The sequence below is a fragment of the Dryobates pubescens genome, chromosome 12, assembly GCF_014839835.1.
Source record: "Dryobates pubescens isolate bDryPub1 chromosome 12, bDryPub1.pri, whole genome shotgun sequence".
In the NCBI taxonomy this organism is placed as follows: domain Eukaryota; kingdom Metazoa; phylum Chordata; class Aves; order Piciformes; family Picidae; genus Dryobates; species Dryobates pubescens.
This window is the reverse complement of record NC_071623.1, coordinates 24,548,490-24,620,578: the sequence shown is the minus strand read 5'-3', so window position 1 is coordinate 24,620,578 and position 72,089 is coordinate 24,548,490. Positions and strand designations below refer to the sequence as shown.

The 72,089-nt window shown below is 41.8% G+C and overlaps 1 protein-coding gene across 1 annotated transcript; it reads right to left on the bottom strand.

Moving 5' to 3' along the window:
- Positions 1-18,318: 18,318 nt before the first annotated feature.
- On the bottom strand, positions 18,319-66,735 carry ADAMTS5 (ADAM metallopeptidase with thrombospondin type 1 motif 5). The gene is made up of 8 exons (XM_009905693.2): positions 65,747-66,735; positions 52,127-52,259; positions 36,418-36,585; positions 27,361-27,644; positions 25,956-26,139; positions 24,570-24,745; positions 23,557-23,732; positions 18,319-20,146 (listed from the first exon to the last, which is right to left on the bottom strand). Exons 1-8 carry the CDS (start codon positions 66,701-66,703, stop codon positions 19,573-19,575), a joined length of 2,652 nt encoding a protein of 883 aa, XP_009903995.2. The 5' UTR covers positions 66,704-66,735; the 3' UTR covers positions 18,319-19,572.
- Between the last annotated feature and the right edge of the window lie 5,354 nt (positions 66,736-72,089).

The window sequence follows — 72,089 nt, the reverse complement described above, 5'->3', positions numbered from 1 at the left end:
GGCATTGGAATTGGCTGCCCAGGAAGGTGGTTGAGTCACCAGCCCTGGGTGTGTTTAAAGGTCCTTTGGATGTGGTGCTTGAGGATATGGTATAGGAGTGAATCTTGTAGAGTAGGGTTATTGGTTGGACTTGGTGATCCTGAAAGTCTTTTCCAACCTGAATATTTCTGTGATTCTGTGATTCAGCAGCTCCACGACAGCCTTACACCAAGCAAGAGGCCTAAACATTTATTTTCTCACCTACTTGTTGAGCATCAGTCTGCTTCTATGGTATAATTACACCTGCTGTCACCAGTTGTACCCTCTCACCTTCATTTCATGGATTCTACCAGGTTGGTCCCACAGTTGCTCTTGCTTCTGCACCTCTGACTAGCACAGGCTGAAACCAGCACAGCTTGCTTTGTCTCTGCCCATGTGATCTTTAGAGAGCTCATGCACATTAGAAAGTGAGAGCTGTAATCAAGGGCAAACCCCCCAAGCTCTCTAGACAGAAGTTTAGAGAACTAGTAACATGTGGCTTCCTAGCCATGCATGATGGCAAATATATTATTTATTTGATTAAACTGTTCTGTAGTATTAGGACCACCCAAAAGATGGCACTAAACAACCTTTAGTCACACACACATGAAATTTGCTAGTAATACTCAAAGAAGTAGTTCACTAGCTTAATTCTGTAATTTTTGTGTGCAGAAGTACAAATCATCTTAGTTAAATCTATGTTGGCCCTAAAGGTTTTACATTTTTTTTATTATTCTTTTTTAGCTCAGGAAAGGCATTTGGCACATATTATAATCTGGTTATATTGTTGTTAAATTATAACCATTATTTGTTTATATAGTCAAAAAGAGAATCTTGGGTGTTAGGGTTTGCTTCAGGGAATGAGATGCAGCATATTCAACAGAATTTATTGGTACATGTGGAAAAGTTGTGCACAGACATGGGAGCAGCAGCTGGCTGGATTGCATTTATTCACCATGGGGTAAAGCCAACAGAGAAGATAGTGGAAAGTATACACAGTGAATGGGCAAGGAGCTGGGAGGACACAGTCTCGGGCTGTGCCGGGGGAGGTTTGGGCTTGGGGTAAGGAGAGAGTTCTTCCTGGGGGGAGTTGTTGGCCATTGGAGTGTGCTGCCCGGGGAAGTGGTGGGGTCACCATCCCTGGAGGTGTTCAAGAGGGGATTGGACGTGGCACTTGAGGCCATGGTTTGGTTGGTCATGAGGTGTTGGGTGAGGGGTTGGACTTGATGGTCTCTCAGGTCTTTTCCAACCTTACTGATTCTATGATTCTATGAGTTCTCTTTTGTGCCTGTAGCACAGCAATGAGATCTACTCACTGGGAGATTCTGCACAGCACATAGCATTCAAAACCACCATGTTTTGCACAACTACATTTTGGATTTCATTGTCACTGTGGAAGCTAAAGGCTTACCTATGTTAGATGTGCAATAGAGATACTGAGCTAGAAGGACCAGCACTAAGACATAATTCAGTACCTGACTTTAAAAACTCTGTAGTAACGTACAATTTTAATATTGTATATCAAGACTAAGTGAAAAAATACTTTCACTTCTCTCCAAGGCCTTCCTAATATGATTTTAAAGAGCTTCATATTAGTAAAAAATCTGCAAATTACTCTTGGCATAATATTTTGATCACTCCACGGGAATATGTGTTGGGTAGAGGGAGAGGAACAAAGCGTTTTTCTGACAGTCATTGCAATAGGTATAACTCCCACATTCTGAGAGGTTTTGAATTCACTGCAGGTGTTTTCTATACCAGCAAGGATGTATCATTTCCTACACAAGCTTAAGGAGAACTCTGCAATGAGCTGGAGGATATAAAGGGGAGGGATGATAGGAGGGAGAGAGTCTGAACTGAGCATTACTAATTCTCACAATGGTAGCTCAGTACAAAAAACTAATGCTGCAGAACAAACCTGCCTTCATTCAGTCAATTTTTGGAAAGAATTATAGCCATTTGGAATGGAGTTTTTATTTGAAAACTCTTGGAAACAGGATACTGCTCCCAAGCGCTTTCAGCCCTTTTGAAACCTGGAATGAGATTCATCTCACTCAGCTTCAGACATCTGCACTATAGCTGTCTACATCTGAACCCTATGTCCCTTTGTCACTGGAAAGAAATACACATTTTTAATGTGCTATTCATCTAACCTGTTATGAACATCTACTGGTGGGCAAAATGAATAGCATGTGTGAAGTGCCTGTTTTCTCTCTGTTGAATTTAAAAGGTATCTGTAAAGCCTGTTTTGGATGCAGATCCGACAGTCCATGAGAGGAAACCCCTCCCCGGCATCAAACTATTTTAAGGAAAACTTTTGAAATACTATTGAAAGAGTTGCTGCAGTTTTATGTATTTAGACTTTAAAAAAAAAATAAAAATTAGTAAGAGGAACAGTGTGACATACTCTTGGCAGCCACCATGGCCACTGGAATAATTTATGACAGCACTGTTTCTCTTTGTAGACCAGCTTGCAAAGAAGTCAACCATTGTGCCATAAAGTAGTCTGTAGAGCAATCCGAGGCCAAGGGTGAATTTGTCTGGTCAAAGGTGGAAGTCTTCTCTGCAGCTAATGGCCTAGCCCAGTGAAGAGGAAAAAGAGCCTGTGGGGCATTTTGCCCTGACATCAATAAGCCCAAAGTCTTGCTCCTTTCAAGTGCCTGGTTTTTTTCCGTCTGGAGAACAGAGAACAGTCCTCTGACTGGAGGCTTGCCAATATAATGCACATCCACAAGAAGGGCCGTAAGGGTGATCTGGAGAATTACAGACCTCTCAGCCTGACCTTGGTACCAGGGAAAGTTATGGAATGGTTCATCTTGAGTGCAGTCAGACAGCATATGCAGGACAACCAGGGCGTCATGAAAGTGAGGTCTCGCTTGACCAACTTGATGTCTTTCCATGACCAGGTGACTAACTCAGTGGGTGAAGGGAAGGCTGTGGGTGTTGTCTACCTGGACTTTACTAAAGCCTTTGACACTGTCTCCCACAGCATTCTCTTGGAGAATCTGGCAGCTCATGTCTTAGATGTACTCTTCACTGGGTAAAAAGCTGGCTGAATGGCTGAGCCCAAAGAGTGGTGGTGAACGGAGTTAAACCCAGATGGAGGCTGGTCACAAGTGGAGTTCCCTAGGGCTCCAGTGCTGTGTTCAGTCCTGTTGTATATCTTTCTCAATGGTCTGGATGAGTGGATTGAGTGCACCCTCAGTAATTTTGCAGATGACACCAAATTTGGTGGGATTGTTGATCTGCCTGATGGTAAGAAGGCTCTGCAGAGGGATCTGGACAGGTTGGATTGGTGTGCCATGGTTTGTTGTATGGGGTTTAACAAGGCCAAGTGATAGGATGAGAGGAAATGGCATCAGGTTGAATAATTAAAGATACTTCAAGAATTGCTGTAAGGTGGGACCAGTCCTATCTACAGCAGGAAACTGCTTCTGTAGATGCAGCTGCAAGAGAGGACTTGAACAAAAAAAAAAATACCTGAGAATGTTGATCTGAACCTGAAAGCAGCTGTCAAAAATGCTGGTGAAAGAGGAACAGCTGTTTAATATTGCTAATTTGGAGCCTAGAAATCCACCATGTTTTCCTTGCTGTGCTTCTGCTTTCTTGCATGACTGAAACAGGAATAATTATGACTTTTATGTCTTCCAGTTGCTTTGGCTGAAAAACAGGGCCTAGGATGGCTTCTGGTGCCTCTTTGTTTGTCACCACTTCACTTGACCTGAGCGTGCACAGGCAAACTCTGAAAACTTGCAGCTCAACTTCACTTGGAGATATTTGATTAGGCTTGTGCTTTGAATGGCCACACTGGTTTAGCCATCTTAGCCCTCGTTCAACCCAGCATAACTTGTGTGAGAGAAAAATCCAACCAATCTTCAGCAAATCCTTGGAGATGCAAGCTTCATTTTACTTTGCAGTATCGTATACATTTCTTCTCATTTCTTTTTATTATCCTGTTGCTGCAATGCACGCTGGCTTAAGTTTGGGAACTGGAGTCCAAAGCAGGGAGGAGGCATCCTTGCTGGTGTGCAGCCTTCCTCTCTTTTGAAACTGCTCTGCAGAGAGGGCTGGTGTAATTCCACCATTAGCCACCCAAATCACTTGCATGCTAAGAACATGCACGAAGGGGCCAGCTGATGACTCCTGCTCTTGAGCTAGCCAGTGGGGAGGGATTTTTAAATACTCTAAAGTCCTGTTACCATAGCTCTCTGTGTTTATTGTATTAAGGAAGCTCAACTGCCTAACATAGCTATATAGCACATCACTTGCAGAGAGCCAGTGAAAATCATTGTGAAGGCCATAATCTCGGTAAGGTAGATATTTCATGAGGAGAAAAAGGATTTTTATCAGTGAAAACCAACACTGAATACTAGATGATGTCCCATTGCTGAGTTTGGAAGCTAAACCGTAGTAGGATTTGCCTCACTGTTCTGGGTGGGACCTGTGGCTCTGCGGTTACTTTTCCTTCCTTTCTGTTTTTCCTAATTTCAGGCTTGGGTACTGTCTGTGCTTTTGGGTTCTTACACTGTCTGCACTGTTTCTGCAATGTGTTTGCAAAATATCTCATTGGCTGAAGCTACTGTGGTGGAAATCATTAATGATCACAATGTGTGCAATGCCTAATTAGTCCTGGAATTGAGCCTCATCTTGTCACACGCAGCCAAAAATCTCAAAGCAACTTGTATCATGATGGTTGTGTTGCATTGGAATAAAAATCCCAGATTCAGTCTATAAGAGAATTGATTTATAAGTGACTGTTCATCTCACCATTACCACGATCCTTGATTCATTCATTTTTTTTTAACATTCTTGTACATCTGTATTCATTTGCTATACAGGGGCTTGAAAGAGGAGCACATTAAACTGTTAGCTCAAGTGGTCTGTTACGATGTTTTCTCATAAGAAGAGAGCATGAAATCATCCAACTATCTGCTGGAAAATGTACTAATTATTTTCTGGGTGGGTAAAAGGTCACAGCTAACAAAGCAAGGGAAAGAAGCGAGCTCCACATAACTGTGCATCGGAATTATGCCTAGGGAGGGGAAATAATATTTATAAATATAGTCCATAAAAATAATTATAAAGCTTTTTGAAAAGCTTTACCATGTTCTCAAACAGGAAATTTAAGAATTCTGTTGTGTCCAGACCAGAAAGACCTGCTCAAAGAAGTAGCATTTTGGTACTAGCAAAGAATAGGAACATTTCATATTTTTCCCCCCCTAATTGATAAAGTCATAGTGTAGACTTAAAAAATACTGCCACTGCTCTCTGTGGATAAAAGTAAGAGAAAATTCTGCCACTGCTCTCTAGGATAAAATGAAGAGGAAAAAAGAGTTCTTAATGCCCAATTTTTAAGTTACTATTATGTCAAGAATTTGAAGAGAGTTTGAATCCCAAATCTGCATTCTAAGAAAGGAAAACATTTTCTTTCACTGAACAGCCCTGGGGGTGGCTGGTTTTTCTCTCCCACCCTCAGAGTTCTGTTGTTGGTTGTTTTTCTTTTTTTTTTTCTCCCTTGCATGTACATGTGAAAATACAAAGCAATTTGTAAGAAGTTCACTTAATGCCTCACTCTCAGCTCACATTTGTTGCAGATTTTGTTTGGCTTCCAATTTGCCAGAAGGGAAAGGAAGAGTGTGCTCTAGCCAGGGAAAGCTGCTGTCCACTGAAAAATGTGTTTGGATGGAGGAGCTCTTTTTCATGGATGGATTGTGGCTTTTGGCAGTAAAGGTGGCAGGAAGCAGTTGCCATAACTACTATACCATTAAAAAAACACCAGAAGGCTTTAAGTAAAGAGACATTTTTGGAATCATGCTTTTCTTAATCCTGGTAAAATCAATCAGTTCAATATTATGGGTGACAGGACACCGACTGTGGTCTCTTGGGTGCATGCTGAGGATATGTTTTTAGGGCTGTATTCAGGCATTGGCTGGTGAGGTACATAGGGGAGGAAAATATGTGGACAGCCAGAGAACTGAACATAATCTGCCTTGCGTGGGATTTCAGGGCTTGGCTTGACTCACACTATGGTGTTAAATAGCAGACTGAAAAAATAATAATAGATGTTTTTTGAAAGCTTTAAGGATAGGATTTACAAATTCACTGAAACGACTTAGAAACATGAGTTACACTTTAAGTCAACACTAAAGACTCTGCCTTAAGCATAGACATAATTTCATATTTATCTATATTAAAGTGACAGATATTACTAAGATAAAAAGCCCATATACAGCTGGTTAACATTGAATATTACTGGAGTAGACCAAGGGATGGTTTATACATTGCACCACACATTATTGTCACTGGCAAACTGCTTTGGCACTTTTTTGGTGTGCTGTTAGAATCAGAAAACATTTCACACTGTTAAAATAACCTCCTCTGTTGCCATATGGATGCCAACATAGTTTTTGTGGTTCTCTTAGCTGCTTTCCTGCAGTACTTTGAGTGTATCCCAAATGACCAAGCTATTTATTTACTCACGGGACCTCTGCTGTGCTAGACAGGTGAATTGGACTCATACCCCTTCTCAAACACTCTTTCCTAGGCAGGCTTTATCCCTTAAGTCTTACAAATTTCTGGGGTCAAGCCCAGAAATGAGACTGCCCCTCAACAAGCTTTTGCAACACATTGTCATGCTGCATCTTCAGCTGGATCCTTCCTTTTGTCCCACAGAGAGGAGGTTCCCATGTTCTCACTTTGTTGCACCAGTGGCTTTCTCTTGTGTAATGACACAGAGAAACATGCAGTTGGAAGAGACCTCAAAGATCATCCAGTCCAACCCTTGACCCATCACTGAAAGGTCAACACTAAACCATGTCCCTAAGCACCAGGTCCTCATACTTCTTAAACACCTCCAGGGATGGTGAACCCCACCAGTGCCCTGGGCAGACCAATTCAATGTTTGAGAACCCTTTCAGTGAAGAAATATTTCATAATATCCAACCTGACCCTCCCCTGGTGCAGCTTGAAACCACTTCCTCTAGTCTAGTTGCTTGACACCAAGGAGAAGATGCTGTCCCCCTCCTCACTCCAGCCTCCCTTGAGGCAGTTGTGGAAAGTGATAAGGTCTCCCTTCAGCCTCATCTCCATCCTGAACAACCCCAGCTCCCTCAGATCCTCCTAGCAGGTCATATGCTCCAGTCCCTTCATGAGCCTCATTGCCCTTCCCTGGAGATGCTCCAACACCTAGATGTCCCTCTTGTAGTGAGGTGCCCAGAATGGAACACTGTGCTTGAGACGTGGTCTCACCAGTGCTGAGTAGAGGGGGATGATCAGCTCCCTGTTCCTGCTGGCCTCAGTGTTTCTAATACTAGCCAGGATGCCATTGGCTTTCTTGGCCATCTGAGCACTCTGCTGACTCATATTTAGTCAAAGAATTTTCCCCATTATTAATACTCCATTCTCTTAGCTGGTCTGCTTTGTATTTTAAAGGTTATCCCAATATATGGCTTTCTACAAGATCTATGGTAACTTCTCCAGTTTATTCTAAAGTTTATGGATGCTGCCTGGTTATGGCTTAGGTCCCGATTCAAGACAGAAGACACTGTTCCTTCTTGGAGCTTTTTGCTCTCTTTTTTTTTTCTTTTGTGGTTGTAAATGAGAAGTAACTGCATCTTCTAATTTATTTGTCAATGTCTTTTTTTTTTCTCTTTCCTAATTACTGTGTCTTTAACATTTTCTTTTGCACATTTCTAGAAACGTGGCTAGCTCTGGGAAGACCCCCAAGTGATGGTTACAATGAACATTATAAATGTGGCCAAAGAAATGGCTCCTAGGGTATAAAGGAACAGGTTCTGGGGAGCAGGAGCCTGAGGCTAGAGCCATACTGGAAAGGACTTCAGCAGGCTGAGGCAGGCAGAGACCTTCTGGAGGCAAAGTTGTTCCACAGTAACCTGACAACTTGTCTTAGGTTCTGTCTCCGTCTCTGCCTTGCCTTAAAAAATTATTCTGGGGGAAAAAATAACTGAAAGTACATAATGAACTCATCCAAAATAATAATTATTCTGATGGAGAGGGAAAGCAAACATCCTTTGGTTTTTTTTCCTCCTCTGCTCTGAAGGGCAAGTACTTAATGTATAATACTTCAGTTCACCATTTTGTTTTAACCTGACGCAGGGCTAGCATTTTGATGGTGATTTCCCGCATACACGAGGAGGCTGAGGTTTACACAGAGAAATCCTGCAACTTCCCTTCTGCCTTTGAAGTGAGGCTGAGGAGCATTACAGTGCGCCTGTATGGCCAAGAGCCTGACTGTGTATTTTGGCATTTGAATGCCAGACTGGTTGGTAATTTCCCCTTAAATCCTTTCATAGCTCAAATTCCTGTCGAAAGAAACTGTATCTCCATAGCCGCTGGTTTCCCATATGGAGCCTGTCTGCGCTATTGGCAGCCGCCCTGCCATTGGGTTTACCCCTCAGAAGCAATGCCATTTCACAGGCTTTTATTCGCCTGTGTGCAGCATATATTTAAGATGAAATATTGGCTGAAACCCCCCTGGATGGCTGTCATATCTTAGCATGCCACATAAATAACAGTGTGAAAACATTCCTCCCAGCCCACACAGAATGCATCTAACACTGTTTTTTCTGGACAAAACCAGCCCTGGTACAGCAAGGCCTTCAGGAAAGGACCACTTCCAGTGGGTAGGGCCCTGTCTTAAACTGACCACTTTAAAGAGCTCTGAAAGTTTCCAGTATAATTTTTGTTACCCTTTAGTTACAGACCACCTTTACTAGGTAACTAAGCTTGTTTGCCAACCCATTGGGCAGCTGCCGTGTAAGCAATTGCCTAGGCGGCCTGCTGCCAGCTTTCAACTATTTCAAGATGTGAGTTACCTGATGCTCTCAGGCACTATGGCACCATGGAGATGCCTTCCTGCTTAACAAGCAGATGTTTCCCTGTGGTACCTTCACAGCTTTATGGCTGCAAGGGTTTGGTTTTCAATGGGCCTCTGCTGGATTGCCAGTCGAGGGCAATTTGCACATTTTTTTTGCAAGGATGTGCGCTTTCTGTGTGCTAACACATGTGTACAGCCCTTCTGTGGTTACTGGCATGGCTAGGGCAGAATGTACATCTGCAAACCTCACCAGGACATATGGCCTTTGATCATTACAGCAGATAAGCAAAATTGTCAATGGGCATGAGAACACTCAGCTCCCATCAGCAGCTTAAAGCATAGGAGAGTGCCTCAGTGCCTGCAGAGCAAAACATGTAAAATCTGTTTTAACTGCACTCTCTCAAGATAATGTCACAAATGTGTAAGGGGAAAAAAAGGCAGCTTGTGGAGCTGGCACTTTTGAAAGGACCTTATTTCTGATGCATGCCTGTACAAAGCAGTCAGGTGAGAAAGGCATGTCCTTGTATGGATGCAGGACCTGAAAGTTCAGCTGACTTCACCCCTGGGTACAGTTCAAGAACCGGTTGCCAGCAGGGCTCTTGTGCGGTGCTACTGGGCTCATGCCCCTTCCCTGCTCTTCTCCTGGCAGCTGCAGTGGTGGGAGATGTTGTTCCTTTAGCTGCCTTGAGTCTGGCAGCTGTGCTGACTTACTGGGAAGGGGCTAATGTGAGTCTGTTAGCAGATCTTGGATATATGCAGTCATACCCAGGCAGCCAGTACCAGAACAAGAGGACACATTCTCAGGATGCACCAGGGGAGGTTTAGGTTGGATATTAGGAAGAAGTTCTATACGGAGAGAGTGATTGCCCATTGGAATGGGCTGCCCAGGGAGGTGGTGGAGTCACCACCACTGGAGGTGTTCAGGAGGAGAGTTGCTGGGGTGCTTGGTGCCATGGTTTAGTTGTTTAGGTGGGTTGGATTAGTTGAGGGGTTGGATTAGTTGAGGGGTTGGACGCGATGGTCTTGAAGGTCTCTTCCAAACTGGTGGTTTATTATTATTATTATTATTATTATTATTATTATTATTATTATTATTATTATTATTATTATTATTATTATACACATGTGAGGAAGGTTTGGCTTTGGTTCTACAGATTTGGGCCCTTTAGGTAAAGACTTACTGAGACAGAGGAACAGATGGAAGAAATGAAATAAAGGCACACCGGTGAATCAAGTAGGCAAAAGTACATGCTTATGAACTTCCTGTAGTAAAATGCATTTAAGCTAGTGAAGATTACAACACTTCTTGCCTCTTCTGAGGCACTCTACTCTCTCTCATACTGAAATGCAGAATTTCATCCTTTCTTAGTGTATTTGTTTAGCAATACTTGGAACAGCGAGCCTATGGTGACAGTGGCCAGAGTGCCCATTTTAATAAGCTGATGCTTAGGCTGAAACAATTGCCGCAACAAAGCTTTCTTAAACAGCTGCTTGAGAAAATGTCTCTGCACTTTCACTTGGACATACTTTTCCCAGAATAGTCAAGGGAAAGCAAAAAGATTGGTCCTCCAAGCATGGAAAAGAACAATTTTCCCCTTGGTTTTTCTTAAGCCATTTTCCCACGCATTTGCTCTTCAACCCCATCCTTGGGTCAGCTTAGAATGCCGAGCAGTCTAAGTGAGATGAATGTATTACTTTAAACTTTGCAGTGCACAGCATCAGGAGGATGAGGTGACGGTACAAGCAATGTGGGAAGACCTGAGCATTTTCTAGTTTAATTCTTGGCTATAATTTGAAGTTTCCAAAACTTTCCCCACACCCCCCCAAGGATCAGCTTGTCTGGAAGACTGAAATAGGATCAAGTCCGTCTTGCATCCTCACCTAAAAATGAAATTCGCTTCTACAAGACCAGAGTCTTGGGAATGTAATTAGGTATAGTTTCTGAAGAGGTGAAATGTCGTATTATGAAGAGATGGAAAATATATTAAGAGAGAATGAGCTCATCTTCCTGTTACAGAACAGTCCCTGCACAGTAATGGGATTATGACAGCACTGGACATTTAAGAAAGTCTATAATGCTCTGCTCTGTTTGATTTGTATATGAATGGATTTCCATTCCCAGTAAAGGCTTTCCCTGAGCCATTGCAAACTCTACAATGGGAAAGAAAATTTTAATTTTGGGAAGGTAGGACCTGCCATAATCACTTGGTGACACTGCTGCTTCCTCTGCAGACAGAAATATATAGGAGGTACTGAAGGTATTGTGAAGGTGCTAACACTTGTGGAATTCTCCCAAGGAAAAAAAAAAGTATCTAAAACTAGAGGAGTAAAATTGTGATATAGTTTGTCTGCTATTTCTACCTGCAGGTGGGCAGGAGGAGACAAAGTGGAGGTTTCACTCTGCCCTCACATCATAGCTGAGGAAAGATGCAGAGCAGAGGAACACCTGTTAGTCAGTTTTAACTGAAGAGTGTGGCAGGTGACTCATATCCTTAAAAACTTATAGGCAGGGTAAATAGCAAATCTGCCTTCCAGTACAGACTTTTCACTGCACCCTGCTGTTGCATTCTGATGCGCAGCAACCAGTCCTATAACCACTTAGTGTAAATGTACAAACAAGATTTTCTGAAGCACACATATAGACTATAGAATACTACTAATATTACTATATAATAATGTGTATATGCATATATAGCCATATACTGTACCAAGCACTAGCAGGACAGCTGTTTTTTACTGTGACTCAGCAGATTACTCTGCAGTGTAACAGACTATTACATGAATTTTCCTGAAGACCTGGAATAGAACAGAACAGAATAGAATAGAATAGAATAGAATAGAATAGAATAGAATAGAATAGACCAGGTTGGAAGAGACCTTCAAGATCATCGTGTCCAACCTATCATCCAACACCACCTAATAAACTAAACCGTGCAACCAAGCACCCTACCAAGTCTCCTCCTGAACACCTCCAGTGATGGTGACTCCACCACCTCTTCGGGCAGCCCATTCCAATGGGCAATCACTCTCTCTGTGTAAAACTTCCTCCTAACCTCCAACCTAAACCTCCCCTGGCACAGCCGGAGACTGTGTCCTCTTGTTCTGGTACTGGTTGCCTGGGAGAAGAGACCAACCTCTGTCTGTCTACAGAGGTTAGTTGTAGACAGCAATAAGGTCACCCCTGAGTCTCCTCTTCTCCAGGCTAAGCAACTTCAGCTCCCTCAGCCTCTCCTCATAGGGCTTATGTTCCAAGCCCCTCACCTACTTTGTTGCCCTTCTCTGGACTTGCTCCAGCAAGTCAACATCCTTCCTAAACTGAGGGTAAAGCTTCACTGCTGTTGTTTGAATAACCTTGGAAGAAAAGTTATTCCCAGGCACACATGTATTTTTTTTTCTGTAATTAAGAACAAATTGCAGCTATACCTTGTAAAAAACCAACGGCAACAACAAAAATACCAACCCCAAACTCCACATTAAAAAGAAAAACAAAAAGGTAAAATCCAAAGTTCCTTAGAAATGCCAGCAACTGATTGATTAGGTGTGCACATACGGTAAGATTTGGACAGGACTGGCTTGCTTTCACTTTTGGAAAGCAAGCATCATTTTGGGGAACAAAATCCCTTCCAATTTAGTGTTGTGGAATGAGAAAGGCTAAGCAAGAAATCAGCATGAAATCTGAATTACAATGCATGATAAGATGGTACTATCAGAAAAGTAAATCTTGATAATAACTCATCTTAAGAGCCAGACTGTGACTGGAGCATGTATACAACTCTGTCTCACCAGCCCAATCCTCCAGCTACTGCTTTTGTCTTTCTTTCGACACATATGCTGTGCCACCAGTTCTGCACTTATCCTACACTGCCATTATCCATTCAGGCAGGTTTTTACTACTTTTGGATTGACTTATATGGCTGATTAGGAATCTTATTATGAGTATCTGCCAGTTCTGCAGGGCATTGCATTTGAACAGATGCAACGGATTTCATGGGGGCTTTACTGAGGCTCAGGAGATTACCAGTGTATGTCATATTCCCAAACTGCAGCAAATAGCAACTTTGTCCAAGGCTCTGGAAGGGCACTGAAGGCCACTTTCTGCAGTTTCCTTTTATATATCATGGCTCAAAAGGACACTCTGACAGAACTCCACCCCATTATAATTTCAATTCAGTGTGTACATAGGGAAAGAATATTGATGTAAAGATCAACTCCATCTCTTTCTACTTGTCTGTCTCTAGTAGGGCACGAATGGCAAACAGCAGCCCACAAATATACCATATAGAACAAGTGTTTTGGACCTATGATAGAGTTCATATTTATTACTTTTACTGAAATCACAGAATCAAATGTTTTAAAGATTACAGCTGGTAAATTATACATATGGAATAGTTTACAAAACAAAATATTGGCCTTCAATGTGTCATAATACAGTGTAGACCTTGTACAATTAGTTTCAAATGAATTTATGTTTTGCATAACATATTATTTATGATGTAAACTGACGACATAGCAGTGCTCTAAAAATGTTAACTCTCTTTGATTAGACACATACTGGGTTGATAAGAAGTTTTGTGACAGGTCTTGTATTGTCAGAGGTTACTGGTATTTCAGCTAAGTTATCTGTAATGCACAAAGTGACACTTTCCAGAGTAAGCTGACACTAATATAGTGGATAAAGAGGCACATGAAGAAAACTAAGCAAAACCAGATGTTCTCCTTTCCTGTTAGTCTTCCCTACAATACCTCTCTTGTTTTATCTTATCCGATGTTGGGCAGATGACCTGACAATAGAAATTAAATTGATTTATTGCTATACAGGAGTATTACACTGTCTCCAACTTACTTGAATTCAGTCTATTATTTCCTGTATCTGATGGGAGTTTTAACAATGCCTATATACTTGACTGTCAATGAGTGTGTTCCATATGATCAACTATCTGAAAATTTCACAGTTCATATGATAAATTGTGTAAACCTGTTCCTCTAAATTGAAAGACAAATTAGGCTGCCATTTATAGTGGTAAAAGTCTGAAGCAGCTCCTGCAAAGCCAAATGATGTAATGAAGTTGCTCTGAATTTCCACAGATGTAACTGAAGCTGGTCTAACTATTTCACCCTGTGAGGGGGATTAATGGAGACCCAAATACTCAGTTTGTATATATGTGTAGATGTATGTGTTTAGGTAATACTCAAGTACACACATGCATTTTCCTTTAGCCACAGTTAAGTTCTACTCATGCCCATGTATATGTTGCACCACAGACCATGCAAGGCTGATGCATCATGACCTTAGCATCCCTACAGTGACAATGAGCTTCTACAGAAAGCTTTCAGGACAACATGCTGCATTTTCTTTTTGACCTGCAGAACAGTGGGACAGTAGTAAGGTGTTTGCTATGGTGTGTCAGGAGACAAGTTCTTCAACCACTCACATGGAAGACTAAGAATATGTTTGTAGTTTTTCAATGTTTGTACACTGTCACTGAAGACTTGCACTTTTAATGAAATACTCTAAAATCCCAAAGCTACGTTTTATGGTGCCAGCTGAAGACCTCACAATTTCTCTTACATTAAGAGTCATTACTGGCACATGTGATAAACCCAGCAATATCTGCGTTTTCAATGCTTCTCAAAACCAAAATGTTGAACTAGCTTTACTATACAAGCTGGTATCAGTGTACCCACAGTAAGAAGCCCTCCTGAAAATGTTACCAGTAACAAGTATGAATGCAGTGATGCACTCTGGCAACTCTACTAATCACTTAACTAAAAAAGGTAACAGACCCTTCCAAACAAACATAATTGGTTTTTTTTCTGTGAAAACTGCAGCCATTACTCAGAACATCTAATTTTGGTTCTTGCTGTAGGTTCAATCTTCCTCAGTGGCAAAGAACAGCATGGCATTCATTAGCACGAGGAGAAACACTCACCTGAACATATTGATGAAACTCCACAACTATTAACACCTCATCCTTACAAATAACTTTGAAGACTGCCCTAAAGATCATCAAAGTCCAGGCTTATAGCAATTCCCTGGCAATTTGGGTCTTCAGTAGGGAAGCATCACCCACTGGCCATCACAATTTCATCTAAAGCCTTCTGGCTGGCTTGACAGCAGTAGGCACTGGGCAGAAAAGCTAACCTGGAATCTGGCTTGTGTGAATGTGTGCACCCATGAGCAAGGTAACTACCAACACTTTGAAATAGATTATTTGCAGTCTGTAGCCTCTTCACATACGGTAAAGTGGCTACAGAAGTAATTTCTGTGAAATAAATTGACGATGGAAAAGATGCAGGTTTGTCTATATTGGTTTGTTTCCGCCCCCTCCCCCCCGCCCTTACATTGGGTCCAATACAGGTTCCCCTGAGTTCAGCAGTAGCTGGACCGGATGAAAAGCAGAAGCAAACAGACACTGCTATTTTCAAGGAAACAGTGGAAGTGCAGGCTTTGCTGGCTTTTTTTGTGTGCCTAACTTTGCCTGATGTGGTGCAAAGAGCTAGAATACAAAATGAAACACTGCAAAGGCCTTCCAAATTGGGCTTTGTACTTTGTATAGCCATATATATATATATATAGATGTGTATATCTCTGTATATGTATATAAACACTGGAAAGATTGAAAAAGTAGGTTTTTTAATGGTTCAGACTTCATAAACCAAATCATACATTGTTTCAGCAATATTTGTAAAGAGACACACAAGAGTTTCTCTAGTACTTTCACTTAAACATAAGAAGCTGCATGACAGAAGACCCACTTGCCACCCTGACAACTCAGAGAAACTTCATTTGCATGTAGAAAACTCCCATTTCCTAGAAGCCTGAACTTGCTCCCATTGAAGCAAAGGGTAAGACTCTACCAGCTTTGGTGGTAAATCACCGAGGCATGCGTCATGAACTGCATGAATCTGTGCAAAACTAAGTTTGCTGCCTGACTTCTTTAGAAGCTGGTATAGTGTGGGGTTTTTTTTTGGTCCACAGACCTGTGTGACTTGCTGGTTGAGAGAATTTTCGCAGGGAAGCGTAACCAAGAGCTTTGAGGTGTCACAAAACTAAAAATCCACAACTTCTCCAAGAAGAAGATGGTAGCAGAAAAAGAACAGACATCTATACAGGCAGTGTGCAGGCATGTGTACACAGATACTCCCGTTTTAGGCAGAAAGCTTTCTAAATGCAAACATACACAAAACAACCAGTGCCATACATTATTTGTAAACTCACGAGGCGTACTTCCAACATAATTCTGAAGCATAAATTAAAAGAGAGGAGAAAAGAGACGGACAGGTACGATAGCAAATCATTTTAAATATAGAATTTGCACACTTGGTATTTTAGTTAAATAAGAATAAATAAATTCATTACATCCGTTCACACACCAGTTGTAAAAACAATAAATTATTTTCTTTTTTTCAGTGCTGTGTTGCCATTTTTTTTTCTTTTTTTTTTTTTTCTTTTTCTTTTTCTTTTACAGTTGTGATAAATCCACAAGATTATTCCCTCTTCCCTTGTGATAAAACTGTTTCCACAGGAGGGCAGCTAAATTGAATTGCTTGTATAAGGTAAGCCCAAAGGTGATAGGCTTTTTTTTTTGGTCGACAGTATGTCTCGTCTGAGAAACTGGTACTCTGAAAAGCACTGATGCTTAGATGTCCAGCTTCACCTAAGGGCACTGGAAATGCAGCCCCAAAAAGTCAGCGATGAATTTAACAGTGAGGATGGCTGATTTCTACCCAAAGAGCGATACTCCAGGTTTCTATCCCCTAGATGCACTTTATGAATCCTGTTTGGCAACACTCGGCAGTAATGTAAACAATAACAACAGCGTGAGAGACAAGGAGTGCAGTTGAGAACAGAAACTGAAATGATAGTTACACATCTTGCACCAACTTTTCATTCATCAGCTACATGAAGTATCTGCAACTGACAAAAGTGAGGTTTGGAACTGGAGCCTGATTACAACAAAAGAGCTAAAAGCAAGTGTCGGCTAGAGCAGGCCGACCTAGCGTATCTTACACTTTGAGAGCTACTTTCTTGGTCTTTGCCCTTTCATAATACAATGGCAATTGCATTTTTGCATTTTAATATGCTTCATTACTACACTCATGAGAGGGAAAAATCTCTCCAGTGGTTTGTTGTCCTGCTTATTTATTTTTTTATAAATAAACTCTTTCTATCAAAAGGTTCTCCTGATCCAAGGAAGCTTTACATTTATACCCGTCTATGGTATTACTCTTCTGGAGCCTGAACAGCAACCAAAAGCTTTACTCATCTTGTTGAATATATAATAAATTATTACTATTATGCAAACAAAAGTACTTGCACATTCTGTCTCTGTTTTGATAAACACAGGAAAAAAAATCAAATGCCACTTAACACAGCTGTGTGTCTAGACAAATGTTAAGACTATGCTGAGACACATCAAGTCTCCTTATGTTTTCTCTCATGATGGTTTGTATTTGTAGGAACTACTTTGAGAGGTTCTAGAACATGTGCAATACATACGTAAGTATAAGAATTAGACTACTTGAAAGGAAAAGAAGACATTTCAAAGGGAGCTTATGTTAATGGATAGCAAAGGCATAAACCCTAACTTTCCTGAAATCTGAAAATATTTAGAGCCTTGATCTCAGTTCTTAGACTGGAACCAGAGATTAAGTGGGGAAGTTTCCTCAAGATCCACAGTTTTTCATTGGATTACTCCTAAAAAGGCAGCTGCACTGTTTTCCTACACTGAGATGACTAATAACATTTGCTGGTAATTCATTTTGACAGAGATGACTGTTTATGTGGAACAGGGGTACAAAAACAGATTCTTATCCAGGTTTCACACTTGTAGATGCAGCAATTCTTTGCTGTTTTGAAATCATCACATGCTTTCTAGGAGCTCACACCAACATGCCATAGCTGGATAAACATGTTTGTGTCACCCTGGAGTGAGACCTGCCCATCTCGCTATGCACACCAACAAGCTGCTTCTCCTGATTTAATGACTGGGATTTTCAGAGGAGCCTAGTGTATTTCAGTGCTCAGGTACCACTGACTTACAGTGTGAGGCTTATTTGAAAATCCTCCTGTAGTCTTACACTTTCTTGTGTGGATGAATGGAGGAATAAAACACAGAAGAGATTCTACTTTCTTCAGTATATCATAACCATTTCTTTTGGTACCTTTCATCCTAGGGCTTAATTCAAAGCCTGCTGATAGAAAAGAGGCAGTTTTAACAGGATTGCTATCAAGCCTCCACCTGCTACCTGCTTAAGGTGAAATGCCCATCCTTGGTCACCAGAACTTCTACCAGGATTCCGAAGTTGTTGCCAATGAAAACTATTACCAGCTAGTGCCTGTACCGTGGAAACAGTCTTATTGATATTGGGCAAGTCCCCACATCCTGATGTGGTTTGACTTCCTAGTGACCCCTCTTCCTCCCAAAAGTACAAAATACGAATATAAAGCTATAGAAATAGCTTTAAAAAAAACCCAAACACACAGAAACAATAAAAATAAGACAAATGGTTACAAACTTTTGCTGGTAAGATGAATACCAGAGTTAGACATGATGGACAAAACAGTGATAAAAAATGTTAACTGCTTGCTGTGTTTTTTTGACCTTTATAGCCTCTTCAGAAGATGTAGGTACATTACACATTGTTAAGAGTCAAGGCAGAAGCCATAGAGAAAGTAACAGAGAAAGCAGCTGAATACAGCCTCAGAATATCTGAGTTAGAAGACACTTAATTATCTTACCTGTAATTTTTTTTGGTTCTCTAACTGGTTTCTACAAAATACAGTATGCCTTTGTTTGATGGAAAGAAGCTAGCAGCTATTGTTCATCAACAACAAAGACCCCAAGCTGTGACACAGCTGGAACTAGCAGGTTTATAAGCAAAGTGTACACAAATTTCCTCTAGCAGTCAGCTCCTCCTTCTTTGTCTGTCTGGCACACATACTGAGGAGTCGCTGATGGTGCTGGTATTTGAGCAGTGTACATGCAGGGATCCCTGGTCTGCAAGCTGCTGCAATGCTCCTGAGAATTCACTGGTGGAAAACCACAGTATTTGTCAAAGAATAAAGATCTGCTTCAGGAAATTCCTAGCATAAAAATGATTCCTTTTGTCAAAACCTTAAAACCAGCAGCGAGCTCTTAATTTTCCAGTAAAACATCTGCAGCCCTTTCTGAAGAGTGGAGCAAGCTCAGAAGAGCTGCAGATATACTTTGGTCAATCACTTTGCTTATCTAGTGTCTTTTGATTTTTTTTAATAGAACCAAGTGATATAAAGTGACATACCAAATGAAAGATATTTACAAAACAGCATAAAATAAGCTACTACAGTATCATGGGTACATGTGATGTTTTCTAAGGACATACTGTATTAGAGGTAGGTGAAGAAGGGGAGATGATTCTGTAACCTTCAGATATCCCAGGCTCCTCCATTCACTAGTTTGTCTTCTTTTGCATTATTTTATTTTATATTTTTTGCAGACACAGAGGGCTTATAACAACTTTAATGCTTAGGGTTTTGACATATTAAGATCACCCTACTATTACTGAAAGCAGTGCACATCTTCATTTGGTCCAAATAGGCAGATTCTGCCCATAATTTGAGACTGTAGATAAGTACATTGAAGCCTTTGCTTCTCTCCGACTGGGCAGACCTAATACCAGTATGTCAACAATGGCTTAATAAAACCTCTTTTTAAGAAGAAGATCACAACCACAGGTTAACACTTTTTCAACAAGCACTGTTTAAATGCTGATGGTCTCTGAGAGAGAAGACATCCCTTAGCTAATTTTCCATGCCCATCTTTGCACTGGACAGTCCTGGTGTGCCATCCTGTGTCGCACGTTCGAGAACAAGAAAGCCACGGCCCCGTAACCCAGCGGGGTTGTGTGAGCTCTGGAGTTACTTTGCTGCTGCTGCTGCCACTGCTAGTGACAGAGTTAGTCATTTGCCCTTGCTTCTTTGGCACGAAGAAACTATAGCGGACGTCCACCGGTTGAGTTGGATCCGTCGCAAGTATCTGCACAATAAGAACCTCTCTTGTTGCAGAGTGTCCCATTGCATGCAAGAAATCGTCTTTGTGACTCCAGCCGCTGTAGTTCATGACAGTCCCATTGATGTCAATGATCGTTTCTGAAGTGGAGATCATGTATTTTCCATTGACAAGGTACTCACCGTTTTTCTTTTTCAGGGCCAGGTAGGCAGTGAACCTGCTCTGGTCCTTATTCTTGAACTGCCGAACTTTGATGTGGGTTGCCCCTTCTGGGATCTTCACTACATCTGTGTAGCCCTTGCTGAATGAAGGGGAAAAAACAAGAAAAAAGAAATGAATATTCAGCAGCTAGTGTGAAATGAGCTTCAAGTCTTGCTGCAACACCTACTGCTGGCATGGCACATGTTGCTTCGTTTTAGTTCAGGCTCTGAACGCATCTGGCCTGAAGCTCATCTAAGATTAATTTAACCAGGTTTCACTGTTTGTCTACTGTATTATTCCTCATGTTCTTGAAGAAATTTCTAGTGCACTTATTTCAAATTGCTTAATCTTTACCTTTGGTAATAATTCTATGTGACTCAGATACAAGAGGAATGAAAAATAACAGATCGCTTATATGCCTCAGCAATGGGTGGGAGATATGAAATACAACGCACGTTTTGCCTGCCAAAGAAAAGATAATGAGATATGTATTGGTTACAGCTGTTTCTTGCTGTCTTTGCTATAATGATGATTAAGGAAAGCATGAGCAGAGTAACAGCTGGGTAGAGGTACCTTGGGAACATTCAAAAATAATCTTGATCACTGAGAAAGAATTTGTTTACTTTGAAATTCATAAAGCCAAAGATTAATTGTCAAGTGTCTAACATGAGGTGCACCCAAATGTTTAATTCGTACCATCACAGAGTTTGCTCTGTTGCTACTTATGAAGTATCTTAATTCAAATCTAGGAAAAAGTATTTAGCTCTTCTACCAAAAGTGACAAACATTCCAAACCTGCAGGTGTGTGCTGGAACTTATCGATTTCTCAAGCATGCTATTTATTTTAACTTTACTGATATAGAGAAACACAGTCTAAAGACTATGCACAGCTATGAGCTAGCAGCTGGACTTTGGAGACGTCTTTTCATTTGTAATCTTGTGACAAAACCATTCTGCAAGTATCTCATTTCTGAAAAGCTTACTGTTGAAACTTCTAGAAAAAAACAGAATGAGAAAATATACTGAAAAGTGAAGGGGTCTCCTCCTTTGGGATTGATTAAAGAACAGACTGTTAATTTTGAGACTTTTTGGCTGCACAAGTAGATACTGCACAGACTACAGATTAAATGCTTGCTCTATTCCCCTGCTATTTCCAGCAGTTATGGGACAATGACTAACTACTGATTTAGCACATCCATAAGGCTGATGGAATATGGTGTGAAAAACAGGCTGGGGGGGGGTGGAACTCTGCTCTACAGCATTGCACAAATATTTTTATGTAACAGTTGCCAAAATAACTCTGTTAAAACGTGTTATTGAAGTTACAAAATCATTTGTTAACAAAAATGAAAGCAGCGCTGGAGAATTCAAGCTGTCTGCACAAAGAACTGTGTGCACGCTGCGTGCACAAAGAAGCACATGCAGCCTTAATTCTCCTCTTTCCAACTTCTGACAATGTGGCTTTACAGCCATTTGAAAAAGTTCTTGGGAAGGGAGTTTTCTAGAAGATTTTGCTTTGATGGCTTTAAAAGACAAAAGTACAAACAAATGTTGTTACGGCAATTGTCTGTGCTGGAAATGCTTGTTTCCCCTTGTACGCTGAATAGTTTCCTGTATATTTTTTGTATAGATTGGTTTATAAAGGACATAAATGCAGGGACTGCTTTCTTCCAGCCCTTTCATATGTAGAAACAGTTTAAACACAATTAAGATTTCATGATTTTAATGAGGGGTTTATTTTAAAGTCACATAAGGGAATTGTCTCAAACAATATTTCCAGTAGAAAAAAGAAATCCTCATTGCTCCAAAATTCAATCAAAATCAAGTTAGAATATACTTGTTAGTTACAGGTTGACTATTACTTTCTAATTGGGGCAACTTTTTGAACGCAGTGAGGCTGAATTAATATTTGACTCTTGCATCAGTCTCATTTCAGTTAAGGCATGATTTGTGTTGTGAAAGCATAGAAAAAAACCACAGTAGAATCTTTCCATTTCCAAGGGTATCTGTGATACAAATCTGGTCTTGCTGAAACTCATGGTGCCCCTTTAACATTTTTCCCAGAGCCTAGATTCCAGAACAAGGATCATTACTGAATCACATTAAGTGTATCTCACATTGTCTTCTTCATTTAGACATGCCAGACATTTCACTATTTACAAACTGGAAAATGTTTGGTTTCTGTAATTACTAATTTGTATGGGAAGTAATTCTTTTTGGCAGAGGCCTTTTGGCATCGTTAGGTGAGCAATCATTGCTTTACCAGGAAGAAGATTAGTTATGTTTATTTTTAGAATAAATTCACTCTTAAAGCCATTTTTGGCTGCTATTAATCAGTATGTTGAAATGCACAGAAATAAAAGGTCATTTCAGGAGTCAGATTTCAGTTTCTGGTAGCTTTCAACATGCTATGTAAGAATTTGGAAGATAAAATGAAGTTCATGTACATTTTTAAAAGAGGTGCACTAATGCAGTCACAGATACTGAGCAGAAATTGTCAACTGAAAGTTTCTAAGTAGATCACTACAGCAGTCCTTTGAGACCTTATAATCTATGTAAATGATCATTAAAAAAAGTCTATGAATCTTAAGACTTGAAGAGGAAGAAAAATGAGTTCAGGTAGAAAGCAGATTTACTTGACATTGGTATCTCAGTATGAATCCTATGGCTGCCTTCCATGTGATCAGGGAAAACCATGGGGGTGCTTCCTTTCATTTTGCTGAAAGTTGAACTCTGACAGAAAAATTTCTTGTGGATAATTGATATAAATATTTGATATATAAAAAAAAATCCATCTGGAGATTGATATAATGCCAATGGACATGAAAGGATATAGCAAACGCCGTACTTCAGCCTGTGTTTACTTCTGACATCTCAACTAGCCATCTAAGCGCCACATATATTCAGCAGTGTGAAAAGGCATTTTTAGGGTATAATCTCTTTCAGCTGTTCAGAAGACTTACAGTTGTGCTCTAATGCTATCTGCTTTTCTCCACTATCTACATAAGGACTCCATGTCACTAAATCAGGTGTGATGTCCCTATTATTCAAAGGTAGATGAAACACATTCCTCGTGTAAGTTGCTAGCACAGTATCACCTGGAAAATGCAGAGTTTCAGAGACACCTAGATTATTGACTCCAACAACTTTCTGATTCACTCCTCTCTTCCCTTTGCTCTCTGACACATCGAGATTAGCAAGCAGCACAAGATCCTATGCCTTACTCTAGGCAGACTTCCTATTAATGGAGTCCTCATCTGTATCACTAGTACTTTATACCAGAAAACAATCTGGTACAGTGTTGTGCCAGTTGAATAATTGTCAGCTTTGGGTTAATGTTAAGAAACCAGCTGTAAACATCTGGAAAGTGCTGTAAAGCACAGGCCATGTAGTTTTTTGCTCAATCTTCCTATGACAGTAAATTGCATTTAGAGACAGAAAGAAAGCAACCACATAGCAGAGTTACTATTTGCACATCAAGGTACATTTACTAATACTCAAGATCCATACCTCCTTTTGGTAAAAGTTCCCATGACTTTTGTGCAGCTGGAATTGTCTCCTCCACACACTCCACATTTGTCATACTGGAGCTTTGAACCAATGATGCCATCACAACCAGTTCTTATGCATTTTCCCCGGACGCAGACTGAATTACTGTAGGGTCTACACTCAGTACCATCAGTTACCTAGGCAATCAAATGGCTGTTAGTTAAACTACCATGGAGAAGATTTGCTTTTGTGAATCTGTCTAGCAAAACCCAGTTACTTACTCCTCAGAACAGAGTGCCTACCCTAAAAGATGAGATGGAGTTTCTCTTAACACTCCCAGTGCAAAAGATGATGAGATTTAGCAATGGGCTGAAAGCAATGACAGATAACTCCACTGTAAGACACTAAAATGACCCTGGCTTTAGTGCTAGTTTTGCAGTTTATTAGTAATAACAATAACAGTACTTGTAGATAGCCTTGCATTTGACCTATCTGCATCTAAATGTTACCTTTGTAACATTCAGAAACAGAAAACTGCAAGTATGAGCACAGGAGATGTTTCAGTTCAAACTGCATCTGATATAGGAAACTGACCACAAGTCTCATCTATACTAATTGGTTGATTGTACTCTATTAATTGGGTCTGTAAGAGTTACTCCAGACTACCTTAATATAATTGAGGGGAAAACTTATTCTTTTACTTGTACTTCTCCTCCAAAACCCCCAGAATGACAGATGACTCTCCAGGCAAAAAAAAATCTTTATCCACTACTGAAAACAAATTAGTGCAGAGCACATTAAGAGGCCCATATTTTTCATGAATGCACTTATTGAGATGTGGAAAAACTTACTGCATGTTAGAGGCTAATCCTGGCCCCAATGTATAATCACTGGGTCAAGCTATTAAACCTAAGCACATAGTTAAATCTCTGAATCGTATGATTAAGTTTTTTTCCCTTGTCGTAGGAAAAGTTTTCTAAGATAGAGGACACTTCTCAACTGGAGCATGAAATCATGATTAGAAATGCCATTACCTTCTGAGAAAATACCACATAATAGCCAGTTCCTTTGGCTCGGCAGGTAAGCTTGCAAACGTCTCCGGGAAGTACTCCAGCGTACTTGGGGACCCATTCAACAAATGTCTTGACGCCCTTTGCATCAGACTGATAGCCATTCCTAGCTTCACACTGCTCTTGTCGAAAAGATTTAGCTGTAGAATTATTCACATCATTAGTGACTATTTCAGACCATGCTGCAAATATCATTATGCCCATCTATTATTGCAATTTCTTTTGTACATAATTTTGACGTTACATCACCCAACATCCTTCCTTAGAACTGGCCTTCAAATCGTTCCGACTGTTTTAGCTTGCAAATCTCCCCATGACATAATATGCACTGAAGGATTAAAGTTTGCATTACAGTTTGTGGTAGTTTCAGGCTGTGCCTGGAAAATTTTCCACAGATCTTGAACAGAAAATGGTAGAATGTAAACAAATCACTATTGGATGTGAAAAGGAAAATAATGCTAAGTTCTAAAACACTACTAACAAAGTTGGTCTGTATAGTCTAACTTTGTCTCTTTGCTTCCTCACTCTAGCAAATACTAACTTGTGCTTCTGCTGGCTTTGCTGACCTTGAATGCATTCTTCTTGTGGCTAAGTATAACAAACTCTCTGCTCTTTCTCTTTTACAGGACGGTAGGAAGAGAGAGCAGGGAAAGGGAAGGTATTATTAGCCCCGTGGTTTTGTCCAGGGGGGTTCTTGTGCTGTTTATAAATTGCAAACACCTGTAAATATTGTATATTTTGCACATACTCATTGCATTTAATTTTAGATTGTAGTTTTGCTTGTAAATACAGCTTCATTTGCTTCCAACTGAGCTGGTCTGGCAATTTAATGTTGGGGGGAATTTTCAACCCACCACACAGGTCATTTTCCAAGACTGAAATTTCTTTTCATTCAACTGTCCTTTCTATGTAGCATCAACATGGGGATGGGGGAAGAATTACAGTATTGTATCAATGACTAATGTCTTGCCTTGGTAAACACATTTTGGAGGAACTACCATGGACCTTTGTTGTTCCCTTTCATAGAATCATAGAATCAATAAGGTTGGAAGAGACCTCAAGGATCATCAAGTCCAACCTGTCACCTAAGACCTCATGACAACTAAACCATGGCACCAAGTGCCACATCCAATCCGCTCTTGAACACCTCCAGGGATGGTGACTCCTCCACCTCCCTGGGCAGCACATTCCAACTCTCTCTGTGAAGAACTTTCTCCTCACCTTGAGCCTAAGCTTCCCCTGGTGCAGCTTGAGACTGTGTTGTCTTGTTCTGGTGCTGGTTGCCTTTCCCAGCAGATGTTCAGTATTTGCTAGCTATGAACACAGAGGCTGAAGCCTGAAGGTACTTACCATTGACTGGGCAGGGTGTGACATTGCACGAGCGGTAGATGGCCCTCTTGCCAGTGCAGTACCGGCCATTATTTCTAGGAGCTGGATTATTGCAGTGTCGATAAGCAAACTGAACTCCTCCACCACAGGTACGGGAGCACTGTCCCCAGGGTCCCCAGGACCCCCAGTTACCATGGCTCGAAGCCTGAAATATATGGAAAAGTAAGGAGGTAAGGAAGGTAAGACCATCATCCCAGTGTGACTAAAAGCGCTGTTATCTCAAAGACACTGCCAATGTTTTCCAGGCAATTCCTCTGCCATTTTAATTGGGGAGAACTGATCTTAGGAGACTTCTTCCTCCCAGGAGAGTTAATTTACATCTTTTACCTGCACATCTCATTTGGCACTGTGCATGCAAAGGCAATACTAGGTCTTGCTCTGCACAGCTGCCTTCAGTCTGTTTCATGGAAGACAACCACACACCAGGAAAGAAGCCCCTAGTCTCATGTGCTGCTCTCTCGTTTATTGCTCTTCTGACTAATAGGCTCCCTTAAACTAGCTCCAGGGTATTTGGCTCCCAGAATAGGCTCATAAGGCTAATCTATGATTAATTAAATGCAATTATTGTGATGTGTAAGTATTGCTTTGAATTACTGGCAAGAGATAGAGTTGTCAGAAACAGTTTGCAACTCTGCTAAATTGGCTACCAAGAAGAATATTGTAGTAGTATATAGAAGCATAGAGTTTCTTAAAATAGGGTGTTATAAGGGCTGGAGCATGAGTTGAATGATTCTCACAGTTTGCAATTATCTTCACAAGCTCTAGAATTCCATATATCTTCAGTGGGTACAACAGAAGGGGCACTGCTACTTGTCTACCCAGTAAATTTCGAAGTATTTCAACTGTGGAGTCCACAGTTCTCATGAGCCTGGGGGCTCGTGAGGTGTATAAAATTGACAGAGGGGACTCTGTCACTGGAAGTACAAACTTTTCTGTTCCAGAAATTATATTCTGGATGAACTTCATCCCCATTTCTCTTCACCAGTTAGAGCCCAAAGGCCTTTCATATGAGGGCTGTAAATTAAATTTACAGTCCATTGCCAAGAAGTCAGGAAACTCAGAACGGGTCTTCGACAGTCCTTCCACCTGACCTGAGCCCTGACTTACTGAATGTGCAAATGCTCGATTCTGCAGGGATGCTCCCAGATTTCCAGGAATGAAAGCTTTCATACTTCAAGAAGAAAACATGCTTCATGAAACTAGGTGGCATTTTTCCTGTATCACCAATAACACTTCAATTACATGCCAAAAAAATAAAGCAGCTTTTCAGTCTGACCTCCAAAAAGTCCCTTTCATTTCCACAAAAATCAGCACCTTAGAGGATCATGCCTTCTAAAATTCCCTAAGTTCACAGTTGGTAACTTACTGAGTAGTATTTCTTCTTGGTTTTGTCAACGCATTTTCCCTGGAGGCAGATCCTTCCTTTTCCACATGGTGTTCCCTCCACAGCAGGCAGTTTCTTAGTCAGACAAACCATCTGACCTTGGCGCACAACTGCACACCAGAGGCGAGAGCACACATCCATCCCGGGACACACCGTGTATTCAGGTCCAAACGCCAGTTTGCACTGACGAATGGCATCGTAGGTTTGTCCTGGAAGCTCCTCGGGGCCCAGGATCTGCTTTCTTGGTTGGTCCAGCAAACAGTTACCTGAAAGAGCAAACCGAGCTTTTATTACTCATTTGCTGGTTTTCTCTGCTGTGCTTCACAGTATCATAGAATTGTTCTACAAAACCTTTTCAGTTGGAAAAGACCTTTAAGATCATTGGGTCCAACCATGAATCACAGAATATACTTGGCTGGAAGAGACCTTCAGGATCATCCAGTCCAACCCTTGACCCAGCACTGAAGGGTCAACACTAAACTATGTCCCTAAGCACCAAGCCCACACGCTGCTTAAAGACCTCCATGGATAGGGATTCCACCATTGCCCTGGGCAGACCATTCCAATATTTGATAACCCTCTCTGTGAAGAAATATTTCCTAATATACAGCCTAAACCTCCCCTGGTGCAGTTTGTATCCATTTCCTCTTGTCCTGTAGCTTGCCACCAGGGAGAAGAGGCTGTCCCCCTCTTTGCTCCAACCTCCCTTCAAGTAATTGTAGAGAGCGATAAGGTCTCCTCTCAACCTCCTTTTCTACAGACTGAACAACTCCATATCCCTCAGCTGCTCCTCATTCAAATTAGGCAGACCAATAATAAGCTGGGCAGGCAAGTAATAGCAGAGAACCTCATTCAAAGGATGCTGACATGAACGGAAAGGCTTTCTGAGGTGTCATCAGATTTTGGCCAAGATCTTTCTATTGCAACCGTGTTCTCCCCCAGCAGTGATCTATGTATTGAGCTGCCTATTTCCAGTCTGAGGGTGTAAATGAATTTTACTGAGGCCCCTTTGGCCTTTCATCCTGGTTTCCTTTATTTGAATTGCCTCTGAGCACTTTCTACTCTATCAGTTTGCGATTTAAGGAATGAGAAGACTCAGGGCAAAGTAAGCAAAGTTGTCATTTGAATTTTGAAACAGAATGTTAGAAATGCTAAAGCTTCTAAAGGGATGTCACAAAAATCACAAAAAATAGACTTGTAGCCAATGAGGCACTTAAAAAAAAACCAAGAAAAAGTAAAAAGAATACAAAAGAGGAAAAAAGGAAAGCTATAAGCTGCACATCCAACCTCATGTTGGCAGTAAACCTGAACTGGGCTTTCCTTGTAATGAATGACACTTGGCTGCTTCTGGAATTTGTTTGAAGAAGGCCATCCATTTTACACAGAATTACATAAACAACAGACAGAGAAGAAAAAAAGTAGCATAAACATAAAGAATTGTCTGCAAGACTAAAAATTAGAATTCACATTTAGTTTCTAGAGGACCTACTGATAGATCTATTGATTTGTTACTATTGAAAATTTCATTTGTTGACATGCAGAACTATTTATTCAGTGTAAGCTCTTCTACATTTCATGAAAGGGATATGTGGTCCGGGCAGGCTTCACTTATCCTTGGCCAAAATAACTTACCACAATTAACCTCACTTTGGTACCTACACTGGTATCCTTCAGTTGGATCATGGGTGAAAAAAAGGCTTTCTTAAAACCCTGTCTATTTGCACAAAAAGGAATAGAATTTCAGCTCATGGCACTGAATTTAGACAAAACAAAACCAGCCCATCTCTCATTGGGCTGGGTTTTCACTTCCCTGCAATTTGTCTTTTTTTCCTTCTAAAGACTAAGGCCAGTTAGGCAAAGCACCCAAAAATTCTTTTTGCATCATCACTTAGTACCAAAATCCTCTCTGTCTAGTTAAACCTGTTTCATTTGCCTTTGCTGACCCTGATTTACTTCAGTCTTATGCTTAATCTGGATTACAATGACTTTTCAATGCAGAGGTGTGCCTATGCCAGCCGATGAGCTAAGTGCCATAAGTTTAAAGCACCCTACTGCTCACCCCTCCTTGTAGTAGAAAATATTAGAGACGTGGTATGGAGCGAGGAACACAGATCTTTTTCCTGGAGTTTCTGAAAATGACTTAATTGGCACAACTGCTATTAAAAATACTTTGTAAAAGTAAATAATAGCATAAATCCTACTTCATGTACCTGTTGATGAGGGAGGAAGCTAGTACAGTGTTAGGACGATGGGAAGGCACTGGCACATCAGCATTCAGTGATATACACATGGTAGCTTTAGGCTATGCCTTTAAAATTTTTCACAGATCTTGAACAGAAAGGTAGTAAAATGTAAATAAATCACTACTGGGTGTAAAAAGGAAAATAAAGATCATTGTAAACGCTCCTATTGGAAGAGATAAGGGACTAAAACTAGTTGTCCCAAAACAATCTCTCTTCTCTTGCTTCTTTGCTCTGGGACAGATACTAACTCGCTTCTGCTTGAGCTTGGCTGCATTGTTTTGGCTAAGTCTAACATCCCTCTGCTCCTTTCTCTTCTCCCTTTTGTACAGGGGGGTCAGGGGGAGGTAAGGAGGGAGAAGCTACTAGCTTCCCCTGGTCTTTGACCAGGGAGGTCCTTGTGCTGCTTATTAATTGTTAATATCTGTAAATATTGTATATTTGTACATATTCATTGCATTCCATAGTAGATTGTAGTTTTGCTTGTAGATACAGCTTTCATTTGCTTCCAACTGAGCTATCTGGCAAATTTAATGGGGGGGAAATTACAACCCACCACAATACACTACTGTTGCTTATATACTGCAGTTTATCAAATTCCCAGGCAGAACCATTATTCAGTATTTTAATGCACCATAATAGCACTTAATTTCATATGACAGAACTGCTGCACATCACTGATGTGTACCATGACTGAAAATAAAAATTCTGAGAAAAGAGAACATAACACTCTCATCTTTGCATATAATTGTCTGCCAATCATTTTAGTTAACACTCATTTGAAACCCTTTCAAATGTGAACAACAGGTTTCACAAGCTTACACAGCAAATAGAGAATTTTTCCCCCTCCAGACCACAGGGGAATGAGATCCAAACTTCTTAACTGATACTGCTCTGAGGAAATGTATGATTTCTGTAAAGTCAGGAGTTCCAGCTGACCTCACATGGTAAAACTCAAAATTGAAGAGAGTAAAAGCCCCTAAAGACTCACACACAGACAAAAAAATAAAAGTTTTTACATTTATAGCAGCAGTGTCTACCTTTAGGTAAGCTGAAATGAAGTGCAAGTGTTTTTACCACCAGCTTGTCCAACCTCATTCTTGTAAGAGTCAGAAAAGAGAGTTAAGAAGTGGAGTTAAGAACAGTTTGCCCTGGGCCTCCTTGGTATAGAAAGCAGAGAAGGCTTCAGTTCACTACATTACATTGCAACATGCAGAGCATGTATATTCTGCTATTCCCATTTTGTGTCCCAAGTACCAAAGAACATTTGTGTGCCCTGGAATAGAGCAGCATTGTTGGCTGATGACTCTGCTAATGAAGCCATCTCATTATCTCTCCTCAATGTTACGTGTAATATATCTTGGAAAAAATAAGGCAGAACAAGATATGTGCAGGAAGCAGATAACTAGGATATAAATTAATTAAAATAGAAGTAGTCTTTGTTTCAAATTGCACAGAGCACCAAGCACTCTGAATAAACACAATAAATTGCAAGCAATCATACCACAGTCTAGTGGTTGGCATGACAATAAAGGCAATTAGTACCTTAGGAGGAACGTTGGCTAAAAGCAGATGGAAATAAATGTCACTGTCTTCTGGACACTAATTGAGCCTTTTCTTTCTAAATGTCACACTGCTGTCTGGGGTCATCTCCTGAGTGTAAAACAAATGGTTGTATCATGCCAACGATGTTTATAGTTCTCAGAGTGGGCCTCAGGAGACAGGGAATCAGCACCTTGATCCTGCCCAGATCTCCTGGTTGACCTTGGACAAGACATTTATATTGGGATTTATTTAGCTGACTTCAGCTGTACGTAATGCTCGTGTCTGCAGTTCAGTCAGCTGTCAGATGTTTCACTACTCAGGCAAACATGCTTATGGTGTAATTCAGCACCACTAATGTAACTGATGAGATCAGCCCAGCCACTGATGTTATTGATCAGACCCCCTCTGCACTATGATGGGCACTTAAATACAGAGTTTAGGAGCATCTACCTACATCATAAATACCCACAGTTCACATTTTGTAAGATGAATTGGCTCCCCAACATCACTTCCCAAACTTGGAAAATAGGAACATCAATACTTGATGAAGTGGTGTTAAGGAACTAAGAGAGTTACAACTGTGATGTTTTCTGTTACAGCAGTATGGGGTGAACATCTAAATCTATGTAACAAACATAAAGCTTTGATAAGACATTGAGTCTTCTTTTTTTAACAGAACACTGCTCACAGATCTGGTTTTCCAGACTTCATTTACATTTTATTATGCTTACCTGGAAGGAGTACCAAACTAAGTACTTCATTTATTTCCTTACACCAATGCTGCCACACTCTGTTGCAAAGCTTATGCCTATTCAGACCAAAAGCCCACTGCAAACTGCTTGCACTGCCTATCAGGGAATGGAAAAGTCTCCTTAAGCTGGTCACAAACATTCTAAAAGAAAGCTTGGTATGCACACATCTGTGCTCCTTCCCCACAGCTGCAATTTTTTGCCTGCCTTATCTACATTATGTCTGCAGCACTGCTCAAATTTGCACCTGAATGGTTAAAGTTGTTTCCTCTGCCTAGCCTCACTTCAGAGAGTTCTGTCTATAGGAAGATTGCAAGCAAGCTCCTTCCTGGGAAAAATAAAAAGGGGACAAACCCACTGCAACTATTCAAAAGCACACCTGCCCCAGGTAAGGAAGAAAATGAGCAACTGAAAAAGCAAGCACATGCTTATTCTGAAGGAGCCATGGAAATATGGCCTGTTTGCACTGTTTTATTATCAAGCCCAAAGCAGTCTGAAAGGCAGCGTCATGCTCTACTAGGATCCTGTTGTTTCTGATACACTCTGCATATAGCACAAATGGCAATTAGGGACCAATGGATTCATTCACTGGCTAGAAGAAGAAAATAAACCCAGAAGTTCCCTTTCTAAAACAGCACATTTTCCTTCTCAGCACAACAATCTGAAGAAACTGCAACTTGGATAACTGACTTCCATTTTTATTTCATAGAGTTTGTCTTAAGAGAAATCTTTGATTTAAAATAAATAACTGCAAATTAGAAACTTCAACAGAAAAAGTCTCTGAAGGGCTGATCTATCAAGAAAAGAGATTCCCTAAACATTGTGTATTTGAAATCACACCAAAAGCATCACTAACACAGTTAGTGTGATGAGAGGTTCAAATTTTCTATGAATTATTTCATCACATCAGTTACTCTTTGAGACTACATGCTTGAGTGATAACTGCTCAGGACTATTAGAAAGAACAATGACAGAGCCTAAGCCCTTTACATGCAGCAAATTATCAGTTGAGGACTGTCAAATTTCTTGCAGAGGAAGTCAGCATTCATAATGAACAACACAATCATAAACCATCTCTGAAGGATGTGAAGCTCCTAACTACTTCTACAGAATAAAAAAAAAAGGCAGTGATATTCTTAGATCTGTAGGACTGATAGTTACAACCTGCCTTAACTTCTACATTAAGACTGGGCCCAGCTTATGGAGAAGGGTCCAGTTTTCAAGTGTCACTCCAGGTAGAAAGAAACTAAAGGAAAAATGCATGGGAGAAATGTTTTCCTAGCTTTTTTTACTGTTGAAGAGAGTAGCTACCTGAATGTGGAGTAGAGAAGAAGTCAGTTCATGAGAATCAGAACCACCTTTCCACTTGCTTGCAGCAGGAGAGGAACAGTAATGTAGTTCAGAGTTCCTTGCGCTAAGAGATCATTCACGGATGGCAAGGAAGGTCCTTTTCTTTTATCTCAGTGAACTGTACTGTACCTCAGTAACTAAACTCAAAAAAGGAAAGTTCTCTTTGTACATGGGAACTAACTTGGTAATATTGAGTCAATGTCAGAGCAATATGGACCATAGAGCAGGACAGTACAGATTAACTGCACTACCAAAATAATTAAGAGGAAAAAAAGAAGTAATTTTCCAATAAAGGAAAATAGGAGAAAAAAAATTCAGAGCACACTGAAATTAGCCAATAGAATATTTAAAAGTGAAAAGAGCTTTACATTCAGCAGACATACCATACTTTTTTATCCATAAGCATTTTGGTTACCATAACAACTTGATCCATTCACTCAATTATGTAATTTTTATCTCAGCATTTTGGAATTTGAATGGTTTGTTTAAGAACTGCAGTTGCTTTAGGAGCACAATGAAGACTTTAACATTAATTGAAGAGTGAAGACTATGCTAGTCTTTCATTAATGCTTTTGGCAAATAAAATTTTGCACTTATTCTCCAAAGGGTAAATGACATATTTAACAAGTATTAGTTACATGACTTGGAAGGCAGAAGTAATCTTTTATCATATACAGCATAGAGGAGTCTTAATTCTTGGTTACAGCCCCTCTGCATGAATGTAAGAAGTACAATGGCATTATAAATGTCCTCACAGGAGAGGTGTGCCATCCCCCTGATCATTTTTGTGGCCCTCCTCTGGACTAGCTCCATCAGGTCTATGTCCTTGTCTTGAGGGTGCCAGTGCTGGACACAATACTGCAGGTAGATCTGCTGGCAACGCATCTTTTGATGTAGCCTTCTGGGCTGCAAGTACGCATTGTTGGCATATGTCCAGCATCTCCTCCACCAGAACTCCCACGTCCTTTTCCACAGGGCTGTTTATTATCACCTCATCCCCTAGCCTGTACTGATAATGAGGATTGTTTTGGCCCAGGTGCAGGACTCGACCTTGTTGAAGCTCATGAGGTTCACCTGGGTCCACCTCTCCAGCTTGTCCAGGTCCTTCTGGACAATATCCTGTCCCTCTGGCATACTGACAACACCACTCAGCTTGGTGACATCTGCAAGCTTGCTGATGGTGCACTTGATCCCACTGTCTGTATCACTGATAAAAATATTAAACAGTACAGGTCCCAGTACAAATGCCTGAGGGATACCACTTGTCACTGACCTCCCTCTAGACTTCATGCCATTGACCACTACCCTCTGCGTGTGACCATCCAGCCAATTCCTTATCCACCGAACAGTCCACTCTCCAACTTGATATGTAGGATGTTGTGGGGAATGTGTCAAAGGCCCCCAATATCTGGGTGACTGAAGTCACCCATAAGCACCAGGGCAAATGTGAAATTCAGGCTATCTCCAGTTGTTTGTAGAAGGCTTTGTCTACTTCCTCCTGGTCTGGCAGTCTGTAGTAAATACCCATGACAATGTCTCCCATTTTGGCTGCCTCTTTATTCTTACCCATAAACTTTCAACAGGTACTTCACCCCCCACTAGGCAAAGCTCAATACATTCTATTTGCTCCCACACATAAAGAGCAACACCACTGCCTCACCTGCCCGGTCTGTCTTTCCTAAACAGTACACATCAATCCATGACAATATTCCAGTCATGTGAGCTACACCACCATGTCTCAGTAACTGCAATGAGATGATGACCCTGTGACCAAAAATGGATCTTCCTCCTGTTTGTTGCCCATGCTGTGTGCACTAGTACAGATGCACTTCAGCTGGGCCAATGATCCTGCCTCTGTTTTGGGGAGGAGAAGACCCAATTCCTATCTGACCATTCTCAGCTGCCTCCATCGGTCCCTCATCTCAACTGAGATGTCAGACTGAAAGAACAAGCCAATACACCAACCCACAAGCACTGGTATGCCATGTCCAGGCTCTCTCTGGCAAGCCTAGTTTCATCTCATCTCCTTTCAAATCTAGTTTAAAGCTATTCCTATAAGCCCTGCTAATTCTTGTCCCAGGATCCTTTTTCCCCTTTGAGACAAATTAACCCCATCTGTTGCTAGCAGGCCTGGTGTCTTACAGAGCAACCCATGGTTAGAGAACCCAAAATTATCCTGGTGACACCAGGCTCAAAGCCAAGAATTCATCTGATGGCTCTTCTTGTCAAAGCCCTCATCACTCCCTGCAGTTGATGGAATAGAGGAGACCGCTACTTGCACTCCCAATCCCTTACCCAGTTGTCCCAGGGCTCTGAAGTCTCTCTTCATTGCCCAGGGATTTCTTGATTTAAGTTCATTGCTGCCTACTTGAAAAAATTAGTAATAGGTAGTAATCTGAGGGCTGAACCAGAGTGGGAAGTTTTCTTTTTATGTCCTTGACCCTTGCTCCAGAGAGACAGCAGACTTTCCTAAGAAGTGGGTCCAGTCTGCAAAAAAGGACCATCCATTCCCTTCAAAAGTGAGTCCCCTATGACAAGGACATGTCTTCTTTTCCTTACTGAGGCAGTGTCTATACAAGGCTTAGTCCGACTTATTATTGGTGACTCCACTAAGTCAGCTGAAATCTTCGTTTGTATTTGATTCTCCCAGCAGAGAGTGGACCAATATGCAAGGGCACCTGCGGAGGTGCTATAGGTACTCCGGAGACACACGTACTGCACTTGGCAGGAACTTGTCACTACTGTTCCCAATTCTCTAAGTCAGCCTGTGCAGCAAGCTAGAGAGAGAATGGGGAGCCCTCTGCATCCTTAGCTCCCTGCACTGTTTGGGACTGTTTCAAGGAAGGTGGAGTCTGGCTCCACCAGGCTATCTCACTCTCACACTCACTTATGGTCCTTAGCCTTGTGACCTCCTCTTTCAGCTCAGCCACCAGCCTAAGCAGATCTTTTTTCTTTTCTCTTGCATTTGAACCTTGTAAACAGAGGGTGAGAATCTTGACAGCCTTTTAGACCCTTTGGTTATTTTGCAAGCACTTCCAATACAGTTGTGAAGATGAGCAAGGAATGTACAAGCTGGTATAAAAAGTTCTTATTAAAAACAAAAAAATCAGAGTAAAAACTAACATGTAGCTGGCACAAGGTGTGATAATACCTACCATGACCATCATCAAAGAATTCTGTTATAGTTGCTGAAGTGCATTTGGACCAGGGTTTTGAAGCATCAATGCTAGTCAGAATGGAGGACATCAGGCGCTTATCTTCCATGGAACCAAAGTTCTCCTCACAAAATTTGGAGTCATCATGAGAAAGCCCAAGCAAATGCCCTACAGAAATGAAGCAAATAAATAAAATTATATGAGTATCCTTAACAGAATTTTCCTTGTGGAGCTCACAGTCAAGGTAAAATTCTCAAACTCTGAACAGCAGCCCATTTGAAACGTGGTATCTGCTTGAAGACAAAAAAGCTGTCACAGTTCATAGCATTACATATAGCAAGGAAGCAATGCCATCAGCCGACATGTCATTAACTTGCACTAGCTGAAACCTGATGAAGACTGAAGTCAACTGTACTTATTTATATTAGTCAGCAACTTGGTTTTTACTGGTTTTCTGAACTGTCTTCAGCAAAAGAAGGCTCTGCAGAGGGACCTCGACCGACTGGACAGATGGGCGGAGTCTAATGGCATGGCATTTAACAAGTCCAAGTGTCAGGGGCTGCACTTTGGCCACGGCAACCCCATGCAGAGCTACAGGCTGGGGTCAGAGTGGCTGGAGAGCTCCCAAACAGAGAGGGACCTGGGGGTGCTGACTGACAGCTGCCTAAACATGAGCCAGCAGTGTGCCCAGGTGGCCAAGAAGGCCAATGGCATCCTGGCCTGCATTAGGAATAGTGTGGCCAGCAGGAGCAGGGAAGTCATTGTGCCCCTGTACTCTGCATTGGTTAGGCCACACCTTGAGTACTGTGTCCAGTTCTGGGCCCCTCAGTTTAGGATGGACATTGAGACACTTGAACGTGTCCAGAGAAGGGCAACAAGGCTGGTGAGAGGCATAAAAAAGAAAGCCAAACCCAGCAGCTCCCCAACTCCAACTCTTCTGGCTGCTGTGCCTGCAGGAAAAGAGACCACCCCCCAGAAGCAGCAACTGGAACAGGAATCCTCCGATGTTACAATACGAACTTCAAGCCCCATCATACTTTTTTCCACTTAGCCCTTTCCTTTTCTGATGCTGGCATTATTGCAGCATGGTATGAATAGCAGGTTCAATTCAATCCATGACAGCATAGCAATAGGCATGACAATAGTAACAACAATTGTAATTCCTACGATACAGGCTGGAGAAGAACAAAAACCCGAGTTTTACTATTTGTCTTAAATACACTTGCTGTTAGGTTGTTTTCATCTGCTCTGGGGGGCAGAGAAGCCAAGAGGAAAGAGATGAAGGCGGCACTCACTGCCAAACTGTATCAAAGACTGTGAAAGTAGCTATCTGAAGACTGTAGGACATGAGAAATCAGTTTCGGTCCTGTGAGAGAAGTCAAGGTATCATCTGTCAGCCTTACTCACATGCTAGGTTCCTGACCTAAGGATGGAGCTACAGGAAAAGTGACAAGAGGACATTGATCTATTGCTTCTAATTTTATTAGTGATGACTGAGAAAAGTGTCTGCCTTCTGCAGCAATTGAATCTTCACTGGAGGGAAGGTGGGAAGGAGAATGAAGAGGACATCTCTCTTTTTCAGTCTCTTTGCCTGATGTACACACATTTACCAGTATCATGTAAGTACAGCCAGTATTTGAATGAAAGGACCTCTAGTATTATAAATGCTGGTACAAATTTATTCAAGGAACCTGGGTTAACACTGATGAGAATGAATACTCCTTTCCCAGTTAATGTTGTTAATTGCTAGTGCAATGCTACATGACAAGTTCATTGCTGCAAAAACCTAACAACCCAAAATTTCATACAGAAGGCATGTCTAATTACCAGTGTGTTTTATATGTAAGATTAGGGCTTATTTTTTTTTTCTGATAGGCAAACCCTTGGGCCAGATAATGATGTTTTCATTTTGCACTGAGACATGACTGAATTATCAGTAGGTCCATGGCAAGTTTCAAGCTGCTGTAACACTATATAAATACTTACCCTGAAGAGATGACATCTTTGTTTTATTTAAGCCAAATGCTGGTGTTGAGCAAAATAATTCACTAGTAAGATTATTATTTCAAACAGACACATCTCTCTGACAGAGTAACTAAATAATCAGGGCATCACTTCTAACCTATAGAGCAGATTCTGTGAAGTATCACAGAGTAAGCGATTAATAATGAATCAGCAGCTACTGTGCAGTGAAGACTACCTCTGACGTTGCCAAAGTCCTAGACACTAACAATGAATGTCTTCAGTAAATGCATTGGCTGCCATTCCATAGAGTGTTATCACTAAGCTTGTATTCATGCTTATGCAGTGAACGGCACCAAGTCACTCCCCATGGGTGAGAAGTATGAGCAGAGCTGACAGGTTAATGAACCTCAACACATGCCTAGAAGTAATATAACTAGAACCATTTTGTGCTGACTTTAACTCCTTGTAGTATGTTTCACCAGTGTTCCGGTAACTTGAGCACACATTTCCTAGAGAGGGCTTTAGGCCTATCCACTAGCTTTTGCTGACAGACCCCTCAATATATGGCACAGCTCCCCATTTAAACCAGGACCACACACACTCTGCTTTGCAGAGCTGTTCAGGAATTTGAGTCAGTTTCTTGTTTATTACTCCAATCCATGCACTTCAACATGCATACACTACCAATCAGTTAAACTAGTATTTCCAAATATTAGTCCAGTAAGCAAGGAAACAGCATGCTGGTTAGACCTAAGCCTCACTACAGCAATCTTTTACTGAGATGATTTGTATGCTTAAAGGTTGCAGGAAGAGTTTGTATGTAATGTCTCAAGACTGTTCAAAGTTGTAACACTGCAAGAAATTATTTCACTGCAGCATACTTTAGAAGTAAGGTAATGAGGTACTGTCAGTGGAAAAGGAGTTTAATTTCTGAGTCATTTGACTTGGTACTAAGTAGCTCTGAGTGAATAGCAAAAGCTAGAGAATTGTTCTAAAAAGTTCAGCTGAATAACATCACATGCTACACAATCCACAGTCACTGCAATTTAAGATCTTCCTTTTTCAGAGCACTCAACATTTTGCAGCACCATTCAGAACTACCAAAAACTGTGATATGAAGGATTTGGTCTTGTAGGACAGAATTCAAGTTTCTTTACCTTCACACACCCTTTAATAATGCTCTGCAATACTCCACTCATTGACAATACAACTTTGCTCTTTATATCCCTTGCATAACCATGCTTCACCTTTTGTAACTGCTTGTCTTGGGTGACAGACATCTCACATGAGCACATAATAAAACACTTACTATGGTTCAAATATGCTCAGGCCTTGTTAATGCTCATGCTTCTGAATGAGCAACTTGGACAACTCTGAGTTTCTCTGCTACCTACGGCATTCTGCTGACAGAGTTTTTGTGTATTTAAGTTCCTCCTTGCAAAAGTTTCATCAGCCCTGGCCTTGGGAAGGCTTCTTTGTCTTTCCTAGGTGCATTTTTTGGCTCCAGCTCTTCCTGTAGAGCAATTTGTATAGAACCTCAGCTTAGATTACCTACTGCCGGAGCAATGCAGTTATGCCACATCAAACTACAGAAATCCTACAGCCAGGCAATGGCTCCTGGAGTATGCCCTAGCTCAGTCCTGCTCTAGTTCACTCCTGGCTTCCCTGCCTGAAGATGGTATAGTTTTCTTCCCTCTCAGACACAAACTGCAGAAAATGCTGAACTGTGGACTGAAGTTGTTCTTACTTTCTTTTTCCTTCAGGTAGACAAAAAATGTTTTTCAGATAGAATAAAGCTTGCAGCCAGATTTTAAGCTCTTCATTTTGAGTAGAGACTGAAAATTCTTCCATCAAAAGATTGCAAGTCAGTGTCCTTCTCAGAAATGACTGGACAGTCTCTGAGGAGAATTTCAGAGTAAATAAAATGAAGTGCTTTTCAGGCAACTATTCAGCTGAGAACATTTCATCCCAAATGCTTTGGCAAAAACACAGGAAACTGAAACAGGGTCATCTTCTGGAAAGTGTCAAGCTACTGCCTTCACCTTTAATTAGAGTGCAGTGTAGCTTCTATACAGTGATAAAGAGGGTGAATTGAGGACATACCTCATTAACAGTGTGTACTCTGCCATAGTAAATCAGACCATTGTTCTAATGCACAGTGAGAACTAAGTCACTTACTTGGCAGACCTCAGCTTTTTGAGCAGAACCTTCCCAAATTATTGGTGAATCTCATTCTTTTAAAATTTTTCCAAAATTATTTTCCATACTCCTGACAAGGAAAGAAGTACTGAGTTGGGAAAAATGTGCAAAATACATCATTTGGATTGTCAGTATCTGAGCTTCTAAATTAGCTACCAGTGATGTCTGTGAGAACGACGTGCTGCTATTACCACACATTGCTCCGGTGATTTCTGGCACTTATAGGTGGGGTGCTTCCTTTCGTGAGAACAAAAGTGAATAGAATAGAATAGAATAGAATAGAATAGAATAGAATAGAATAGAATAGAATAGACCAGGTTGGAAGAGACCTTCACGATCATCGTGTCCAACCTATCATCCAACACCACCCAACCAACTAAACCATGCAACCAAGCACCCTATCAAGTCTCCTCCTGAACACCTCCAGTGATGGTGACTCCACCACCTCCTCAGGCAGCCCATTCCAATGGGCAATCATTCTGTGTAAAAATTCCTCCTAAACTCCAGCTTAAACCCTCCCTGGCGCAGCCTGAGACTGTGTCCTCTTGTCCTAGTGCTGGTTGCCTGGGAGAAGAGACCATCCCCCACCTGGCTACAACCTCCCTTAAGGTAGTTGTAGAGAGCAATAAGGTCACCCCTGAGTCTCCTCTTCTCCAGGCTAAGCAACCCCAGCTCTCTCAGTCTCTCCTCATAGGGCTTGTGTTCCAAACCCCTCACCAACTTTGTTGCCCTTCTCTGGACATGCTCCAGCAAGTCAACATCCTTCCTAAACTGAGGAGCCCAGAACTGGACACAGGTGTGGCCTAACCAGTGCAGTGTACAGGGGCAGAATGACCTCCCTGCTCCTGCTGGCCACACTGTTCCTGATGCAGGCCAGGATGCCATTGGCCCTCCTGGCTGCCTGGGCACACTGCAGGCTCATGTTCAGCCTACCATCAACCAGCACCCCCAGGTCCCTCTCTGCCTGGCCGTTCTCCAGCCACTCTGACCCCAGCCTGTAGCTCTGCATGGGGTTGTTGTGGCCAATGTGCAGAACCCGGCACTTGGATGTGTTAAATCTCATGCCGTTGGACTCTGCCCATCTGCCCAGCCTGTCGAGGTCCCTCTGCAGAGCCTCTCTACCCTCCAGCAGATCAACTCCTGCCCCCAGCTTGGTGTCGTCAGCAAATTTACTGATGATGGACTCGATGCCCTCATCCAGATCATCAATAAAGTTGTTAAAGAGCATGGGGCCCAGCACTGATCCCTGGGGCACACCACTAGTGACTGGCTGCCAGCTGGATGTGGCACCATTCACCACCACTCTGTGGGCTCGGCCCTCCAGCCAGTTCCTAACCCATCACAGTGTACAGTTGATTCTTCAAGTGAATTTGTATGTAAGCATAATCCCAGGGAAAGCTTTGGGCAAAAGTGAAGATTTAGGGAACAAGAATCTTAAAAAGAAGGCTTTTAGAAACAATGCCAATTTTACCACCACACCGTTTATCACTATTGCAAACTTCAAACAGGCAACTGAAAAAGGAAAAACAAAGGTTCCCAGCAGCTCTGTAGAATGATGACTGATTGAGAATGAGTTAGTAGATCATCTGATGTTTTCTACTTAATGAAGCATCTTACTGGTGTTGACAGTTTCCACCGAGTGAAAATGACATAATATAATTCTACCAGCAGGATGGTGTTTAGTTATACTGTAGGAATGAACAAAATGGTAAGAGGAACAGATGGTGAGGAGGCAGTGTTTACTCTCATGCAAGTGAAGAGGAGCTAGCTTTGTAAACTGGTTCCTTCCCAAACAGCAAAATGACCAACCAACTAAATGGACTGACAGCCTTTCCTCACAGCCTTCCTTCTCCCCTTGAACTGTTGAAAGCAGTACGAAAAAAACCTGCAAGACTTTGGAACTTCATCTGAAACAGGCACTTGGCACAACTCAGTCTGTTTAGATTCTGAAGCAAGAAATGAGAGACTCCATAGCAGTTCATCAGCCCCTGGATCCCAGTTCATTTGCACTGTCTGTTCCTGATAGCTGACCTCGCACTGCACGTTTCCCTACCCCAACAACTACTGAAGGCCAACACCTGTTACAGCCCAACAGGAAATAATACCCCCTAGTGGGTTAAAAAATAATTCCTACTCCACGTAGGAATGGTATGTGTGTTCCTGATCTGAAGAGGGAATGCTCCTAGGTGAAGAGAAGAGAAGAGAAGAGAAGAGAAGAGAAGAGAAGAGAAGAGAAGAGAAGAGAAGAGAAGAGAAGAGAAGAGAAGAGAAGAGAAGAGAAGAGAAGAGAAGAGAAGAGAAGAGAAGAGAAGAGAAGAGAAGAGAAGAGAAGAGAAGAGAAGAGAAGAGAAGAGAAGAGAAGAGAAGAGAAGAGAAGAGAAGAGAAGAGAAGAGGATAAACCAGGTTGGAAGAGGCCTTCAAGATCATCATGTCCAACCTATCATCCGGCACCACCTAATCAACTAAACCATGCAACCAAGCACCCTATCAAGTCTCCTCCTGAACACCTCCAGCGATGGTGACTCCACCACCACCTCAGGCAGCCCATTCCAATGGGCAATCACTCTCTCTGTGTAGAACTTCCTCCTCACCTCCAGCCTAAACCTCCCCTGGCACAGCTTGAGACTGTGTCCTCTTGTTCTGGTGCTGGTTGCCTGGGAGAAGAGACCAACCTCTGCCATATGACAAGTCAGCTAAAACTTGCCATCCAGTCTAAATGTTAGGACACAATGAGCTTTTCAGGTAAATCTGGAGCTCATCAGAGCTATGTTGGATGTGTGGTGAAGCACACTGCACTGCAGCTATTTTCTTCCCTGAAATTTTCTTAAAATATGTTGCCACACTAATCTGCAGAGGTTCTCTGAGTGAACAGCATGCAAAAATTACTCGACTCTCATTTATTTTCTACTGGTATCTCAAGGATAGGGATAAAGAAAACAAAAGGTGTCTCCCGTGTGCAGCAAGTAGAACTTGGCGTTTGCTAAAACACAGATTGTAGTGGCTCTGTGTAAAAAAACTTCAACCACCTTGTTTATGGACATATGCAGATCTATAGTCAAACTGAACAGCACGTCAAAGTACAGCTCTTGCACTGAATCTGACCGCAGGGCACATGAAAAGTGACACAGCATGCTAAAAAATGCTGCAGGCATTGTAATGTGTTTTAGAAAAGCTCAGCTCCAGTGAAGCATGTGCTCTTCATGCTTTTCACCAAATTTTCAGTGGGGATGACTAGGGTACAAAAGAAGTGATTCACCCAAGGTTACCCAGTGAGTGACTGGCTCTCACGGGATCAGGATTCAGGAAGCTCTTGGCTCAACATTTCTTGTTCTAATCACCAGCCTGTACCTTCTGCATGAGCCTCTCTTGCTCCCTTCTTTGCTAAACAAAGATTGCATGAAGTAGCTTTTATGCAACTACCTTGTGCAAGTACATGACTCCTTGTTAAGACATCCATACTGGTATCACTCAGAAATCCTCTGGTAGAATAGAATAGAATAGAATAGAATAGAATAGAATAGAATAGAATAGAATAGAATAGAATAGAATAGAGTAGAGTAGAGTAGAGTAGAATAGAATAGAGTAGAATAGAATAGAATAGAATAGACTAGACTAGACTAGACTAGAATAGAATAGAATAGAATAGAATTAACCAGGTTGGAAAAGACCTTGGAGATCATCGAGTCCAAACTATCATCCAACACTATCTAATCAACTAATCCATGGCACCAAGCACCCCATCCAGTCTCTTCCTAAACATCTTCAGTGATGGTGACTCCACCACCTCCCTGGGCAGCCCATTCCAATGGCCAATCACTCTTTCTGTGAAGAACTTCTTCCTAACATCCAGCCTAAACCTTCCCTGGTGCTGCTTGAGAAGATAACCTGTTCCATAATCTAAGCAACAAAGATTAATGAAGCTGTGTTTTATATAAAACAGAAGTGTTTTGAATTACACAAGCTTACAAAAACCATGCATTGAACACATAACTAGCCATTTTGTCTTTCTTCATACTTGAACTTCGTTTTTTTTTTCCTTTCACTACTATCATTTATTAAAGAAAGAAAAAAAAAATCACTCTAACATGTTCAGGCCAGAGGCAGTTTTTAGTATTTCTAGTTTAAAAAGAGTTCTTCAGACTGAATGAGACAATAGTCTGAAGTGCAGCTCCTTTTCAGGAGCCGACATAACAAAAAAAAGCACTCCACTCAGACATTCATACACCAGTCCTGCAGACTTTACACAAAACAAACTTCTGCTGAAATGGCTTGTTATAACAGATTTCCATGGGAGATCACAGATACATCACCCCCATCAGACAGACAATTTACAGGCAAGATTCTGTCCGGGCAATGCGAACTAAGCAACTGGAAACCACTATGAGCACCCAGACTCAAACAATCATTAAAAAGATGTGGTCTTGGAGGTCCGTGCTACATTTGCTATGCTAATCAGAAGGGCATGTAGAAGACAAACATTAATTTGAATGAAAAAGTAGAAGATGGTGACAGCCATTTTACATCTGTCCAATTCAAAGTAACTTGCAAAGAATAGAATTGATGGCCACTCACGGGAAGTACTTGACGCACAAGAATTACATGACCATAACATTAGTACTTAACTGCCAAAGAGGAAAGTAATCCCTACTTTCTCCTGCAGTCTGGAAGACTAGGGTTTCAGGCACACAAAGCTGAAGTGGACTTGTTTTAGAATCATAGAATCATTCTGGCTGAAAAAAGACCCTTAGAATAGAATAGAATTAACCAGGTTGGAAGAGACCTTTGAGATCATCAAGTCTAACCTATCACCCAACACCATCTAATCAACTAAACCATGGCACCAAGTACCCCATCCAGTCTCCTCCTAAACACCTCCAAGTGATAGTGACTCCACCACCTCCCTGGGCAGCACATTCCAATGGCCAATCACTCCTTCTATGACAAACTTCTTCCTCACCTCCAGCCTAAACCTCCCCTGGCACAGCTTGAGACTGTGTCCTCTTGTTCTGGTGCTGGTTGCCTGGGAGAAGAGACCATCCCCCACCTGGCTACAACCTCCCTTCAGGTAGTCAGAGACAGCAATAAGGTCTGCCCTGAGCCTCCTCTTCTCCAGGCTAAGCAACCCCAGCTCCCTCAGCCTCTCCTCATAGGGCTTGTGCTCCAAACCCCTCACCAACTTTGTTGCCCTTCTCTTGACATGTTCCAGCAAGTCAACATCTTTCCTAAACTGAGGGGCCCAGAATTGGACACAGAACTCAAGGTGTGGCCTAACCAGTGCTGAGTACAGGGGCAGAATGACCTCCCTGCTCCTGCTGGCCACACTGTTCCTGATACAGGCCAGGATGCCATTGGCCTTCTTGGCCACCTAGGCACACTGCTGGCTCATATTCAGCCTACTATCAATGAGTACCCCTAGGTTTCTTTCTGCCTGGCCACTCTCCAGCCACTCTGGCCCCAGCCTGTAGCACCCTTACAATCACTAAATCCAACTATAAACCTCAGACTGCCAAGTTCACCACTAAACCATGTCCTTTAAGTATTTGTTTTTTGATAATAATTGTTCTGATACATTAGGCAAAACATAGTTTTATTCTCAATTCCCTTAGAGTAACAGAGATACTGATATCTCACTCTACATATTTGGCTTTCAGATACGATGTTGCAGGATCTGCAGTAGCTTTTCAGTGCATAGTGCTTGTTTAACCTAATCATTCATGAGTTTAAATGTGCACAAAGATCAGCACAGCTCCTAAAACCCTCTGAAAACTCAGGCAACGTTAGTACTGTGTCTGAGTAATTTCCTGAAGTTTCCTGTTGAGAACCTCCACCTCCTCACTGCTCCCTAAGAATCACTTTGCAGACATTAAGAAGGCAAAGATCCCCCATCTACTCAGCATATTCAGAACCTAGGGACTCCATTATCAGTTTCCCCCATCCATCTCTCCCCTTTTCCATGCAAACTCTCTCAGCTTCACTGAAAAAAAGGCTTGCTTTAAGCACCATGTGTGCTGCAGGTGGAACAATTAAGTATTACATGCAACATTATAAGTTAATCAAAATATTGTTGGGCAAAGAATTTTTAACTAGCAACACTTTGTCTTCATTTTTTGAAGCATCAGTTCAATTTTCTGTCCCACTTTTTACCTCTTGTGAAGGCTTAGCTTTGACTGCCCATCTTTTCTCTTAACCAAAGGGGATACATTCACAAGAGCTTTTGCAAGCCTAAGTTTAAAGAGAACTTTGAAAAAGGTTCAAAGAGAAGGAATCAAGCAATTTTCCTGATGCATGTCATCAGAGAAGACTTGGATGAGTGTACTTGCTCTCTTTTTGTTAAGAAAGCAAATCTGCCTAATTATGATTACCTGGCTATTTGCCTAAACTTTGTACACTGTGAAGGAAACATAATATGAAACTCAGGCAACCACCTTTTTTCATGTGCCTCTGAGCTTCTGTGCCCTTGGCAATGTATCCCCCTTAAAAGGAAAGGCTACAAAAGATTTGTACCTGTCAGGTCTGAAGCTCGTCTTTATCTGCTTTATCTCAACAGCCTTGAGATCAAAGGGCTACATGTTCAGCAGTGGAAAAGAAAAGATGACTGTGTTTAGTTACTTTTGAGTGTATGCAAAATGAGAACATGCAAAATATGGAATAAGAGTATTTCTGACTCCTTTATGGACATTGGTGGGAAGACTATTATTTAAATACCATGCACATTGTTAGTTTCTAGCTTTAGTTTCTGTACAGTTCCTTGGGTTTAGGTGTGATGCAGTATAGTTGTGGATGAAGTTGTGATAACTACACATAACCATAGAAAATGAGGCTGAGAGGAGACCTCAAAAAGCCATCTTGTGCACTTCTCTGTGTCCTGGGGTAGGATCTGCATACCCAAACTTACTGCTGCGTTAGCCAGCCAGCTCCTGTGAACCTCCAGTAATGGAGATCTCAGAGCCTTCCCAAGCGATTTATTTCTGCCCTGAACTGTCCTTCTGGTTAGATCTTTTTGGCTAATGCTTAAAGTAAACCTCCCTTGCTGCAATGTAAGGCCATTACTGCTGTCCCAGGTGGACATGAGAATGATTTATTACACAGATCATTGCAACCATTTTTTTATATATTTGAAGACTGCTCTTATGCTGCCCTTTTGCCTCCCCTTTTCTAAAATCACATGTAAAGGATAAAATAAAATTAATGAACAGAAGTTTAATTAGTTCCATGCAGCAATTTTAAAGTTATATCCTAAAAATAAAATACTTGAAAAGACCATCAGTAAACCATATTACTCAGGAGGATAGAAGGAGTAATAACATGCCAGTGTGGTTGCATAACAGAGAAAGGAACTTTGTAAAAGGTCAAATGAACATTACCACTGAGCACAAAATCCCACTACATTCTCTTTATCCACTCTTAAAAAGGGAAAAAAAAAGAGAACAAAGAAAAGTTCTTCAAGATTGGTGGAAAGAATAAAGATACATGTAATTTAAGTTGTTAGACCCATAGAACTCTCACAGAACTAAACTACAGCTTTAATTGCTTAAAGATGGAAGGATGCTTTTGTATTTAAGGATTAGATCAAAACTCAAGAAACAAGTTTAATATTTGGCTCTCCCTGAGATTTCCTTTGTGATTTTTGGAAATTACCTATTGATAAAAGCAGTAGCTCCACTGATTTTCTCTTGAAGTCTTCTCATTGTTTTGTAAATGAGAAACCCTTCAGGATGGTGGGCTGTCTGTACTGAAGCATATGGGACTCTGGAGGGGCCAAAGTCAGCATGAACTCTGGACTGTGACTGCATCACCAAATGCAACACCAGACTACTGAACAATGCATTGGATATATCCTATCATAAGAGTTGCTAAACAAATTGAAGGACTGTATCTGTTTGAAATGTTGGATCATCCTTATCTTCCTGGGATGTACAGCTGTCTTACAATTCAACATTGTTAAAGCAACAAGTCTCAACCCAAGATACCAGAGTATCAGAATGAGAATCTAGTTATTTTTGTTCCCTGATGGCTATTTTAATAAGGGATACATGGAGAAGCAATACACTAGTGCTGATCTATGGAAAACACTAACCAAATGCTGAGATTATTGACCAATCATAGGTTCTATAATACTTTTCTCCAGATGCCTCTCTGAAGCATGGAACTGCATGAAAAATAAGGAGACGTAATTTTATTTTACACCAAATAGGTTGATGATAACAAAGGACTGGAGAATGTCTACATACTGTGCCTAAGCAAGTTCAGATAGGTCAACAAAGCTATGAAGACATAGCTGAAGGAGTTGCTTTAAATTAAAGAAGACATCCCTATGACACAACATGGAGCTCAACTGATGATTTCAGGCAAGATCTGTAAGACTTTCTGTTTCAGCAAAGCTACTGCTGTCCGAACTGATAGCACCATGTCCCCTGCTAGAAAACAACCTTATATGGTTTACAGTTAATGGCTGGATGTCTTGACAGGTTATGATTAAAAAAACACACATTCATGCTATTAGCATTGCTTCTCTTTATTCTGGAGAGAAACTGGATTATCACATTCAAAACAAGGTTCCTTCTGTTTTGTTTTTTGTTTGCTTGGTTATTTTTTCCATTATCTTCCTTTTCTGCATTTGACAACGGAAACAAATTATTCCTGATTTTCCTACATACAAGGAAGACAAGATTCACATTCTACCTTGTCAATCTTTATATATGGATCTCCACCTCTCATTGTCAGCTAATAAGCTGTACTAAGAATTTGGATGCTTTCTGTGCTCTCATTTACAGCTCTTGGGAGGTTTTTGCCTGCTTTGCTCCTCATTCATACTCTCTCCCTCAAAACCCACTGGTCAAAATTCATCTATGTTATCTGAAAGAAATAAACTAAACATCTAACATAACATAGTAGAAACCCTGACAAGAGAAGTGACAGGGTTATTCTCAAGCAGGCTGCTTTTTGGCTTCCCATGCATGTATCCAACCTGAGACCATGGTCTGTCCACTGTCCTCCTTAGCTGAGCTACAGTTCCGTTTACTTTGGATGCCTTCCAGAGAAAGAATCTGATCCTTAGAAGTGCTCTTGGATCTTTCAGAGAGGAAACAAGAGCATTCAGATCCCCTTGGAAGTCAAAGTGAGGACACACAGCCATTCTCTGGATCAAGTCCATGTTAATGATGCTGCATCTGCTACCGGTGCACATGCAGCAGGGTTCTTTGAAAAACTGCAGGTGGTGACTGATTCACTTAGCAGCTCACCTTGCTCTTCCTGCTGACAGAACGGAGTATCTTAGGCTCAGAGCCCTTAGCATCCCCTGTGCCTTGCAAGGGATGTTGCCCCTTTCCTATGTTGCCAGGTAAATTCCACCAACTAAGTAAGCCACTGTAAAATTAAAGCTGCACCCTGCCCACAGGACAGGGGGAACTTCAAGTCTTCTGAACTGTAGGAAGAAACCTGGTCTCCAAATAAAATAAAGCAAGGTTTTCCCCAAAGTGCTTAACTAAATGGTATCCATCCCACACTTTTATTTTTCATCTTTTTTTGACCTCTAATTTAATGTAAGTACTCGAGCAATTTTAGCTGTGTTTTCTTCTCAACTTCTCCCACTTCAGGCCACACACACAAAGATCATTCTGTGACTTGACACCCCTTCCTTTCTTAATATCTTATGGTGAGAAGGAAAAAAAAAAAAGGATGTTATTTTAAACAACCTCAAACTAGAGGGTTTTCATCCATTAGGGTACTTATTTGTTCGTTTCAATTCATGCCTTTTTTACATTGAAAATTACAGCTTTTATGGATTCCTGTAAATGTCTAGGCATGAAAATGGTTCTCTTCCAAAAACATGCTCCTAGAGCTCTGAAAACAATTCACTACACTTTACATTTTGTGTGGAATTCAAAGTAATAATATGGATATTTAATGCTCATTGTTATCTTTATTCATCTATGTTCTTCCATTTTTCATCTACCTAAACATGTATTCACTGCTGATAAAATGGTAGCCCAGGCACATTAATCACTTCTTCGTGCTCTCATCATAAGAATGTTCCTCATCCAAATTGACTAGTGCTCACTTTCATCGGTAAGCATCCTTTCTGGATGCAAGAAGATACAAGCATCACTTCTAGTAGACTGCCCTTTGAGTGATGGGGTAACTTCACCAAGCTCTCTATTTGTCCCTTTTCTAGACTGGTTTGTGATGGGTTATTAGCTTCACAGCACTCAAGTTTGATGCCACTAAACTCATCTGATATGAAGTTGCATTTGATGTTTTGCTGTACTTATCTCCAAATGCTCTGAATTAGTGCTTTCTTGGAGGTTTTTCCTTTCTAATTACATTCTTGTTTATTACAATAAAATCTATGCTTTAGGGACTCATACTGCCACAATGTTTTATGTTTTCATGCAACGCATGATCCCTCTCCAGCCACTATTGATTTCATTTCTTTGTAGCACCATATGAGCAGTAGGATTGAGTTTACTAATCATTGAAGGGTCAGGTTGCTGACATGCCAGCTGCTTTTTCATACTTGGTGACCCCGGGTTGCTGAGCCATATATATATAAGGCACACAAGTCTTGGGCTCTACCTGCTAGCTACTTGAAAATTGAACTACTGCAATGATACTCCCAAAGCAAACTTTACTTTGGTTTGGCATGAGGTACAAGGCAATTCAGCAATTGGCTCCCTCTGAAAGTTCTCCTTTCCTTGTCATTTCCTTCCAAGAATGTTTAAAAAAAAAAAAAAGAAAAAGTTATAGTTCTCCACTTTCAAATTGCTGTTCACTCACCAAAGTGAATAGCCCTCATACCAAAAGTATTTCCAGTGAATACAGCTCACAAAACATTAGTAAACTGAAAATAATCAAGATGACAGCAGTCTCTCTGAAGGAATGTATCATGAAAGATGTAATATTTCAGAATATGAACTTTCTTCTGTTACTAATTCTTTCACAAATCCTTAGGAAGGGTACACATAAGGCTCCCACATGAAATTGTTACCTACTGAGGTGGAAACTGAAACAGTCACACAGTTTTCTCAGCCAGACCTTTATCATCTAAAAACTATTTCATTTATTTCAGGATTTCTATTAGTACTGTATTTTGGAAGGAAGGTGGAAAAGATTAGAATTCTGGTTTTACCCACAAAAGCTTTTCTCTGCAGGCAATACTTTGTCCCAAGAAAAAGTTTTGCAAGAGTAGAGCCATATAAGGTGAGTTATTTTCCACTGTGTGTACATTGAATGAATGCAAATTACAAAAGACTTTCTCAGGAGGGACAAGTATTGACATCCTTGGACAGCAGCAGCAGCCTTTGAATTTTCACTTCAACTACTGCTTAGAAACTACACTGTCAGAAAGGAAACACCTACTGTACGCCTTCACTTGCCTTCTGATCCCTTATTAGTTAACTCTGAAGTGCATATGTATACAGCCTTAATCCCCAAGTGAGTATCTGGACCAGGGGAAATCTGGAATTAATTGCTAAGTATTTTGGTTACTAATGCAGCTGTTACAAGTGTTTGATTTGGCAAGTGAACAGAAAAGGCACTGCATACCAATTTCGTGAGCCACTGTAAAAGCTGCATGGAGGCCGTCATCTTCAATCACTGCACAGCTGCGCTCAGGAGAGCATATGGTCCCAACGTCTGCCATTCCCAGAGTATCACATGAATGATGCCCACATAAATCCTGCCCAGGAAGGGAAAAAAAAATAAAAAAAATCATTAAAATAAATTTTTACACCCTCAGGCAACAACAGGGTAAAGTCACCAGACCTTTGCAAACAGTAGAACTTGGATAAAAACATCAATATAAGCTTCCAGCTAAAGATGGCAATGCAATTGAAAAGCACAGTGACCCAATTCTATCCCTGGTACATCAGTGGGAGTATTGTTATTGACTTCACAGAACTTGACTAGGTTCTGTAATTAATTGTTCTCAGTTCATTTTTTATTTCTGCAATGCATCCACAGGCTCAAACCTCCTGCACTGAGTTAGATACTCAAAACACATGCTGTAGAAGCATTTCTTCCTTGACAATAAAAATAGTATATTCTCTTTATTTACAGAAGCAGAGAGAATGCTTCAGACTCTTGATCAGTCCTTGAACCAGAAATCACCTTTCTTTCCCAAAGTCTTATACCTGCATGTAATTAGATTACTAAATATTGAAATTAGATTACTATCTATTGAACTTGATATCATGCATCTGTCAAGTATTACAATGATTACTAATGTATTACCAAACATACCCAATATTTAACCAATACTCAGAGGCTGCTTAAAGAGCCAGTGATATGACAGTGGCCTACTAGTGCAACAACTTGGTCATGTTTCCTACTTGTAGTTACTGGGTGCCTCCAAATCCATGCAGGTTGCCTGGTATTTATTCTTTCTGTTCAGAATGATAATGGTTAACTATAATGATAATGGAAGCTTCAGTCAGACATAGTGTTTTAATTATCAACATAAATGTTTTAGTGCTTCTGCTGAAACAGAGGGAAGAATACTAGTCTGAATGTACATATATATATACTTCTTTAGTTGTGTAGGAAAAGTAGGTCCTATGCTATTTGGAACACTTTAGCATTTCACTGTGGTTGAATGAAATAGTCATTTTCAAGGCATGGGAGTATTACCAAATGTTATTATCAAAATGATCAAAGAGTACCTTTTCCCCTTAATTTTTAAGACTTCACATCTCCTTTTATAAAGATTTTCTTTTATGAAGCCTTTCATAATAAACCTATCTGAGTAACAGACGTCCTTGTATGAGGCTTCAGGTCAGAGGACAGTTTCAAATGTAGGCAAACTTGAAAAGGCCCAGGATTCAAATCCCACTGAAGTCAAAGAAAACCACCTTGACTTCACAGATATGGTAACAGAGGATCTGTTTAAAAGATAATTTTTTTTTTCTACTTAGTTCTGTTTTGTTGGTTGGTTTTTTGTGTTGTTTTTTTTTCCCCAAGAGGAAGTAGACATTTTCAAGCTAGAATTATATGGTGATATTACATATACGTAACATGAATTTCAGGATCAGTTCTGGCTTCCAGGTGTCAGGATTTAAATATCACAGTACTACTGAACATAGCAGCTTCGCAAGATGAGAAGGAATAAAGTTCAAAAGTATTTCAGTTCTCAGATCTTCACAGGTATAATCCATGGTTTAAGAAAAACTTCCATTCTGTAGCAATGCAGATAATATACAGACAATTTTCTTTCTAACACCACTGGCTCCCACCTCTGACATCCAGTTAACTCCCCAGACATTGCTTCTGGCTCTGCATGGGTTATGGGAAGATACTGAATAAGGATGCTGATTTTCAAGTAAAAGAAGTGCAGGCTTTTTTCCAGTTTTATTTAGGCAAATAAACTTCACATAATTTTCAGCATGTCTGGATCAATGCTGGAAGAAGGCCTAAGTGAGATCATGTTATAGCATCAAACATCTGGGACATATTCAACAAGGAAAATACAATTATTTTTGCTCAAGCTCATATCCACTCAGCCTTTTAAAAGTTACTTCTTAATCTGTCCCATTCAGTCTAAGCGTACAGTTTATACAGTGTAAACTCCACATAAATGTAACTGTAAGTGGTTTACCTACAGCAGCACAAGTAACAAAAGTCAGGAAAAATGCATGTGCATAGTGCCAATAAAAATACCTTTTTCTGATGACTTGATTGATTTAAGTGAGTCTAAATTGTATAGGAAGTAAGGTACCTTTATTCTAATGGAATTTGTACTGAATTCACACAAGCAGATGCACTGAAATCCTTACAGGAGTATCAAAAAGCACATAAACCAGACAGAAATCAGCTTACTGGACGAGGTCTACATTACTCTCAGGTTGACAGCACCAAAAATAGTATAAAATGAATTAACTGAGGCCTCATCTCTGCATGCAGATTCCATGCCATTTGGTCTTTTCTTGTATTTGGGAGTCATTGTTGCCAAGATACATCAGCACTGCTGTCAGTGTGGACAAAATTATACCAGTATACAGGTGTCTTATGTGAGTGCATCATTTATTTTCATTTTCCTACAAGAAACAGCAATGCCAGTGATATGGCCATGAAGATTTATCAGCAAACACAACTGGACCTCACAACGATTCTCCAGATTTTATAACACACATATAATTAAAAGAACACAGTCTTTCTAAGAAGACATCTCATAGACTTTGTTAGTTACTTCCTTTGAGGGAAGTGTGGAGTATGGCAAACTACTACAGGAATGTTAATGGTAAGCAGCCCTTCCAGCTCATGGCTGGTAAGCAGTATCACCCTCAAAATTTTGAAAGCTATAGACAAGCTTGTGAAATCAGGCAAGGAAGGAAAGAGACCAGCATGGCTGAGTTGAGACTTGCTGACCAAACTAAAAGGCAAGAAGGAACTGCACAGGCAGTTCAAACAGGGACAGGTATCTTGGGAAGAGTATAGGGATGCTTCTCAGTTGTGTAAGGAGGAAGTCAGGAAGGCCAGGGTGTGGCTGGCACTGAACTTGGCAAGGCATGTGAAGAATAACAAGAAGGTCTTCTACAGGAATGTCAACCAGAAAAGGAAAGTTAAAGAAAACATAACCCCTCCCAGATGGGCAAGAATGGTGAGCTACTAGCAACAGATGATGAAAAGGTTGAGTCTCTCAACAACTTTTTTGCCTTCATCTTCATTGGCAACCTCTCTCCTCAGACCTCCGAAGCTGAAGGGCTGTGGTTGAGGGGACCAGGGGGACATAGTCCTCCCAACTGTAAGTGAAGGCAAAGTTTTGGACCACCTGAGGAACCTGAACACACACAAGTCTACGGGACCTGTTGAGATGCATCCCAGAGTCCTGAAGGAATTGGCTGATGTAGCTGCCAAGCCACTCTCCATGATACTTGAAAAGTCCTGGCAGTCGGGTGAAGTCCCTAGTGACTGGAAGAAGGGTAATATTACACCTGGTTTTGAAAAGGGTAGAAAGGAAGACACTGAGAACTACTGACCTGTCAGCCTCACCTCTGTAACTGGGAAGATCATGGAACAAATCCTCCTATATGATCTGCTAAGGTACATGGAGGACAAGGAGATGATCTGAGATAGTCAGCATGGCTTTACTAAGGGCAAATCCTGCCTGACCAATCTAGTGGCTTTCTACAATGGAGTGACTACATTGGTGGACTTCTTCAAGGCCTCTGACATGGTCCCCCAAAGCATCCTTCTCTCTAAATTGGAGAGATATGGATTTGATAAGTGGATAAGGAACTTGCTGGATGGTCACATTCAGAGGGTAGTGGTCAACAGCTCAATGTTCAGATGGAGACAAGTGGTGTCCCTCAGGGATCTATGTTGGGACCAGTGTTGTTTACTATCTTTAATGATATAGACAGTGAGATTGAGTGCACCCTCAGCAAGTTTGAAGATGACAGCAAACTAAATGGTGCATTCAATATGCTAGAGGAACAGGATGTATCATCCAGAGGGACCTGGAAAAACTGGACAAGTGGCTCCAGGTGAACCTCAACATAGCCAAGTGCAAGGTCCTGCACCTGGGTTGGCACAATCCTCATTATCAATACAGGCTAGGGGATGATATGATAGAAAACAGCCCTGAGGAGCAGGGGTACCAGTGGACAAAAAGCTGGACACAAGCCAGCCATGCACACTTGCAGCCCAGAAGGCAAATTGCATTCTGGGCTGCATCAAAAAAAGTGTGGTCAGCAGATTGAGAGGAGTGATTCTTCCATTCTTCTCTGCTCTGGTAAGATGGCTTCTGGAGTACTGTGTCCAGCAGAAGAATGACATGGACCTAACCTGTTGGAGAAGGTCCAGAGCAGGGACACAAAAATGATCAGCAGGCTGGAGCGCCTCTCCTGGGGTAGTTCAGTCCAGAGAAAATAAGGCTTTGCCAAGACCTTATAATGGCCTTTCAGGACATGAAGAGGGCCTACAAGAAAGCTGGGTGAGGTTTGATGGGGCTCTGAGCAACATGATCTAGTTGGGGATGTCCCTGCTTACTGCAGAGGGGTTGGACTAGATGAACTCTGAAGGTTCTTTCCAGCCCACTGCATTCTGTGATTCTATATGCAAGCACTAGCAGAGCAATGTTTGGTTAACTTTTCCTATGTTGTATGTTACATGTTACTGACACTGTACCATATTGCACACTTGGGCTTCCTCAGAAACCCACTTCTTCAAACTGCTGTTCTTCCATGTCCATCATTTCCCAGACTATGACACATAGCCACACATCTCAGCATCCCACCCACTTTCAATGCATAACTGTTCATCTGCATAACAGTTGCCTAGACAAAACAAAGCAGGCTTCACAATTTCTTTATGAAATACCCTAAGACTAGGCCGGATAAAAGGACTTTCTTTACGAGCTTGTATTATATAAGGGTTTCTTCTAGGAAATCCCACAGCAGAAAATAAATTCTTCTGAAAATTGCTGATCTGTAAAATTACCTAGCTCCTCCAACACTCCAGGAACAGCTGGAAAACAGCTGGCCCCAGATGGTGTGGGACCAGCAGTCTGATCAAGGTGGTATGGGGAGCCCTGCAGCCACCTACTGAATCCCAGCTGGGCAGTGATGGAGGAGGCTTGTAAAAGATCTTGGAAACAAGGACAGGAAATATTTTCTCGCATTAGCTTCTTTTTATGAAGTTGTTACTGGGGAGACGTCTACAGGTCGCCCATCTGCTGTTAGGGAAGGGCACGTGTTGCCTGTGCGTTGAACAGACAGCATATGCTGAGTTTTTTGTTGTAGGCTTCAGTCCTCCATGACTTCATGAGGATGTCTTTTTTAACCTAATGTTGACATTTTCCATAATCATTTACTGAGATGACTGAAGACTCAGCTCCAGTATGTTCTCAACTTACAGTCTCATTTATCCTTTATTTCTCTTGCTTCTGAATGGTTTGAACTTTCATATCTGTCCATTCATAGCACCAAACAGAATACATTATCACAGTATCACAGTATAACTAAGGTTGGAAGAGACCCCAAGGATCATCAAGTCCAACCTGTCTCCACAGACCTCATGACTAGACCATGGCACCAACTGCCACGTCCAATCTCCTCTTGAACACCTCCAGGGATGCTGACTCCACCACCTTCCTGGGCAGCACATTCCAATGACGAACGACTCGCTCAGTGAAGAACTTTCTCCTCACTTCGAGTCTAAACCTCCCCTGGCGCAGCTTGAGACTGTGTCCCCTTGTTCTGGTGCTGGTTGCCTGGGCGAATCGAAGCCTATCAAGCAGCAACTCTGAGACACATATTCTGAAAAGTTTGCTATCAGTTCAACTCATCATTCCATATCTACATGGTCCTTTCCAACAGCACAATTTCAAGTGGCATTTGTGAAAGTCACGTCTGTTTACATTTCCACTGATTTAAACCCTCAGGGCAAAATTTGTTTTGATATAAACCATGGATTATATGTTACCAGCACCAACAGCCACATTTTTAGAATACATAGAATACATAGAATAAACCAGGTTGGAAGAGACCTTCAAGATCATCGCGTCCAACCCATCAACCAATCCAACATCACCTAAACAACTAACCCATGGCACCAAGCAGCCCATCAAGTCTTCTCCTTAGTTTTCCTTTAGTTTTCCTGGGCAGCCTTGGAAAGCAGCCTTAGACTTCTTTGAAGCAAAGTTTCTGAGAAGACCATAAAAGTTTTTATTTCCCTTCAAAAATAATTATTTTTTAGCTAAAAAAAAAAATATAATAAAATATGTAATGATACTATCTAAAAATATCTGTGTTACTCTCCTCAGGTATTCATACTCCAGGATAAAGCACTAAGAAAATGAGGACTCACATGATAGCTAAAATCAGTTTCCAATTATTACTTTGCTCCAGTGTGTGGCTTCTATTTAAAAAGTTAATCACTTACTCAGATCTGTATATTCACATAACTGCATCCCAATAACAAAAGAAGCTTTGAAGAATAAGTGTTTCTCAATGTTTCTAAAGCAGGAATGTAGAGTTTGGCATTTGCTGTGCATTACAGTAGTTTCAAAATAGAATAAATAGGGAATGCATTGGCTACACAGGGGACAATAGATGTTAAGACTTAACTTTTGGCAGAGGAATGTCTCAGGAAAGCTGAGCTGTACATTGGAAGATGAGTAGTTAATTGGAGAGCTTATTAAAGGCCAGATTTTCTTGGAATTTTTAAAGCACATCTAGAGCAGCTGATGTTTGCCATCTATACATGGCATTGTTGTGAATGAAGATAACTCCTGTGGCACCCACTGGAGCAGTTAATTTATTTTACCTGAAATTCTCAGATTTCTGCAGCAGGCTTAAAAACAAGAAACCTGGTATTAAGCCAGAGCTCGTGGACCTGATGCAAAGCACCACTTGGACAGTTTGGTGGAATGTAAGGGTAGAAGAATAAAACTGGCTCACATGTCCTCTGGTCTCTGAGTTATCTTCCCTTCATACGGCTTGCAGTTTGTGACCTTATGGGACCCAGAGTGCCACAGTTTTACAGTTCTGAGCATCTAAGTATTTATACTAAAATTGGACTGGGGTTGAGAAGCCTAATGTTTCTCTATTTTCCCCATGAAGGAAGCTAAGTCTACAGATATTCTCTGATCATATGTACAAGAAACCAACAGGATTAGACTTGGCAAGCACAGCTGCACATCACCTTCTTTTAAAGCTCAGCTAACAGCTTTTACATCTCTGTGTGTTTTTTCACTTGCTTTTCTGGTTACTTCATAACGGATCACCAGTTAAAACCTTTGCCCAGTAAGACTGTCATCCAACTTTAAATTCCTTTCAGGGATGAAGTTCCTTTGAAGTACATTTCATAGGAGTGTGCCCACAGTTTACACCAAACTATGGTTGAGAATGAAAGTCTGCACATCTGTGTGTGCAGGGAGTTGTGGCTCCTCCTATGCCAAAGGTTTCCCTAGCCCCAGCCTGCAGTTAGTGTTTATAGTGCTTGGTGGAGTGACCTACCTTTTGGTCCCTATTCCTCAGTCTGCTTCTGTATTTAACACTGAACAGTCCTTTGGTAAATTACAGAAAGAATCTTCTCTCCCAGTGCTTTGGAAACCCAGCCCACCTTGCTCTGAGCAGTGTGCTCCAGTCAGTGGCTTCAGGTCACGATTTCTCTCCTTCTCACCATATGAATCTTAAATTACTTTCTAAACAGTGATGTAATTTTGGTTAGAGGAATGGAAAGTTTCCTTAACACCTGAAACAGTTCACAACCAACTGGTTAAGGATCTCCCCTGGGAGGCAGGCGATACTGACCTAAAATCCTTCAAGCAGAGGAAGGAATTAAACATGAGTTTCCAACTTCCTGCAGCAGTGTTCCCACCACAGCCATGTGAAGGGAAAGTGGGGTCAGGAGGTATTTGAGGCCTCTGCATCCACCCTCTCATACCCCACTCTGCAAAGTGGGAAAAAATTTATCAATGTCACAATAAAGCAGAACAGCTCATGACAGGGAAAGTAAGGTTCACACAAACAGAGAGCATTATTGGTATCACCCAAGGAGTGCATGATATCTTGACATCAAAAGAAACACAAAACCTAAGACAAAACAAAACCCCAGATAAGGGCTAACTGGTGAACAAAGTAACTAGAGAATCATCTGTTTTCCCCTTCAACCAATACTACTATACTTAAAAAGAGAGACTTTACAAGCCAAAATGGTGGAAAGATGCCCTGGAGGAAGTCTACCATGTAAAGTCCTCTTTCCAAAACACTGGTGAGCTTCACTCTTGGGGGCTGTCCATATTAGGGCACCACAGAGAGGGCCTAAAGCAAGGAAGGACTGCCATCAGACTCATAAAATTACTCCGTTGCTCTCCTATGGCCATACTTTGAAAGAAAAGTTCTAAGTCTGGTCACCTTTCTGGGAAAACAGCAGTGGTGATACCTGCCATACAGACCAAAACAGAAGCTACGTATTTTCCTCCAGTAGCTTAACTTGAGATCATCTTTTCAGGTCAACATCCTTCATTCAGGACTGAGTTTTGGGCATTTGAATCTCACTTGTGATGCTGAACTTTGGTACCATTGTTCTGCCCGGTTACACCATATGTACAAAACTCTCGGAGGCTTTGTTTAAATGTTTTGTAGCTGGTTTTGCCAAGCATAATCCAGAGAATTTTAATGTCCTACAAAATCACAGTGTGCCCCAAGGAGGAATATTTCCAGGAGGTGGGCAGGGGGATGGTGATCCCCCATCCACTACCACCTGACTGAAGGTGCTCCAGGTTCCTGCACAAGGAGCTCAGGGCACTTCACTTTGGTTGCCATCTACGACATGACACTGGAACAGGTTGCCCATTGAGGCTGTGGCTGCCCGCTCCCTGGAGGTGTTCAAGGCCAGGCTGGACGGGGCCTTGAGCAACCTGGTCTAGTGAGAGGTGTCCCTGCCCAAGGCAGGGGGCTTGGAACTAGATGACCTTGAAGGTCCCTTCCAACCCAAGCCATTCTATGAATTCTATGAATCTATGAATTCTACGTAAGGTGAAATTCAAGAAAACCCAATGTATAGGTGATGCCCCATTGACCTAACTTCAGGGCTACATTTGCTGGCTTCACAAATTCCCTCCTCACCAGACTGGATGTTCTTACTCTCCCCTTATATATGAGACATGAGGACCCTAGGCACTCATGATTTCAGGACACTCTACAATAAACTGTTGGAAATAGAGCCTAAACGAGATTAAACTCTTATGCTTTGAATATCCAAATTAACAAAACCTTTTTTCCCAAAGCAGATAAAGAAAACATAGCATTATGCAAACCACAGATTATTTAAAATATTGGGAAAATGCAGATAAAGCTTTTTGTACTCTGCCTGAGGAGGGGAAAGGAAAAAAAAAGTTTCAGTCATGAAACATGATGAATGATCAAGGAAAAAGATGTGATTTAACTTGCCTAACCCACAGTTCCTCTGAGGGGAAACTCCACACCATCTCTATAGATGAGCATGAATCACATTACTTCTGCACAAATTATGTGCCACTTTATTTTCCCCAGGGACATTACCTAAACGTATTAGATTTGTAACAAAATTGGTGAAAACACTACAAAAGTGATATAGACATATCACATTATGATTTCTTTAAAGTAATGATAATAAACATTAGTGAAATATATTCTACTGACCATTGGTACAGTGAACTTGTTTAACTTGTTTTACTAATATGAGACAATAATTGTGTGAAAATGACAATATAGAGAAGTAAAAAATGAAGGAAGGAAGGAACTAGAGCCAAAGAAAGCATGTGCCCCACACAATGAAATTATAACCCACAGAGCTGCAATAATCACGGAATGATAGGGGTTGGATATGACCTCTGGAGATCATTTAGTCCAATGCCCCTGCTGAAGTAGTTTCGCCTAAAGCAGGCTGTACAGACACATGCTCAGCTGTGTTTTGAAAGTCTCCAGAGAAGACTGTACAATCTCTATAGGCAGCTTGTTCCAGTACCTCATCATCCTGGCAAGAAAGAAGTTTTTCTTAATGTTTAGGTGGAACTTTATGTGTTCTAGTTTGTGGCTATTGCCCCTTGTTCTATCACTAGGCACCACTGAAGGGAGTTTGGCCCATCCTCTTGACACTCACCTATATATATTTATAAATGTTGACATAATCCCTCTTAATATTCTCTTCTCCATGCTAAACAGACTCAGGCCTCAGCCCTTCCTTGTAAGAGAGATGCTCCACTCCCCTATCAATCTTTGTAGCCCTCCACTGTACTCTCTCCAGTAACTATCCATCTCTCTTGAACTGGTGAGCCCAGAAGTGGACACAGCAGGGCAGAGTTGCGGCGGTGGAGAACCTCCCTCAACCTGCTGGTCATACTCTTCTTAATGCACCCTAGTATACCACCACTGGCCTTCTCAGCCACAAGAGCACACTGCTAGCTCAAATCCAAAGCTTCCTTTTAAATTTCAACAGCACCATCAGACTGACAAACTAAATCACAGCAAGACCCATACTGGGTGGAGAAAGGCAGGATAGTAGCCTTTGGCTCTAAAATGAACTTTCTGCTGGAGCCAAGCATGATGGTACTATCACAGATGACACTAACAAGCACTTAGGAAAGCCGTTTTTCTTTCTCTTCTTGCCTGTATCTACTGTGAGAAATACCTATTTTAATTTTCACATGATTCAGAACTGGGGGGGAAATAAAGGCAGAGAACTGGATTTTGTCCAAATGTATTCAATAGTTCACTTGAAATGTAGCTAAGGGTCACTAATTGCAAAGTAGGCTGGCTCTCAAAAAGAACAGCCTAAGCTCAAGTGTAGAGTGCAAGTCATGAATGTTTTCCTACTGTGGCAAATCTGGCAAATTGCACCCACAAAAACCTGAAGACAGAAGATAACCTGTTTCCAGCTTCTGAAAACTGTTCACAATAAAAATGTCTGAAATGGACTAAATTCTAAATTTGCTGTTGACTTCACTGCCATTGAGAACAAAGTAAGCTAATCTCCAGAGGAAGGAGGCTTTACAAGCTCTTCCTCCATTTCACTACACACCTTAACACCGACTTGGTTGCTATAGCCCAGTCACTTTAATAAGAGCTCTCACAGGATTTATTAGGAAATGATCACCTTTTTTGTACTGGCAAGTCAGACCTCTGACAGGATTCTTTCTCTATAAGAAATTCAAGCAAAATCTTTGCAAAGAGCCTCTTTTAGTGACAAAAATAACATCCAAGTAAATGTCACTCTAGAATGAAGATAATAATTATATTAGAGACTTGTATGGCAACAGGCATGCAAAAGTTAGATTCTAACTACACATAAATGGCTACACAGAACAGAGGACATGCGTTTAGATGACAAATGATTTGCAAATATTATTCTGTCAACACAGACACACAAAGTTCAAGGTGGCCTCAGTTAGTAAACAAAGATGGAAAATGTACCTCACACATTTACCCCATGCCTACAAAACAAGCCATTTAGAACAAGACATCTGGATGTTAAAAAATTAGCATGATGGAATTCAGAGCCCATCAAAACATGCAGCCATGGCTTAGCGTCTAGTAGCTAAGCAACGTACTTCATACATTCAAAACACAGTTGTAAAAGTTGGATCCTCCTGCCAAATGCTGCCACTCTCCTTGAAAAGCTAAACTGGAAAAAAATCTCTCTTTAGTTCAAAACGGGACTGCTTTCTCTGGGAAACATCTCTACTGCTTTTTAATCCTTTAACCCTTTTTGTGTTTACATTCCAAGAAGAGCAAATAGATTCGTGTTGACATTTCAAGCGTAAGCATATAAAACCCTGTGGACATGCACATACCCCTTGCAAAGAACATCATGAGCACATGTAGTAAGAAACTATAGTCTTGTTCTTATTGAGTCAAACAAGGTAATGCCAAACAACGTGCATGTGCACACAACAAATCATCAGACTAAGTAATACTGAATTGCACTGAGGAACTGATCCCATAGTTAAATGTGTTAAAATGTAAACCAAGAAAACAGAAGCCTGTGTTTTTTTCTTGCAAAGCATTTGCATCCCTAAATAACAGGGCAAGCAATATTTGCATCTTAAGAGTGGAAGTAGACCACAGGAACTGTGACATTTTGTTTAATTTAGGTACTACTTACATCCAAAAGAAGTAACTCTACGCATGGAAGATGCATTGCTCAGGACTCTTTGAAAGTGGATTACTGATTAGCAGCACACTCTTATTCCGGCAGGAGGGCACCCATGCAAAGGAATTACAGATAAGCATCTGGAAAGCAAGTGCACTTTAAATTCACATCCTGTCTCAATACAAATTAACTTAATAGCTGATGCTACGATTCACAGTCCGACAGTTTTTGAATTGTCATAAATAACAGAGAAATAAATGGGAAAAGTGATGGATTCTGGCCCAGGCTTAATTAATAAGCCATTAAAAAGGATGTTTACAGGAAAAAGCAAGAGCTTTCTGACCCAGCATAGGTAGCCTGCTTTCATTCAGATTATAACAATAAAAAATTGAAAGCTTGCAAATTGGACCGATGGGCTTTACGCTGCTAAAAAAGTCTCCTGCTGCACAAGTTATCCCTGACTGACACAGAACCTAATGTTTCAACTATTTACAGCTATAAAAGCAAGTCAGGCACTTTCCTCCCCCCCTTCTGGAGTAACTCCTTCCACAAACCATCCAAAGCATCCTTTTTGGCAGGCTCCTACGATGTAGAAAAGCAGGAGAACTCAAATGAACGGAAAGTCATGCAGTTATTTTTTTCATTCTTGGGGAAGGGAAAAAAAGAACACACCAAACCCAAACCACTGAAGGGATACTCTTACAGAAGAACTTCATTGCATAAACTCAACCACATGTCTACTAAAGCAATGTCCCTTAACGACCTCGGTAATGCAATCAATTAACAACCAGGCAGGGAGCTAGGCACAGCTCTGCATGGGTACCACTGGCCAGATCTGACCCAGAGTTGATCAGAACACCCATTTTTCAGTTGGGAAACAATCGGTCAGCCCAATCCACTCAAATTCTGCAGCTCTGTTTACCTGCGGTTTGCATTTACGTCCTACCCTTGAACCACAAGTGCTGCTGGCTTCCAGTGCAGCAGAGCTACTCTTGATGGAAATAGCATCTCAATGCACTCAACAAGAAAGTCACGTGTACTTTTAAAGTGTTTACCACTTTCGCTAGCAGGTTTGTTTTGGGGGCTAATTTAGACTAGGGAGCACTATCAACAGTTTTTGTTTGGACCACCTTCCCAGAGAGAGGCGAAGTACGTGAACCATCTCATGGGAAAGACGGAACAATGTCATCTCTCAAGCAGAGATAAATTAAGGCAGTTTCAGCCAAGTCCCATGATCAGGCAAATCACCTCTCCATGCTGGCAGGAGTCCCAGCACCGCTCTGGCACAAACCACAGTGGGGGGTAATTGCACCCACAGTGGGGATGACCTCACAGTGAATGATGCATACACAAATGCATACACAATTTGTTGAGTTTTCAACCCCTTCTCCTTCCCCAGTGGCTGTGACCATGGATGTCTGTCCCTGAGATGCAGTACAACCCAATGGAAAGGCCAAAGTTGTGAGCAGGGAGGTAATCACTGGGCAAGGCAGGGCAACGTGGCTGAAGAGCCACCAAGCAGACTTCATTGCAGCCCAACCAGCCCATGATACTATTCGAGGGCACCAAATTGCCGTTTGAGATGATGCCTACCTCGCGGGTGAAGAGAATGGCGGCATCATAGTGCTCGTCGTGGTCATCATCAAGGCGGTTGTGCTGGTGCTGCCACTTGCAAAAGTTCTTGAGGGTGGTGGCGGCGTTCCTGTTGACCTCCAGCCCTTTCTCTTTCTCTCCCAGGGCCACCACCTTCACCACGGCCAGACGGACGTGGTTCTCAAGGCTGGCGTGGGCATACAGCCTGGAGGCGATGGAGGCCAAGGTGAGAAGGTAGTGCTGCAGCCCCTTCCCGTACTTGCGGACCATGGAGGCGTCAGCTACCAGCAGCAGCTCCACCTGCCGGGCCCGGGAGACGGAGCGACGTCTACGCCGCCGGCTGGCCCCGGCCGCGACCTCCGCCGCTCCGGCCAAGTCGCGAGTCTCGCAGCTGGTACGGGCCGGCACCGTCTCAAAGCTGAATCGGTCTCGACGAAAGAAGTGCGGGGCGCGGGCCGGGCCCTCCCCGTAGATCCGTGGGCTGTCCGTCTCCCCGCCGCGCCGCGCCGGTCTGACGGTGTAGCGGGAGCGGCCCACGGCGAAGAAGCCGTCGAGGCCGCCACAGAGGTTGAAGACAGCCAGGGAGCGCGGGCTGCCGTCCACTGTGCCGCGGTAGTAGCAGCGCGCGGGTCCGCCGGCCCGCGGCGCCCGCGCCCCCACTGCCTCGTCGCGCTCCAGGTCGAGGAGGAAGCGCTGGCCCCCAGCGTAGAGGACGTATCCCGCCCTGCCGCCCCCCGCGTACGTCGGGTCGAGGCGCCTCACGACGCCGCTGGCCCAGCGAGGCGGCGACGGGCGGCGAGGCGGCCCGGGGGGAGGGCCTGGCCAGGGTCGGGGCGGTGGCGGGGCGGCAGCGGCGACGGGGGGTGGCGGCGCTCCGTCGTCGGCAGGTGCCGGCGGCTGGGACAGAGCGAGGTGCAGCTCGGCAGCCAGCAGCAGGGTGACCAGCTTCAGCAACATGCTTGCCTCGCCGTCGGAGCGGCCACAGTGGGGGTGATAATTAATAGTAGTAATAATAATAACAACAGAAGTTGGGGATGGAGGTGGAAAGAGCCGGTCGGACGAGTGCCGCTATGTAGTTAAGGGAAGGAGAGAAAGAGGAAGGAAAGGAGGAGGGAAAAAAAAAAAAAAAAAAGAAAAAGAAAAAGAAAAACAAACAGAAAAGTTGTCCCTCCCAAACTCGAGTCAAGTGTGAGTGGGAGAGAAAAAAATGTCAACAAAAGCCGCTCGCGTGTGAACTTTGTGTTTCTCTGCAGGGAAGAGCTGGGAGCACATGGAAGGAGAGAGAGAGGCAAAAAATCTCAAATCACTTCTGCTAGGGAGGGAAAGAGGGGAGCGAGAAAAGGGAGGAGAGGAGGCTCGGACCCGGCAAGTAGAGAAGTCTGAGCACTTCCCACTCCTGTTCCACTTCTCTGATGTAGTCACCGGATCATCACCAGCAGCAGCAAGGGCAGGGGGCAGGTCTGCTGCGACTCGGCACTTTCTCGGGCTCCGGTGGGCTCCCTTTCCTTCTTTTGCCCCCTTGTGTTTTGAAGAGAAGGAGGAGAAGGGGAGAGAAGAAATTCAGGCACCGAAAGTCCCCTCGATCGTCTCCGGTGAGATGGTTAAAAAGAAAAAAAAAAAAAAAAAAGAAAAAAGAAAAGGAAAAAAACACAGCAACAAGAAAAACCACCCCAAAACACCACCACACCAAGAAGCGAAAAACGTCCCGGATTTTTGTAAAAGCCCTCTCCCTGTATCTTTGTTGTTGTTGTTGTTATCCCCAGTCTGTCGATGTGAACAAGAGGAGAAGGGAGAGAAATGTGAAGATGAGAGGAGGTGGAACAATGAATTTATAGCGGAATGCCATCCTGCAATGGCAATTTCAACAATTCGTCACTGCAGGCTGCCTCTTAAAGGGAGAGCTTCAAAACCACCACTCCCACACTTCCTTCTCATTTAATCAGACAGAGGGAGAAACTTGAGGGGAGGGGGGAAGGGGGGGGACTGCGGGGGGAGGAGAAGAGGAGAGAGACGGAGGCAGGAGAGAGGGAAGTAAGAGACGGGAAGAGCGGGAGGAAGCCGGGGGAGAGAGGTACCGAGAGAAAAAATGTTTGTGTGTGAAAACCGCAAGATTTGCCTCGAATCGCTTAAAGCGACAGTCACCCGGGGTTTGACATGTCACCGCTGGCCGGGGACGGTGGGACTGCGCTTACCTCACGTCCTGCCTGCTTCCCCCTCTCTCCTGCCTGACGCGGCCATTCATTTTGCAGTGTTCAGCGAAAGAGGCACGTTTACGCCTGGCTCGGAGGGGAGGGAAGTGGCCGGGGCTTTTCGAAGAGCGCCGGTGAAGCGGCGGCTGGGGGAGCGGCTGCGCCGGAGTATGGAGGGCGCTCTCCCGCCGCTGCCCCACATGTCCTGGCTCGTCCCCGGTCCCGGCACCTTTTCTCGGGTCAGTGGCGGCACCAAACTTCCTCCCTTTGTCTGAAAGGCCGCGGCTCTTCTGTACGCAGCCTGTCATTAAGGCCCGGCAAGCTGTCATCTAGTTTGGGCGGACTGTGATTTCCCCAGAGCCCCCGAGGAGGAGAGAGGGCGGGGATGACTTACTGCTCGCTTTGACCTTTTGAATGACTTCAGATACTTAGATCATCCTCCTGCTGACTGACACACACGTACACTCACCCAATCCCCTCGTCTTTCTTCCCTCGCTTCGTGCTCCACCAGGGACACCACAAAGGGCGAATGCCTGCATTTACTTTTTCATCTGCCCTTTCCACATTAACACTGTCCAGAGAATGAGTGGAGACTGACAAACAGCGCACTCCCTAATGAGCAAGGGCTGGAAAGCAGCCTGAATTCTGGGAGGGCGACAGGAGCAGGACCCGAGTGGTGTCCGACTGCCCTGGCTTTCCTCCTACCGAGGTGCCAGCATTACCGGGCGCCTTGCCGTGCACCAGTCAGACACGGATGTATGGAAAACAAATTGCTTATTATCTCTTGTTTCCTTCCCACGTCCCGAGACGGGTGTCAGGAACAGGTGCTCCCTAGTGCAGGACTCCAAAGGAGATGCAGCTTCCTGTAGCTTGCAAATAGCATCTCAGCTCAACCGCTCTCACTGCAAGGAATTGACGTGCGCATCTGCAACACTTCCCAGAATCAGGACCATGGTGATGGGATGCTCAGACCAGCACCTGCCTATCTGGTTAACAGAGGCTGCTTTGGGAATCTAGCACTTCTGTTAAGAGCAGGTTAACTAATGCAACACACATTTCAAAAATTAGTGTTCCCAAGTAAATGATTACATTAAAATAACGCTGAGGTTATGCTTATTAAATATCTAAGGCACTAATGATTTGCAGGTCATCTTTGTCCATTTTTCCTGAAATGGTGATAACTATGAACAAAAGTTCACTCTTCAATCTCCTGATAGTTCTTTTTCTACATTACAGTATTTTGTCATCACCAAAACTTCTTGACTGGAGTCAGTAAATTTACAAATGAAGAGTTATATATCAGGAAGGTCACACAACTTTCTTGGGGCATTGGTCCAGGACTATTCAACTGTTTAAAATTTAAACATTTTCTCAGTTACTTGAGTTATAAAGTTAAGACAGTAAAAAAAATAAAAAAAAATAAAGGAAGGTATTGAGAAGAACAAGGGATATTTTGATTATAAAAAGAACCAGTAGTTTGTGTCCCACTTTTTCTTGGATAGCTTTTACCTTTCATTTGAGCCTAGTAGGTACCTGGTCAACGCAAGAAATACTTTTATTGACTTCACTGGGATTTGATCAAGCCCTGCATTCATATATGTGTCTGGGTCCAAACTCCAGATACCTCTGGGAGAGGTGCTAAAGATGAGATCTAGGATAAGGAATGTAGTTTGGATAAAAGCCTCAGAAACTCTCATTAAAAGAGTGTTAGCTTGTTAATGAAAAGGCATATGGTGCACAGGAGGCCAATGTAATATTATCTCATGCTACAGCATAATTCCAACTGTCCAGTCATATAGTCTAGGAAAACCAGGAATGCTCAGAAGGGTTAATGGTAGTTAAATGGTGTGTCTCACTAGTCATCTCTTGTGTTGTCTTTGATTTCCCAAATGACAGGAAAAGTTTGCTAAGCTTCCACAATGTCCTGTTTCACTGAGCAAAGATCTAGGCTTTCCAGGAAGGTACAAATTAGTCTGTGCAGATTACCCCACAGATTGTGAAATCTTTCCTATTTACATTTCAAAGCCATAACAACTCAGGAGTGCAATAATGGGAAGATAGGTCAGTCATGCCTCATGCAACAAGAGAAACCCTTTTCTAGTCAGAGAGTCTTGAAGTGTAAGGATAAATTGCTTACATTGTCTTCCTTTTCCTTGTTGTTTTGCCTTCTTAGCCTCTTTTTACAGTTAGAGCATTGCCTTTAAACAAGAAAGCTTGTTAGCATGTCTCAAGCTGTGGATGACACTAGATACTTGTCAAACAGTTCTGACCTGGAAATCTCAAAGCTGACCTTTCCCAGCTCAGGAACTGAGAACCACAAATCTTCAATTAGCTTTAAGACACAACACAAGTTTTGTGCACTTTGGATCAAATTCAATCCTGATGTAAAATAAGTGCAGTCCTCTTGAGTTTCTGGGAGCTGCAAGCTGCATTCATTAAGACTGTGTTTTACCCTCTGGGTTTGCCCATAAAACCCTTTTGGATCCTTCAAGCAACAGACTCAGTAGCTGGGGATTCAGAGCATATAGTATTTTAGCTCTGTAAGAAATATAGCTCTAAGCACTGTAAACACTCATATGAAGGAATAGCTTGAGAGACATGGAGATACTGAAAAAATTGCTAATCATTTTATTCACGTGTCCTTCAAACTGCCTTATAGAAGGGTCCTGTTTTACATTTTGTCAATTCTCAGTCACATTACTAGGAGTGGAAAACCATAAACCTGAGGTGTCAGCAAATTAGTCCTATGCCTACCTATAGCCATCTGATAGTAGTTAAGGCCAAGCAGATATTGCCTACCTAACACCACCATTAACTCTTCCTCCTTGGAAATGAAAATAAAAATAATCTGTTCAGCTGTTCTGATTTTAGAAGTATTTGGCATTTCTATGTAATTGCACAAGGAAGACAGCAATTACTATGAGATGTATTCGTTTTTTTCTCTACCATTATAGGACGATCCAATCCAAGCAGATGTCCTGCTTAACATGTTCTAAAGTAACATCAACCAAAAATCTGATAGATTTGTGATCAACACAGGCCTATAGCCGGGAATTTGATCCAGTAAGCAAGTTCTTATATAAGAATCTACCTGTAGCAGCATGCTTCTTAACAGGGGACAGCTTTCAAACTTGCAAATCCACCGTGGTTTATTGGTCTTGTCATCAGTTTTAATAATACAAATTTTATGATTATAACATACAAGTCTATTCATTTTAAAGCTTCCCTATGGCAGTGCATTAAAACCACTGAAGGTATTCATTTCTAAACTTGTTGTTAAATAAAATACTGCAAAGAACTCGTATAGATGAATATTTTTGGTTAGTGCTCTGGAAAGGACCAGATATGCTGGCATTTGGAATACGTTGTACAGCCTTTGACTCCTACTCTAAGACAGTGGCACAGTCAACGTTGTCCTGTACTTGGACTATGTGTCTTCACATGACATGAATGCTATAAAAACCCATTCAGATGGAGACTTCCTGACAGTTTCTTTGACTGACTCTAACTTGCTTGTTGATATGGAAATGGTTTTGTGGATGATAAATAAACTAACATCACCATTAGTGGGGTATCCTTCCTTTCAGTCTTACCAGATGCGTTGGGAACTAAGTGCTTCTGGAAACTGAACTAACTTCTTAACCTATCTTGCACTGCATGTGGCAAAGGCAGTAGTGGGAAGCTTGCTGTGGGCTGCACGTTCTTTCATTTCCATGGTTGGCATTTCTTCCACACACAGCTGGCATTTCTAAGGAGTCCAGTCCAAGGTTTTTGTAGACCATAAATTATTTATTTAAAGGTCAAGTAACATCTACCTCAGAAAAAAAAAACAATGTAAAGGTATTTTCACAGTGAAGACACAGGCTGGTGTTCTTCAGTGTGGGTGTTCCTGGATGGCATTAGTCAAGTAGTACCTTTGTGCCCCTCACAAGCCAGCTCTACATATGACCACCTGTAGTTCTAATTGGCCAGATTTAGAATAGAAATATCTTCAGTTACAATAAAATAATGAATTTAAATCAGTCATATTTGGTGGGAAATGTAAGTCTTTTTGGTGTGCAGCACTGCAACTTTAAGGCAGTGCTGCACACTTGCTTCTTTATGGTCAATGACATCTTCAACTACAGCCATGTGGGAGCGAAGGAGACGCCTTT

Coding starts and splice junctions, on each gene's coding strand:
- ADAMTS5 (XM_009905693.2), bottom strand. CDS start 66,703: ATGTTGCTGAAGCTGGTCACCCTGCTGCTGGCTGCCGAGCTGCACCTC. Junction 52,260..65,746: donor CCATTCTCTTCACCCGCGAG/GTAGGCATCATC, acceptor CTTCCTGGGCAG/GATTTATGTGGGCATCATTC. Junction 24,746..25,955: donor CACACCCTGCCCAGTCAATG/GTAAGTACCTTC, acceptor ATAATTCTACAG/CTAAATCTTTTCGACAAGAG.